A 72,089-nucleotide genomic window follows, 5' to 3' on the forward strand; every position below is an offset into this window, starting at 1 on the left:
TTGTCTGTACGGTGATACGGTGAGGGGATAAAGTCAGGGTGGTCTGATCATGCCGGGAGCAACCGAACCGTTTTTAAGTTCCTGTTTATGTATGCTGTACCACTGCCTTAACTGTTATCGAAATTGCCACCGCACTGCAAAATTAATGTTCAGAAAAATGAGAACGAAATATCGGCACTATATAATGCATGAAAATTGTTTCCCAAATTGGGAAATGGGCTTTATCAATCATTATGCAATTTTTGCCACTTAACTAATAAGGTTATACTCATTCCATAATCGTTTCTGTGCTGAGTCAACCTCTTAAATTCAGCACAAAAATCCATATTTGTTGAGCAGCAGTGGACATCTAATGAGCATTTGCAAGAGGAAAGGAACATTGCAATAGTCAAATAAATGGGTCCCTTGAAAGACTTCCCAGCAAAGCAGAGTTTGGTGACATTAAATGATAAAAGGCACTGTTATAATCAAGCCACTGCAGGTTTTTGTGTAGTTGAGCTACGAGCATCATCCGTCATGATATGTTGCATAATCGAATATTTAAAGGGTTAAACGTACAGTTTGTCACCAAGGCCAATTGTAGTCCAATTATGTTGAACAAAAGTAATATTATCTGGGTCTGGTAGTCGGTTTACAAAAATATAAAAGGGACGATTTCAGTCAGACTATTTCAGACTAAAGCTTTTAAAAAGACAAATGATTGTTTTTAGTCCCACTTAAAATGGAACTTTTAAAGTGTGTAAGTACACACACTTAGGCTCTAGTGCGTTTTAAAATAAAAATGTTTCTCGTCTACACGGGCGTTTTCACTGCATTTCAGAAACAATCTCCGTCCCCACTACACAACCGAAAACGCATGTCACATGACCATTCATGCACACTGGGCATGCACATAAAAATGTAAACACCAAGTTGGTTGCTAGTCTCTGGCAGGTACAATGAGCATGATGTTATTTTTTACACGGTCATCAAGGATTTTAGTCCGTTTACTCTAAAACACATCCCCAGAGTTTTCAAAATAAAACAGGGTCTGCTTTGTTTTCAGTAGTTTCTGTTTGCAAGGGTTCAGAAATGCGGGAGTAGTGTAAACGACAGGCATAACCATAGCAAAAGTTATGCTTTTAAAAACGAAAGTGCACTAGTGTAAACATAGCCTTAATTGACAGTAGCTATGTTTCCATCACCTTGTTTTTATGCACATTTTGTAGGGGTGGGGGAAAAATTTATTTGCATATGAATTGCGATTCAGCTTTATAGCGAAGATTTTTCAAAAATCGTTCCCTAGGTATAGAGCTTTGGGGGGTGTGGTACCGGGTGCCGGTAGCCAACGTTACTTTTTTCCCGGTAGTTTAGCCTACTTTGTGTAATAACGAAAACATTTATTTCAGTGAAAACATAAGTCCAAAACTTTCTATTTCAACATTTCGAACAATACAATCTTTTGCTTTTTTTCAGAAATTCTTGCGTGTTTTAATTTTTCTGATAATCAAATGAAGGCATAAACATTTATTTATTTTTAATCAAATGAAAAATAAACCCTTTTATTTTTTGGCAAACAAACAGAGGTTTACTGTTAAAATTAATACATGGAAGAAAAATTATATTCAATTAAAAAAGTATTTTTTTTCTACAATTAAGTGGTTAATCTTGTTGTAATATTTTTTTTTATCATTTAGTTGTTTTATGTAAATTATTTAAATAGGAATATATAAATACCTACATTATACTGTACAAAAGTAATACAAGAATTAAATTAAATTAATTAAAAGCTTGGTGCTAGCAACATCAGCGTCATGCTGATTCTAATCCATTTCAGGTGCAGAAATACACATGCTTTTCTATTTGAGCCTGCAAAATATTATTATCACTACACTACAGTCTAAAGGTCTAAAGTCCAAAATTTCCATATGTGTTTTTTGTATTCGTCAAAATTCATCATGCACAGAACATCATGATGGCTCCAAATGGTCAAAACACCTCTCAAAATGCTTGCTACAGATGCGAAAAACGCAGAAAATTTACCACGATCTGATTGTTTTTTTTATGATGGACGAACGTTTCAGTGCCAGTGTCTAAACGTGATTGACATGTGAGGTCATATTTATTTTTTAACGTGCAAAATTTTCGGACAAGAATTTTGGCAAGGACCTTAACACTTATTACAAAACTTTCAAAACAACTGAAAACTACATGCAACCTAGTCACTGCATTTTTTTAGTTGAAAAGAGTTGTTTTCTTACAGTAAGTTTTTGTGTGTTTGAGGTACACTGAGAGAAAGGCAAGAGTGTTTGTTGTCTTATTTCTGTAGTGAATCAAGTGGACTCTACTCTGTAGGAGCTTTTGCTCTCTCAGAGCGTTGTGATTGGCTCAGCGGGGAGGGATGAGAGAGAGGCCAACGATGCAGAAATGAAATAAACTCAACCTCGTGTATAGTATACTTTCTCTCAGGCATTCAGACACATAAACACGTTCGTAACTACCCTGTAACTGCCCTGTTCAGTCCATGAAGCTTATTGGTTTGGAAGTAAAGGTTGGGTTTTGTTGGGCTGGTGGTGAGGTGAAGGAAGATTGGATGAACAAGCTCCTCCCAGTCTTGTGGTTTGATCTCTGTATTTTGGGCTGGTAGCCACAAGGTTGTGGGCTCAAAACTCTACAGGGCAATCTAGGCTCAGTCCATTTTGGTCAGACAACAGACATGATGGACACTGATCATTATGGTCTTGAGTGAGGCATTTAACCCTTGGTTGCCCCAATGTACTGTAGGATAAAAATGTCAATCTTATCTTTTATCAATGAACCCCTAAATATTGTCTAATTTCTTTAGGAAGCAAACCAATTAAAGAACTACTAAACAAACTGGACAAATATGGATTGAGGTTTTAATATTTTTGAAATACCACTTTAATGTGCCTATAATGTGCTTCGCATATGGCTTAAGTTCCAGTGTTTTTATAACAGCTCTGAGCACCTGAGCTAAAGCGACTAACGGCCAAGTTCAATATCTTCAATCATTACACCTTTTTAAATACAAATTGGCATTGAAAACTGACTATAGACTTTTCCTAATTTAACCAGCATTGAAACTTTTTGTCACTTTTGGTTCATGCAGAGTCCTGAGGGGTCTTTATGAAGAGCCAATTTAGTGTGCCTTCACTAAAGTTTGAACCCGGTTCAGTCACGCTCCCTAAGGCAGCAGTCAAGTAGTGTGTGCTTCCCTTCTGAAGCAGAATCTTTAAACTCAGTCACCTTCAATCAATTGAAGCCTGTATTGGACTTCTTTTCCCTGGGGGGCATTTAGACAGGAGAGGAGGAATGGAGGAAAGAGAAGAGAGCAGAAGTGCTGCTGAGCAGATATAAAGAAGCAAAGTTCACCCTCTGTGAATATGCCCCAGCTGGAGGTAAAAAAAATCACAGGTTAATATATTTGGTAATGGTTTAATTTTGTTGCTCACAGTTGTAGTTGGCATTCTGTGCCAGTAAACTAGCTTGAAATTACTTGCCCGGAAGTGTCACGCACATTCAGCCTTTGATTTTCGAGCCAATGCACCTTTCAGAAAATGTTGTGTATCTGGTAAGTTTCAAATTTATTTTGGCACACGATACCATATCAGTCATCTTCCAATGTTAGAATTTTGTTAGATATTTAATTGCTCATAAACTAACTTATTTTTCACATTTTTACATTTTTTGATTACCTTTATTGACTTGAAATGAATCCTTATAAACAATAATAGTTATAAATATCCATTTTTGTACTGTACTTAAAGTTATAAATTAAATTGACTTTTAGCTTGCTTTCTTTTAGATTTTTGCTTTCTTTATTTTTTTAGACACTGCCGGATTTATGTATTTTAAATAGGTTTCTAGTGCTAATACAGAAAAAAATAATATAGTGAAATATTATTACCATGTAAAATAACATTCTTCTTTTTTAATGTACATTAAAAATCGAATTTATTTCTGTGATCAAAGCTGAATTTTTCAGCATCATTACTTCAGTATTCAGTGTCACATGGTCCTTCAGAAATTCTAATATGCTGATTTATTATCAGTGCTGGAAACAGTATTGCTTAATTTTTTTGGAACCTGTGATACTTTTGATAAAAGTTAAAAAGAACAGCATTTTTTAAAAATATAAATCTTTTCTAACAATATACACTACTGTTCAAAAGTTTGGGGTCAGTAAATTTTTATTCTTTCTTTTTTGAAAGAAATTAATAAAATTAAATTAAAAAATGTAATAGAAATTAATAGAAATTAATTTAGCAAGGATGTGTTAAATTAATAAAAAAAGTGATAGCAAAGACTTATGACTTATATTCTGAATAAATGATGTTCTTTTAAACTTTTTATTGTTCGAAGAATCCTGAAAAAAGTATCACGGGTTCCAAAAAAATATTTGGTAGCACAACTGTTACCAACAGATAATTGGATAATTGTAATAATAAATCAGCATATTAAAATGATTTCTGAAGGATCATGTGACTCTGAAGACAGGAGTAATGGCTGATGAAAATTCAGCTTTGCAGATTTTTTTTTTTTATGTTGTAATAACATTTTGCATCTTGATGAGCGTAAGAGACTTTTTTTTAAAAACATTACAAGTTTTACTGATCACAAACTTTTAAACGGAAGTATATATCAGTGTTATTTTAGTATTATTTTATACTTTTATGGAATTTATTCATTTTCAGTTCATTTTAATTTTAGATTAAGTTTTAGTAATTATGTACTATTGTCATTTTTGTGTGTGTGTGTGTTTTTTTTATATATATTTCTATTTAGCTTTATTTTATTAAGTGGCACTTCTACTTTCAGTTAGTTGCAAAAGGAAAATTTCTAATTTAATTTACGTTAGCTTTTTATCTAATTATTTTATTTTATTTCAGCTTTATTTCAGTAACCAAAAAAGTTTAAAGTAGTTCACTGCACTACCACTGAATTTTTAAAGGGATAGTTCACCCAAAAATAAAAATTACCTCAAGAATAACTCTTCCTCAAGCAGTCCTAGGACCTAGGTAGACGAATACAGTCGGAGTTATATTAAAAAATGCTTTATAATAGCAGTGAATGGATGGAACACCACTCTCTTGTGTAAGTGAGATTATGATTTATAAAGTTTAAAATATGGATATTTGTCTAACATGAACGCATTGATTCACTTCAGAAGGCATTTACTAACCCTCTGGAGCTGTGTGGAGTACTTTTTATGATGGATGGATGCACTTTATAGGACTTCAAAATCTTAACAGCCATTCACTGCCATTATAAAGCTTGAAAGAGCCAGAACATTTTATTATATAACTCTGATTGTATTCATCTGAAAGAAAAAAGCCATATACACCCAGATTGGCTTGAGGGTGAGTAAATCATAGGGTAATTTTCATTTCTGTGTGAGCTATCACTTTAACATCATTCATTTATTAGTTATTAGCAATAACATGAAAAATAATTATCGGCTAATTTGGTATTCGCCCATAATAATTCTGACATGTAAGTGCAGTCTGCTGCAGAGAAGTGATTGCGTCCTCGTAGACACAGGATACAGTTGTCGCACACGCTTCCAGAAGGCCCGTGTGAGCTAGATGAATGAGACAAATGTGTGCAAGAGATTTGAAACTGTAACAATGAGACTCTATTAATCTTTCAGTATGAAAGTCACGGGCCACATCCTCTACTCTTGCCTGCTGAGTTTCATTGACGTCCTCCTACTGAGCAGCACACTGAGATGATGTAATGCTCAATCTGTCCATAAATATTGCCTGATTGAATTGATTTCGGATGGCATGATACCGTGTGGGTTTGTGTGCGGCTACTGGGTATTGCAGTGAGCATGATACACATGGCCTATAGTAAATTAACCTCTGACAGGTAATCACTACATACACCACCGTTCCATCTGAGCAGCTGATCACTTTATTTAAATCTCCATGAATTGTGGCGTCTATTAACTCATGGGTGAGAAGATGAGTTCTTGGAGACGGAAAACGTGAAAGGTTCAGAGCGAGACATATGTCCGTATTAGGGGTGGGCGGCAGGACCGTGACCAGGATCATGATAGAGTAATTTTATATCATGGTAGCAGTCTTGTTAGAGTTTAGATATTATAAACCATGTTTAGTTAATTCTTATTTTTGTTTTTAGTATTTTCTTTTTTAATATTAATTTAGTTTAATAATCTTGTATTTTAAAATATTGTTAAAAACAAAAAGTGGAAAGTGTGAATATCAGTGTAAACCTATAGGCCAATCCAAGCTTTTCTTTACAGTAGACATTTCTGTTGCTAGGCAGATTATACAATCATGCTATTCAGCTGTAGTCCAGGTATGGAAATGGCACAGGCTTGATTGTGCTTTGACAGTCATAAGGAGTGACGGCAGCAACAGCGAATCAATAACGGCCCTCAGCACGGCCCTGACAGACAGATGGCAAATTGAAGTGTAGCGTGGCTGCAAGACAAATCGACACAATCAGATCTGCAGGAGAAGAATAGCTGTTAGGAACAAATGCGCACACACATTCCAGTGGCACAGAAGATGGGCCCAAGACAAATAATGTAATTCATTCAGTGGCAGGGAGATGGAAAGCAACACAGGAGCCATGACGGGAGAACTGAGAGAAAAAGTCATTATAGAAGGGAGATGGTGGATGAGACACAGTCAATATTAAAACTATACTTTTACTTGTGCTCGGATCACACTTTCTCCTCGATCTGTCGCCCCACTGTTGCCTCTCACGGTCGGCCATTAATTTTTTACAGCCAATCTGCCTCTTGGACCTGAAGCTTCTCTGTCCCCTGTCCTCTGCTTTCTTCATCTGAAGTGCGTCTGTTCTTTCGCCTGCTACAGTGCCATTGTTTATTGTGCATTGTGGATCCATTTAGTGTATATGTGACTCTGTGTGACTCTAAGCCGTCCCTGTGCCTTAATATGGCCTTTTTACTACTGTGTAGTATGCGAGAAGCGGTACGTGAGTAGTGTGTTCAAACACAGTTATCAGTCAAAAATACAAGAAATTCTATTATTCAGAAACAGATGAACAAATTAAAAAAAAAATATTACATTGGTTGTTGTACATACCATGGCATCTCTGAAATTACACGTTTTAAATGCTCTAGCATGTTTTAACTTTTAAAAAAGCAAACGTGGTTATAGGGATAGTTCACCCAAAAATTCCGTCATTGATTATTCACCCTCATGACGTTCCAAACCTGTAAGACCTTTGTCACATGGACTTTGGATTTTATTGATGTCCTTTCTACCTTTTGTGAAGAATTTTGTTTTTACCTTTGTAATGGCATGTTTCTAACTTTATTAAAAGTATATCATTTTTTATGTCAATTTTTTTTATAATTTTATAATTTTTTTCTAATAACAAAATAAGATCAAGTAGTATAAGAATAAGTTACCAATCAAATAAAAACAGTATTGGAAACAAAATGTATTTGTACTACAGAGGCGGCACAGCAGAACACAATGGCTTGTAGGTGTATTTTCATATGTTTAATGAGACTTTAATGAGAGGTGGCATGAGTGCAATCAAATTCATAAATTCATGTTGAGATAGGGCTGGGCGATAAAACGAAAACGATATATATCGCGATAGACAAGATATCGATATCAATAAAAAATGTGTTCGATAAAACGTTCGATATTTTGTATTCTTCTTCGGCCCGCCCAGCCCCCCTTTAACGTTCAGTTCATAGCGCCAGATCACAATAGAAGTTAAGGTTATCTTTCCTACAGAACGGGTCCACGTTGTTGTATTAAACAAACTAAATAGCCTTATGTTATTTATCTTATTTACACGACGGCATTTGATTTCTGTCTCTACATGATCGCGCGTTTACGATGTCTCCTCACAGACGGGATCACGGACTCCATTCATAAAAACGGACTTTACTATAGGGCAGAATGCCGCTGAATTCGTCGATTTTTGGACCAATAAATCAAAAGTTGGTCTGTTTATTCAGATCGCGATATGGACTAGTGTCTGTGAAAACTGAAATGCAAAAAGACCGTTTCAATAAGAATCCTGCATGTTCCGTTTGCCTCTTTATGTATGAATGGAGGAGACGCGTTTTATTTTCACCACTCGCATACTGAAGCACACGTGACGCTCCCGCTAATTTTTGGCCTTTGCATCTCACATGAACAGACAAACTCCAATAAATACATCTCCAAAGCTGCTGTGATTGTCACTTTTTGTCAATTTTACCGTTTCATTAGTGAAACTAGCATCAGTCATACTGTATTACACACTGAAACTTCACGGCAACCTGTCAAAATAAAAGTACGGTTTAACATGTAACAGAACAATATTAGTCTTGTATTAATTTGTACAGTATAATGCAGGTGTTTATATGTTCACATTTAAATAATTTACATAAAACAATATATATGATAAAAAATCAAATAAAGAGTCACCACTTAATTGTTGAAAAAATACTATTATTATTAAACCTTGTTTAACTGAATATCATTTTTCTTCTATGTATTAATTTTAACAGTAAAGCTCCGTTTATTTTTATTTTTAAAAATAAATCTGTGATTTTGCTTTCATTTGATTATCAGAAAAATTAAAACAAGAATTTCTGAAAAAAAAATTGTAAGGCCCTATTGTTCAAAATGTTGAAAGTTTTGGATTTATTTTTTCACTTAAATAAATATTTTTGTTATTACACAAAGTATAGGCTAAAGTACCAGGAAAGAAGTAATGTCGGCTACTGGCAACCAGCAATCTGTGCAGAAAAAAATATAATCAGCCAAGTACTTTGCAACAACCTCTGACCTGTGGTCAATCCGTACTTCTGGGCCACACATTAGCTTGACCATTCACTTCATCGACAATGAATGGGGTTTGAATTGAGGATTTAGATATAATTAAGTGTATATTGTGACTTTTACATTTTAATTATTTGAGTTTTCCATGGTTGTTGACATTTCTGTCTTAATAACTGAGGGGATTATGATCAGAGGCAGGTTTAAAATAAATAAGTTTAAAGTTTAAAATAAAAATGCTGGAGTGTAATATATTTTTCTCCTGGTCCTTATTTTAAATGGGTCATAAAAATATCAATAATTATCGTTATCGACCGATATGAAACACTGATATCGTGATATAGTTTTCAGCCATATCGCCCAGCCCTATGTTGAAATAATATAACATTTTGAATACAGAAATATTAAATGATTTACATAGCTGAAAAGATACTTTAAAAATGAAACTAAATCTGCCAGTAAGTGGCGGCAAGTCACTGATTCAATTACTGAAACATATCATTCATTTGATCGTTTGAACGGCTGATGCATTCAGGAATAATGAATTCTTTATGAATGGGGAATTTAATCATTTCACTAGATATTATTATTTAACTAGAAGTGTTTGAATGGAGAAGCGCAGCCATATCCCATTTACAAACTTCCTAAAAAACCATTAAAACTGTCACTCATCCTAGTTCGTCGCAATCTCAGAAAGTTCCATTATATTCAATGAAGCTCTCTACAGTGCACAATCAATCTCTTATTTACAGTTTGTTTTATGAAAGGATTTGTGAGATACGTCCATGATACATAACATACTTAACGTTGCAAAAACACGTAGAAACCTTTGAAGCTCCCCTCAGCGCAAACACCAATATGCTGATCGGATCACTTGCACATGGTGCTAGGCCTGCACGATTAATCGAATGATGTTGTGAGGCGCGTTTAGTCAATGAAGCCGCTACTTTAATTAGTAGTAAATCTCCATCACGTGCGTTCAGCTGCATTCAGCTGGAGCATTCAGAGGCGTAAATCACTGACAAGCTACGCCAAATCCCGCTCAAAATTTAATGCGATTTTGAGCGCGATTTGGCGTAGTTTGTCAGTGATTTACGTCTCTGTGTATTAATTGCCGCTCCAGCTGAACGCACGTGATGGAGATTTACTACTAATCAAAGTACTGGCTAGGGTTGTGCCGATAGACGATAGTATCGTTTATCGACGATAGTCAGAGATATCGCCTGTTGCTGATGCCTTTGACGATAGTTAGACGATTATTGTTTTTATCCGTCAACAAAGAACTTAACTTTAGCAATGCAGCACAGAGAGTCTGTTCTTGGATGCTTCAGAAACTTGCCGCGGTATAAACACAAGCATAGAGAGGCCACGTCGCGTGCAGTGAAAATGGGAGATTTTCATCATACAGTATGGTGATAGATTAACTGATACTAACAGGAGTGTTCTATTATATTAGCATTGCAGTCATTAGGATAACAGAGGTAGTAAAACGTGGTTCAGGCTGAATTAATTACGATGTATCATAATCGGTCTGTATAAAGTAAACAAACATTGATCTCAGTAACATCTATATGCGTTAATTAGAATTAGGATGCGATCAAATGGCGCTAAACATATGCACGTGTATTACACGCGCATCACTTCTCCGCATTCAATATGAACTGAACTACAACATCACCTGTTGACAAAGGTCAGACATACAGCGGAAACATTATCGCAATATGACGGGTAAAGAAAGATTCATTCATTTACATTTATGCACGCATTTACAACTCACTCACTGACGATAGCAGAGAATGAAACCGAAAGTAACTTGAACAACTCCGGCAGAACTCCAGTCAGCGCTGTACACGCACAACTTAATCATATGCCAATAGCAAGTCTACCTTTACAAAACGAATAAGGAATTTAGTACATAGATAATTAATTACGATACTATCATGTATCGGCGATCTCTCAGGCTGACGATAGGACGATATGATAATTGAGCATATCGCCCAACACTAGTACTGGCTTCATTGACTAAACGCGCCTCACAACATCGTGCGATTAATCGTGCAGTCCTACATGGTGCTCCTAAATATTTAATAGTCGCATATGCAACTAAAATGGTCGCAGTGTAGAGCCCTGCAGTACTTATACCCGAATGCTCTGCAACCCTAGTGCACTGCTGTACTAGGTGAGCTACTGAGCAAGTTTACTGTGTCAGAAAAGCCATGTTTGGAGCTGGTTATGTGATGCAAATGTCAAAATATATTTGTTTACAAATCAGGCATGATAGCCATAACATAGTATTGTTCAGTGCACCGTGCAAAAAGTCTTAGGTAATTGATAATCTGCCCATTTTCGGGTTAAAAAGTTAGTGTTTCACTGCCACTGGTGTTTGTTTCAGCTATAAACTGCAGCGTATTGTTTGTATAGGAATGTTTTATTCAAATATGTAAGTATAGAAACATTTTTCGAGTGAACCTAGGTTGTAAAAAAAAAATGATATAAAATAGCTTGAAAAGGAGTTTAAAAATACTCTGACCTACGGTACTGTGAATTCAGTAGACACTTTATCCCATGAGGGTGTGGGAGAAGAACTGTGGTGCATCTGCTTTTGCAAGTCATTTGTGACCCTGGACCGCACTACCAGTCATAAGGGTCAATTTTTCGAAATTGAGATTTATACATCATCTGAAAGCTGAATAAATAAGCGTTCCATTGATGTATTGTTTGTTAGGATGAGGCAACAGATACAACTATTTGAAAATCTGGAATCTGAGGGTGTAAAAAATCTTTTAAAGTTGTCAAAATTAAGTTATAACAATGCATATTACTAATCAAAAATTCATTTCTGATATATTTACAGTCGGAAATTACAAAATATCTTCATGAAACATGAACTTTACTTAATATCCCAATGATTTTTGGCATAAAAGAAAAAAATGATCATTTTGACCAATACAATGTATTTTAGGCTACATATATACTCGTGCTACTTAAGACTGGTTTTGTGGTCCAGGGTCACATGTGACAATGCCAAAATGGCAAATTTAGTATGTAGTGGTCGACCTCAATGGACTATTTAATTTGAAGATTGTGATTAAATTGCACAAATTTAACATAAAATGTACTAAATTAGCAATAAAGAAAAATGGAAAATTAATGAATACAAAATGTGAAAATGTATAAATAAATCTAAAATAAACAAGTTTATACATTTATACTTCAGCCCTTTTCTGTAATCCTATTATACTATTTTTTACAAACAAAGGTCAGGTGCTGGTTTTATTAGTGCTGTCAAAATAAAAGTACAACAATGTCAGTATAAAAGTCCTGCTTTCAAAAATTATTAGCCAAACAGAAAAACATATCAGTATACTGAAATTAAAAATGCTGGATATCAGCGTATATATAGGTCTTGACAATATAGCTGTACAAAACTCACATGCAGTACACTTGCACTTGTTGAACACTTTTTAACAGTCAAGAATGAAGTTCTTTTACATTTCGGATGCAGCTCATTTGTCCGTTCTGCTTGTTTTGAGACAAAAAGTAAGATTTAGACAAATGAACACATGTCCATCTCTATCTCCTTCCCGCCCTCTTTCTGTCTTGTTTGCTCTTCTGGGCTTTTCCATCCATCTTTTGCTCTCTCATTCATGGCCACACGTTTCCCTCGATGTTTCTCATTTGTGGACTGAAAGTTGCTGTTTGAATAATCATGTTTGTACTGCTTAATGGTAGGCTCTCTCTCTTATTCTGTGATTCAGCCAGAGCTTATCTTTTATAAACACTCTGCTCGTCTCCCTATCTATACACACACACACACACACACACACACACACACACACACACATACACACATACACTTTCACTTTCCAGTCCCCTTGCTTGATTTATGTTGACCCCTCAAGCTAATGAAAAATACAGAAAAACAACCACGGCAAAACATTAAATCTGCCCAGACTTCAGCTGTCACGGTTGAACCACCACATTTGTTTGACTTCTTGTGTCTCGGAACAGTTGATGTTAATGACAAACCTCAAGTGCTTCGCAGCTCCTCTGCTATTATATTCATCCCCGTCCGTCATCTTTGTGGAAATTGCATTGACTTGTGAAATGCATGTTACTCACAGATATTTTGATGTGGCATGTCCCCAGACGGCAATTCAGCCCGGACCGGTTGGCATGGTGTGTGTTTTCCGAGCTGTCATTACCAGGGCAATCCGCCGAGGTTGAGAAATGGCTATGACAAATGAACGGTTAGGGGTCAGAGCGCACTCAACTTCACAGAGCAATGACGAGCCCCTTATTCCCCCACGAGAATGAATCAGACACGCTTTGAATTAAAGGAAAGCAAAGAGGGAGGGATGCGATCTGAAAAGCTTAAAATGAGATCGCAATGCTCCCTTCAAGCAGACGGAATTAAATGAAAGAGGGAAAGATTTCGTCATTATATAATCTTGGAAGCCATACGATTATAACAGCTACCGCTGAGATTTTATTTCTTGCAATTTCCCATCAGGCCCTCTCCCAATACGTTGCATGTGTCATGCACAGACAGTGATTCCTGTAATTAAAATACACTGCATAATTGGTATTCCTGTTGATGACGTGTTGATGACTTACACTTGTAAGTCATCCCACAGGTGAAGACCTACACTACACCTCAAAAGTTTGGGATCAGTAAGGCTTGCAATGTTTTTTAAAGAAGTCTCTTACGCTTATTAAGACCACATTTATTTGATCAAAAATACAGAAAAAATTATATTATTATAAATATTAATTATTTTTTTTTCCTTGTGATGCAAAGTTGAATTTTCATTAGCCATTACTCCGTTCTTCAGTGTCACATGATCCTTCAGAAATCATTCTAATATGCTGATTTATTATTAGAATTATCTTTGTTGGCAACAGTTGTGCTGCCAAATATTTTTTGGAACCTGATACTTTTTTCAGGATTCTTTGATGAATAAAATGCTAAAAAGAACAGCATTTATTCAAAATAAAAACTTTTCTAATCACTTTTTACCAATTTAACACATCCTTGTTGAATAAAAGTATGAATTTCTTTCAAAAAATTTAGAAAAAGAATAAAAATTTACTGACCCCAGACTTTTGAACAGTAGTGTATATTGTTGGAACAGATTTCTATTTTAAATGAATGCTGTTAACTTTTTATTCATCAAAAAATCCTGAAAAAATATCACAGGTTCCAACAAAATATTAGGCAACACAACCGTTTCCAGCTTTGATAATAAATCATTATATTAGAATGATTTCTGAAGGTTAATGTGACACTGAATACTGGAGTATTGATGTTGAAAAATTCAGCTTTGATCACTGAAATAAATTTGATTTTTGAATGTTTATTAAAATATAAGATCATTGTTTTATATTAAAACAATATTACATTTTTTTCTGTATGTTTAATCAAATAAACACAGCCTTGATGAGAATTAGAAACTTAAAAATTATCCTGATCCCAAACTTTTGTCTGGCAGTGTAGATCTAAGACAATCTCTTTGTCTGCCAATGACAAAAAGCCTCCATGAAACATCTCATTTGAAATAATTTTTATTAAAATGTAAATCTAATAACTCTAAAAGTGATGTAACTTTAAAGAAAAAGTGATGCATAATTTATTTACACCTTGAAAGGATTACTTTTTTATGATAAATCACATGAATTAATTCATAAGTATCATACGTTTTGTTATTTGACAACCTTGTTTTGTCAAAAATGTCAAAGTAGCTGATATTTCAAAGACGTATTGACCTTAATATAGCGTCACAAGGGGTTGCGTATGTTCCTGTTTTCTCCTCTGCTTGTTGGTTGCACCGCATGACTTTGATTAAAAGTTTTCCCAGTGTTAATAAATAGTCAAAACTTTTACATTTCTAAGAAATAAAAATATGAAATTACGCCAAACTATGATTCTGTCATTAATTACTCACCCTCATGTCATTCCAAGAACATAAAACCTTCGTTCATCTTTGAAACGCAAATTAAGATATTTTTGATGAAATCTGAGAGCTTTCTGACCCTGCATAGACAGCAATGCAACTGCCATGTTCAAGGCGCAGAAAGGTAGTAAGTACATCGATAAAATGGTGGTATCAGTGGTTCAACCGTTATTTTATGAAGCTATGACAGTACTTTTTGTGCACAAATAAAAACTAAAATAACAACTTTGTTCAACTCTTTTTTTCTTTATTACCTTTTTGGGTCTTGAACTGGTCAGTTGCTGTCTGTGCAGGGTCAGAAAGCTCTCAGATTTCTTTAAAAATATCTTAATTTGTGTCCGGAAGACGAACAAAGGTCTTGTAGGTTTGGAATGACATGAGGGAGAGCAATTAATGACAGAATTTTCATTTTTGTGTGAACTATCCCTTTAATCAGGCTTTTTCATTATAAAGTCAGTATAATTGTATCACCTCGGTCACTTTTTAAAAAATTCTTTCTTTCTTTCATGGTTATTTTATTTTTACTTTCATCCACTACAAAAATATTTAAATTGTTTAATATTTCAAAATTAAATGTTCATCATAGAAGAGGTGTTTTCAGGTCAATGAATCACATTTTTAATTTATTTTAAAATAAATTAATGCCAATTAAATTAAAATATTTTCAGTTTCCCTCCTGAACCATTCATGCAGATATGCACAAATAGTGATTCCTGTTATGGAAAGTCAAGACTGGATGCCTTTCATAATGGGAACACCTGTTGAGTAGCATATGTATATTTACATTTGTTTATTGAACCACCCCGCAGGTGAAGTTCATAGATCTAACAGAATCTATTAGCTCGTAAGTGTATTTGTGTACTGAAGTATGACTGTGAAGCATCCTAGTGGGAGTTTACTGGCGCGGTCATTTGTGTATAGTGCTTGTTTTTGTTTGTACTGTATGATGAAATGGGGTTTATACATTTGTAAGCCTGTTGACTTTGATACAGTCAGTCCACAGGCACGCATTTGTGTCTGATGCAAAATGAAAGCTCATGTATCTATGTAGTGTCCCCACAGGCACGAGCAGGCGACTGCAAACCAAAAAAAAAAAAAAACCAATAACCATACATGTGCATTTGTGTAAGCTAAAATCAGCATATCTAGCCTGAGGATGTGTGTGAGTATCACTTACTGTATTTAAACGAGACTTCAATGAAGTGGTTGTTCTTGGTGTCAGACCTTTAATCGTCGTTCCATCAGGTGGCATTGGGAAGCACACTTGTGTGAGTGCACCTGTGGCTTTGTTTGTGTTCTTTTGAACACCGTAAGAAAAGATATTGAAATACTCAGCGCTGAATAGATAATTTCGCCTTTCTATAGATAAAAACAGCTTGTTTGCTGAACAAATTCACCATTGAGCGACAGATTCCGCACTTATTATGAGAGCGTTGCTTGTTGGAGAACTAAAGCTGAGGGCAAATTATCAGCCTGCTTCAGTCTGCGCTCTCAGCAGGAATAGGCCTAGTCTATGCACTTTGTTCAAAGCGCCGCTGGAGGACGTTCAAATGTATGAGACGTGTGCACCGGTTCTTCTCTTAATATTTAATGTAAGCGTGCGTTCTGATAGCCGGCCGTAATTACCGCTCTGCCTCGCGCTATAACTCAGTCATCTTTCTGAGTGCCAGTGTTATTTTTAGATTTTATTAATGATAATTTCCGCCGACACAAACAGTGCCCTTTCTCCACCTCATTTCCTCTACTCCTCCTCCTCGTTTTTTTAGCCGCTTTCTTTAAAGAGAAGTGGTTACATTATGTTCCTGCCTCTTTTCTTCGGGATTTTGGAGCAGATGGCGGAAATTGAAGTGCTTAAATACAAACAAGAGTAAGGCGAATATATGCCAGAGTGTCTGCAGTCTATATGCCTGTGACTGTCATTCTCTTTCACTCGCACACACACAGATATGCACTGAGTGAGAGAGAGGCAGCCTTGGGGGAGCATTAGTGGCGTGACATTTATGACACTGTATCTCTCTGGTCCAGTACAGCACCCTTCACTCCTGATTTCTGTCACCCTCTGTCTTGTTCTTTTTCGTTCTAGGAAAGATAAATCACCAATAAATTCTCCTTACTTTTTCAGTTTTTTCTCCTTAGAAAGCAATGAGATCAAATGGAGAGCGAATTGAGACTTGCTTAGGCTTCCTGCATTTCAAATGTTTCCACTAAGAAAGATCCCGAGTACTTTACCCAAAAATGAAAATTCTGTCATTATTTCTCACCTTCATTCTGTTCTAAACCCATAAGACCTTCATTCATCTTTGGAAGACATTTGAAGATATTTTTGTTAAAATCAGAGAGCTTTCTGATCTTACAAAGACAGCAACACAAATACCATGTTCAAGGTCCAGAAAGGCTTAACTCTATTCAACAATTTTTTCTCTTCTCTGCCAGACTACGACACGTGTTTACTGACAGGGACGAGAAGAAATTGTTAAATAAAGCCATTATGTTTTCTTTTTATTGTGCACAAAAGCTTCATAAATGTCATATGGACTATTTATAAATATTGGAATTTTAATGATATCCGATATGCCCATATTTTTTTAACTTATTTTGGCCAGTAGTCGATGCTGAAACTGATATATTTCCTTTTGTTTTCCAAACAACACCAAGTCTTTCCTGTATGAAAATTATAAGCAAATAATTTTTCATTTTGGTTAGTTTTTAACTTATTTGTTGGAATTAAATAAACAATAAACAATAGTGACAGTGCATTGAAGCTTTAACTATAAATAAACTATATTAATTGCTGCATTCAGCATATATTCAGAAAAATGCAGTGGTAACCTTAACATTTTATTTTAAGATTTAACATTTGTAGATGTTCTAAAGCAAAAGAGTTCTGAAAATTCTGAAAATCTTCTAGAGCTCATAATTTGTTAAAAAATAACACATTACACATTAATGAATAAATCTATATATAAAATAATTTTATATTTGTGATTTCGTTTAATTCATGTAAGCTATAGATTCTGACCTTTAAATCAAAACGTATTCATCTTTTTTGACATCAATTACTGCTTTATTTGATCAGAAATACAGTCTAAATGTTATTTCTAGGCCTTGAATGTGTCAGTTGTGTTGCTGTCTATGCAGGGTCAGGAATAAATGCCCCTGTCATGATTAAAATGAAATGTGAGAAAGAATGAAAAGTGTCAATTCACTGAATTACATTTAGATTCACACTGCATTAGATTGCTTTAAAGTGCTGTTTTGTGCAGCGTTGAGCCTTATAACCAATCAAACAAGTTTCAGATGAACTTACAAATGCATTGGCCAATCAGAGGCACTTTAGATTAGTTAATGCTGAAAACGTGCCAATCAGAGATGCTTGGATTAGTCGGCACTAAAAGTGCTAGAGCTGTTGTTGAGTGCAGACACTCGTGAATTCCCTCGTCATTAATAACACAGTTCAGATACAATGTAAATAAAATATTGTTCCCCTTCTGTCATTCACTTTGACGTTGTCTAATGTACGACACTAGGGGTCGCTCTCAGGGGTCACTCTTGAGAGCCCTAGTGTCGTACATTCGACACAACGTCTTTGTTCTTTCCATCAGGGATCGAGGGTTACCATATCTAACCAAGATGTTCGCCTTCTGTCATTCACTTCGACGTTGTGTTGAATGTACAACACTAGGGGTCGCTTTTGAAAGCCCTAGTGTCGTACATTTCGACACAACGTCTTCGTTCTTTCCATCAGGGAACGAGGGTTACTATATGTAACCAAGACATTCCCCTTCTGTCGTTCACTTCGAAATTGTGTCGAATGCACAACATTAGGGCTTTCACGAGCGACCCCTAGTGTCGTACATTCGAAACAACGTCTTAGTTCTTTCTATCAGAGAACGAGTGTTACCATACGTAACCAAGACGTTTTCGTAGCTTCAGTGATTGGCCAACGTCATGGACCAACATGTTTGTCGATGAAGCCTGAAAGGTGACATGCCCAAAATGAAAAATATTTGTATTGTTTTTCTATATCGATATTAATAATATTTTTTCAATATAAAGAGCAATAATCTACAATAATGTATTTTTGACAGAATATTGCGGCCCTGGGAGCTCCTGTTTTTCACATGTATAATTTAGATACTATTTTAAACAGCCTATTGTTATTGACAACAGTTTAAAATAAGTATTTGACATTATAGAAAACATATGTGACCCTAGACCAGTCTTAAGTAGCATGGGTGTATTTGTAGCAATAGCCAAAAATACATTATATGGATCAAAATTATAGATTTTTCTTTTATGCCAAAAATCATTAGGATATTAATTAAAGATCATGTTCCGTGACAATATTTTGTTCATTTCCTACCGTAAATATATCAAAACCTAATTTTTGATTAGTAATATGCATTGCTAAGAACTTCATTTGGACAACCTAAAAGTGATTTTCTCAATATTTCGATTTTTTTGCACCCTCAGCCAAATATTGTCCTATCCCAACTATGCATCAATTGAAAAGCTTATTTATTTAGCTTTAAATTTCAAAAATTGACCTTTACAGCTGGTTTTGTGGTCCAGGGTCACATATGCTTTTTAAAATAGGGTGATTATAAAAATCAGTTCCAGGTGGCAAATATTGCCCCTTAATGGAAAAGTTAATTCCTGACCCTGCATCAGTACCAAAATACTGGTTAAGTTAATGGTGTCAGTCATCCAAAATTACCTACGAAGCACCATTTTCTTCATCCGCCTGGAGTTGAAGTGTTGTCCATTTTTTTTCCTTTTAATTTTGAGTGACATAAGGGAATGATCTTACGCTCTTAAAAATGAGACAGTAGTAACTGCAGAGCTGTTGCGCTGATGACAGGAAAAGAAAGCAGTGTCTTGAGTGCAGGATGCAGAAAAAGGACCAAAGACGTCCGTCTAGTTCGGGTTTAAATAGAAAATCATTTAAAAAGCAGTGGAGCTTACTGTAAACAGTGAGTAATTGCATCATCTCCATTAGAGCTTATGTTTGGCCCAAAGCAGACTTATAATATTACATTACAAAAAAGATGAATTGTAATAAATTGAGATATTTTAGAAAGCATGTAGTTATACACAGATTTTTGAGTCAGTTGATGCTTAAAAGAAACGAGAGCTTCTGAAATATGCATGTAATCTGTGAGCAATTGAATTTTACTCTTGACTTTCTAGTGTTGGGTCAAATAAGAAATCCAGAACACATCAGTCCCAGATGAAATAGCTACAAAAAAGAAAGTGTTTATACATTATATATTGTGTGTATGCACCACATTTATTTAGTTAAATCTATTTTTATTATTTGGCCTATATATTCCAAAGTCTTTTTTGTATGGCAGGCATTGAAGCTCAACTATTGCTGAACACTTTAAAACACGCCTCAGTTCTTTGTTTGCTCAAACTGAATCTTCACCTGACCTGCTTGCTCTTTTATTTCAGCAACCACCGCCCATCAGTCTGTTTTGTTGGATCTCTCGACACTACGTTTCGAAACTTTTGTATCCTCTTTTTTTCTTTCCATTCAGTCTCTTATTTTCTCCTCCCATGTGGCGGAGAGCTCAGGTGGCTATGGGAACATTATTTGAATAAAGGTTGACCGTGAGAGCGCGAGTGAATGGAAGGAAGCGAAGGTGGATAAAGGGCCGAAATAAATGTGTGTAACTAGAGGACAGTGAAGAGTCCCTTTTATTTCTTCCCCTCTTTCTTCCTCTTTCTCTCGTTCCTTCTCTCCGGAGAGAGGGCTTTAGAACTGTGTGAAAATCAATCACTTTATTCTTTCAGTCTGCTCTCTTTTTCTCCTCTTTCATCTTCCTCTCTCTCTCTATCTTGTTTTGTGTGTGCTTGCATCTTTCTTCTCAATACATCACTTCAACACATCTATGCTCTTTTCAAAGTGGGGTATTTATGAAGTAAGCAACATTAGAATACAGGACAAAATGCTTTATGAACCCCAGTGTTATCAGTTTCGAAAACATGGATCGCATTGTAAGATAGACACTTCCTTCAGGATTTAACCAGTGTGTGGTCGAAAGTTCAGTCATTAAATGGTTGATTTAACCCATCAGCGTACGTATAATCCTTTGTTTGATTTTACGGGTTAATTTAACCCCAGGCTTTGTTCATCAGAGAACTCCCTGCGTGGTGCCCGAGGGCAGAGTCACCATCAGACACTTAGCGGAGAACTTGAGATACTAAATGTCCTACATGCTTGAACAGCTAGGGCTTATAATGTGGTTCATGCGTGTTTAAAGCTGAGGATCAGTAAGAGTTTTTTTTACATTAGATTTAATACATTAAACATAGTAATATTGTAAAATGTTATTCAAAATGGCTTCGTTTTATGAGTAATATATTCAGAATATATTTTAAAATGTAATTTATTCCTGTGATCCTGTAAAGTATCACACAATCCTTCAGAAATCACTCCAATATGCTGATTTGATGCTTAAGAAACTCTTATTGTTGAAAACAGCTGTAATATTTTTGTGAAAAACCTTGATACTTTTTTTTTTTCCAGTGTTCATGACAGCTTTGATATCAGGATGTGACCTTGACTACTATGGCTCTTAGTGTTAGGAAACAAAACAAAACACACACAAAAAATCAATTAAATAATTATTAGAAACTGTTATTTTGAAATTTACCTCAATACTGTAGTGCTTGTTCTCATGCCAGGAGTCAATATTTTCAGATAAACACTTGACATGTTTTTGAGGGATTAAAGGGATAGTTCACTCAAAAATGAAAATTCTGTTATGTTTCATGTATTCCAAACCTGTAAGACCTTCATTCATCTTCGGAACACAAATTAAGATATTTTTGATGAAATCTGAGAGCTTTCTGACCCTGAGTTGACAGCAATGCAACTACCACTTTCAAGGTCCAAAAAGGTAGTTAAGACATTGATAGAATATTCCGTGTGACATCCAGTGTTGGGAAAAGTTACTTTTAAATGCATTTCAATATTGTGTTACTACTTTAAAAAAGCAACTAATTTCATTACTCAGTTACTTTTTTTGGAAAGTGATCCGTTCTTTACTTTTGCTTTACTTTTTAAATCTCAGCAGGTCTTGCTTGTTTGTTTTTAATATAAAAAGTACTATTTTTGGCAAATGTAAAAGCCTTTTTATACCAAAAGCCTCAGGCTGAAGGGAAAGTAAATTCATGTTGTACAGTAGAATGCAGAAGAAGAAAGTTCAACACTCTTCAGCAATAAAAAAAAAAAGAATGGCACAACAAATTTATGTTAGTTTATCTTGACTCATTTTTGCCTATTAGTTGAATTGGATCATTGAACATCAGCAGCAAAGATACTGGTTAGTAAAATGGGATTAAATACATAAAGGATATTTGTATTTTTAACATACAAATTGATTTCCCTGTTTGTATTCATTTCAAGGAATACTGAATCTATGAGTGAGATGTATTTATTGCATGTTCACTAAAGTAACATCTTACTTAGGACACTATGAAATCTGTTTTATTTTATTTTTTTCCAAAATTCTGTTTTATTTATTTTTTCTAAATTCCATTTTGTCCATTTACATTTTCCTAGATTCAATTTTTTTCTCTTTAAATTTTTCTTTAACACCTTTTTAATGGCTAAATTAAATAGAATTAATCAAAAAACATGTTTAAATGATTACAATTATAAAACCTCTACAATTTCACATCAATTTATTAAAAGTATAACAAAAATGACATGTTTACCCTATGAATTAAAAAAAAAAAATCCCAGTTTACGTTTTCTGGTTATCAAATGAAAGCATAAAACATTATATCATTAATCTTTTAATTAATGAAAATGAAATAAACTTTATTTTAAATTAATGAAATGTTGTGTGATGTCCTTATTTATATATTTAATTTATATAAACATTTTGCGGTTTAATATTTCATAACACTAACAATTTAAGTGTACTAACCTACTTGTGATTAATTCATTCAAAGTTGACAAATTCCATAACATTCCACGTTATACAGTAAATTCTATTTTTATGAATAGATTCCACGATTTTGTTCGCATTTTACACATTTCTCTCAACAGGAGAGCTTTCGATGAATAAATGGCTCGATCAGTTACTGGCATTACTTTAGATATTTTCTTTTAAATTAAAAAGTAATGCATTACTTTACTAGTTACTTGAAAAAGTAATCTAATTATGTAACTTACGTTACTTGTAATGCATTACCCCATTATATACCCCAGGTATTATTTCTGTTCTGAAAGATTTGTTGTACAGTAGTTTGATGTATTGCGTAATCAGTGTGTTATAGACTCCATATGCTGAGGAATGCGTTATGCTGTTTCGCCTTGAACTTTACCATATTGAGTCTCTTGCATTTCTATTTTGAGGATATTAGTCTATATCAGGGGTGCCCAATACGTCGATCGCAATCTACCGGTCGATCGCAAAGGTGGTGTGGGTAGATCGCACGGCATTAATTAGACATCAAATAAAGTAGACGATCAGCCAATGTAGTCAGCCAATCATCCGTCCTCACTATTAATTTTGTCACTTGATTGACGTACAAGGCAGCCAGTCTAACATCTGTCCTTTTATGACACGAATCCCCGCGCATGAACGTGCATACAGCCCAAGTCATCAGAGTAAAGTAATTACAAAAAAATGTACTTGTATGTAGTTGTATTGTGCAATATGGGTTCATGTAGTTAGGCAAGCTACACCAACATATAAAGAATTCTCAATATATTCATAAATAAATATGTTTTTTATAGTAGGTAGATCATTTTGACTTCGTCATTTTATAAGTAGCTCACAAGCCAAAAAAGTGTGGGCACCCCTGGTCTATATACATTTTTTTTTTCCTTTATGCTTGTTCTATCTTGACATTGCTTTTATTGAAGAAGTGGTGTACATTTCTTTCAGGTTCAGCTGATTTTCTGAGTCCTTCTCCTCCCTGTCACATACCTCACTGCCTTCTTCCCGTTGCTGTTGTTTTCTCATCATTGTTGTTGTCGTTTCTTCTCTATACTATCATCTCACCCTCTTCAACAGTCTTTTTGTCGTCTTCTGTATCTGTGATCTCTCATCCTTGTTTCCACCATTTGTCTTCATTCTTTCATCATTCTGCTCCCACGATCTTCTGGACCTCTCTCTCTTTCCATGCATCATGAAATGTCCCAGTTCTGATGGGGGCCCTCGAGGGCCAGTTCCTTAATGAATGTGAGTGCCACATGAATATTTCATGCGCCTTGTTTCTGTTTACTTAATGACAGCGCTAATTCAAAGGCCCATTGATTAAAATTTCATTTTATTTTGTTAGATGTTTTCTTGTTTTTCTTATTTGCTCAAGATGGGGTTTGTTTGTCTGTTTAAGCAGCATGTTTATGAAAGATTGCGAGGCGCCGATACTGTATTTCAACTATGGCGTTGTGCCAATGTTTGTGTATTAGTTTAGTGATAGTTTATTGTACAGTATTTTAGCTTGTCCTCATTTTTCAGTTGTTTTGTTCTTTGTCTCTTTTCTCTCGCTGTTCTTCTCTCCAGAGACACAAATACACCGCTGCAACATTTCCTTTATCAGAGAGACAGAGAGAGCGAGCCCAGACGCACCTCAGCACGATTGTTCTGCTTGTTCTCTCTGACACACTCTTCATTTTCCTCCAAGATCTTTCATTCCCCTTCTCGCCTCTTAGAGTCTTGTTTTTGCTGTCTCTCTGTTTTTGATTTACTTGCTTTCTTGTGGTCAGCGGCTGGTGGTTGTAACCTTGTCTGTCTAGCCTCTTCAGAAGGTTTTGAAGCAGCTATTTGTGCGCCGTGTATCCACCTGGAGCGCATGTGCGTACTCTTTAAAGACAACAGCTGAATCCGATCAGCGCTCCTCTGTGTTTTCGCTCGTCTTTGATTCCAAGTCTCTATTTCCATCTGTTCTCCACTGATCTCTGAATCTGTGTTTTTTCCTCTTCTCTGATCCCGGCCTCTTTCTATCATTTACAACATACATTTCTCCTGCCTTAACATCTTCTACCTGCAGTCATTCCTTCACATATTCCCTTATTTCTCACTCCATCCCTGATCTGTCCCCAGATAGCCTCAGCATGTAAAAATGAAAGCAAGAGAAGTAAGAAAAATTCTGCATTCTGCATAGCTGGGAGGACAGTTTTGTAACATTTTCTTATAAAAAAATGACAGGGTAAGGATTTCAAGGGATTGTTCACCCCAAAAATGAAAATGCTGTCATTTACTGATCTTCATGTTGTTCCAAAACCATATTTCATCTGTCTTCTGAAGTATGTCTTTCCTGTCTGTTGTAGAGTACAGCAGGTGAAGTTTGGATGCTTGCCCTGGTCCTCTCTTCCATGAATTAGTTTTCTTTGTGAATGAGGCTTTCAGGCTTTGAAAATAATACAAACACACCATAAAAGTACAGTTGAGGTCAAAAGTTTGCATAAACCTTGTACTGACCTGAATGAGATATTTCACATAACAGACATTTACATATAGTACACAAGAGAAAACAGTAGAATTTATAAAAATGACCCTGTTCAAAAGTTTACTAACATTTGTTTCTGTATACTGTGCTGTTACCTGAATGATCCAGCTGGTTTTTTTTTTTTTTTTTTTTTTGTTTAGTTATAGTTGTTCAAGAGTCCCTTGTTTGCCCTGAACAGTTAAACTGCCCACTGTTCTTTAGAAAAATCCTATAGGTCCTACAGATTCTTTGGTTTTTCAGCATTTTTGAGTATTTGAACCCTTTCCAACAATGACTGTGTGATTTTGAGATCCATCGTTTCACATTGAGGACAACTGAGGGACTAGGTCTAAATTGTCACTGATGATTCAGAAGAAAAAACAATGTTTTAAGAGCCAGGGGTGTAAACTTTTGAACAGAATGAAGATGGTAATTTTTTATTTTTTATTTTGCATAAACGTCATATTTTTTCATTTAGTATTGTCCTTTATGAGATACAGAAGGCTCTTACTGCAACATCAATAAAAAAACAGCTGTGGATCATTCAGGTAACAACACAGCATTAAGAACCAAATTTTGAACGGGGGTCATTTGTACAAATTCAACTATTATTTTCTCTTGTGGCCTATATGTAAACGTCTTTTATGTGAAATATCTTATTCAGGAGGACAGTACTAAATAAAAAAAAATAACATGCATTTTGTAGGATCCCTTCTATTTTGGTGAAGTAATTAACATTTTGCAGATTCTGCAATGTGAATGTAAACTTTTGACCTCAACTGTATTTTAAAAGTGGTCCATACTATAGCTTTGCTTGATGAACAGTCCATAATTTAAGTTATCCAATAATAACTTTCCCTGCAACACCCAGATTGAGTCACTCCATTCAATATGTGAACGATTATTTCAGACTCCGATTTGTAATGTAAATGATGGCTCAAATGATTCATTCACAAATTACATGCTACAGCCTTCATGCTTCATGCAGCTCAAAATATCTAACATGTTTGATATTGTCAGACTAGAAGGAATTATAGTCTAAAGCTAAAAAATTCGAGTCTGTGCCCATCATGCACACTCAGAAAAAAGGTACAAGCTGTGGCTGTGGCAGTACCTTTTCAAAAGGTGCAAATTTGTACCATTTGGCTACTAATATGAACTCTTTAGGTGCTAATATCTACCTTTAAGGTACTAATATGCACCCTTTAGGGGAAAATAAGGCACACGTGCACTGTTCAAAAGGTTTTTGTCTAAGAGTGTGATTTTCTGTGAAATCTGTCAACTGCAAAACTCACAAAAAAACTAGCATTGAAAAACACTGCAAAAATCTGGGCGAAAATCATAAAGTGTATTTCAGCCTTTAAAGGGATAGTTCACCCAAAAATGAAAATGCTGTCATTAATTTCTCACCCTTAAGGCAGGCCCAAGCCTTTATGGAGCCCTAAGCAGATTGGGGGCCCCTCTGGGCTGCCAATATGATTGATTATTGTCAATGCTTGATTATTCGCACACTATAAATCTAACACACCCATTATCAATTTTATTTATTGTAGCTGACACTGTCTGCCTGGCATGTTTACACCCTTCTATGGTGTTTAATTGTGACAGTAGCAAACCCACAAAAATTGACCAGGTGTCAATTTGCACTTTAACCCCACTTCTTCTAACTAACTAGTGTTTCTAGGGAAGTTTCCTGAGAGTATAGTGGATGGAACAGAATGTTATTTTAACGACATAAATTATTAAACACAGTAGCAAGCCATCTGTACACTGAAAACAACTCTTAATCTATAAATAGCTCATTGAGGCATATATCGGAATACAATAGCAAACACCCAAAGAGTAGGCTAATGTAAATAATGCTAAGCTGTTATCAGTACCAAGTTTATGAAACACAAGCTTGTTTCTATTACAAAAATATCTACCCAGGAAAGTTATTTTTACACAGAAGACAAACACTTTAATCTAAAACTTTAATCTAAAGTAATATGTTATATTATATAAAGATGTCAAGACTGTTTACGGATGTTTAAAGGAAACATAACACGCACAATTTCTGCCAATCTCATGTTAATCTTGAGAATCTATGGAATCTCTGAAGAGTTTGTAGTTTTATCAGATTTATAAAAGACAGAAACAGCTTTACGCTTCATTTTGAAAACAGTCGAGTTCCTGAAGGCGTGCCGTGGGTGGAACTATAGAGTCGAGCACTTACTAGAGAATTGCCAATAAAACACAGAAATTTGAAGCAGTTTTACCTACCGCCTGCAGTTGCGAATCATGACCGCGATCAGTTATCATTGGAACTGCCCCATCTTTCAGTTTCCAGCAATGTGCAATCCAGTGTCGAACTGGGCTTTGTTTACAAAACATTTGTCACCGAAATGACGGGAACAAACAAACACACTTGCGAAACTCCATTGCTGCCCCAGAAAAACAAACTGCATCCACTGTTTACGTAACACTGGATTCTTTGGTAAGCTAAACAAAGTTATCTTTCCTTAACATCCAAAACACAGTTCTTTGGGAACATTCTTCTTGAGCACATTCTGTGCATTGCCGATGACTTCTGCAACCCAAATGAAGCGCTCTGATGGGCATGCTCTTGCTCTCACTTTTGTTGCTGGGAGAAGGGCACATACAAGGCATTCCACCTTTCATGACGTCATAAAGAGCTATGATCGAAAAAAACCTTTCAGAAACGTATATGAAACCGTATATTTGGCACAGAAACTTCGGCATGTTTAACGTGAGAATCCAACTCTTTAACAGTGTAAATAACCCAGAATGCATAAAAATAGCATTATAACTCTCTTTGACGAAACAAACTTTAATAGAACAAAAAGATATGCTAACGTTAGCTCGCAACATAGGCTAGTTTAGTTAACATTTATTTTCTTAACATACCTTTATCTTGCTGTTTTTTCTCTTTTTCAGTTTTCTTCTTTTCCCTGTGCCAGAAAAATATGTCCTTTTTTGTGACATTTATGACAGTTTTGTTCTTGAATCAACTTAAAGAATAAATTGGTCACTCTCATGAAGACTGACACAGAATAAAATAAATTGTTGAATAAGGTTGTTATTTTTATTTTTTTTTGCACATAAAAAGTATTCTCGTAGCTTCATGTCACATGGACTATTTTAGCAATGTCCTTTCTACCTTTCTGGGCTTTGAACGTGGTAGTTGCATTGCTGTCTATGCAGGGTCAGAATCAGTAAGCTCTTGGATTTCATCAAAAATATCTTAATTTGTGTTCTGAAGATGACCGAAGGTCTTAAGGGTTTGGAACGACATGAGGGTGAGTAATAAATGACAGAATTTTCATTTTTGAGTGAACTATCCCTTTAAATTTTGGTCTGTTTATCAAGCAAATTTGTCACATGGGCTCAGAAGACTTTAAATTAGTGTTTGAAATCGTACTGACCACTTATATGGGACTTTTTATGGTACTTCGGTGTGCTATTTGAAACCTGAAATTTTGAGTACCCATTAATTGTAATTGCATGGAAAATGGAGGCAAAATGTTTTGGTTTATTTAAAACGAACTCTGGTGCGTTTGCTCTATTAGCTGCCATCCGAACCCTGGTAGGCACCAAACAAGCGGACTGAAACCGCTAAAAAGATGGGTCTTGGTCCGCTTCCAAATGAACTTTGGTGCGATTCAAATGAAATATGAATGCAACGAGGACTGAATACTTCTAAACGAACCAAAAACATGAAGTAATGTTATGAGGGTGAGTAATTAATGACATAATTTTCATTTTTGGGTGAACTATCAGTTTAAATTTTGGTCTGTTTATCAAGAAAATTTGTCATATTTTGACAAATATATCAGAAGACTTTAAATTAGTGTTTGAAATCGTACTGACCACTTATATGGGACTTTTTATGGTACTTCAGTGTGCTATTTGAAGCCTGAAATTTTGAGTACCCATTCATTGTAATTGCATAGAAAATGGAGGCAGAATGTTTCTCTTTGTGATCCATGTAAGAAATGAACGACATGAGGGTGTGTAAATGATGACAGAAATTTCATTTTCAGGTGAATTATTCCTTTAAGGGAGTGAGCGAAAGTGTTTTGAAGACTTGTCAGGCAGTGCTTTGCTGTGGAGAGGAACGGACAGAGAGCAGAGAGATGAGAGGGTGTCACACTCACTTCACTCAAAAGCAATTGATGGTCGTTTACCTACTAACAACCCCAATGAAGCATTCGCTCTCCCTCGCTTCCTCTCATCTTCTCTCTCTCTATCTCTGTATTTCTTTTCGTTTCTGCCCATCCATCCATCCTCTCGCTCAATCCCTCAAGACTAAAGTTAGTCCTCGCAATATTTTATCATCTCTCCATCTGTCTCTCCCGCTGAATTTATTTGCCTTTGCGTCGTATCGACTCCAAATTGAATTCTTTTCTTTTGGCCCATCCTATCTCCGCCTGCCACCCTTTTAAGTGTTTTTATGCTGTCACTGCTTTTCCTTCAGAATATCTTGTGAATAAAAGTAGCATAAAAGTGAGGGTGTGTGTGTTTGTGGATGTGTGTGTGAACGATAACAGTCGGCACACCCATTTACATGAAGCTGTTCTGAGAACTTTGAAGCTCTAGACCAACTCCAGAGCACTACTCTCACTCACAGTCAAGCCTCAGCGTGTGTGTATAGTAGGAGAGCTGGTAATACCGGGGTACGTGAGACCATGCTGCGTTAGTGTCACACTGGTGGGCAGTTTGTTGCCAAGCAACTCTGCTGTGTACTGTCTTGAGTATACAGCTAACTGATGTATATATGCCTGCTGAAATGACCAGCTTAGACTAATCTTAGCCCACCGACTGTTCAAGCACCATTTCATGCATACTAAAAAAATAAAATTGCTGAAATGGTGAGTTCCAATCAGATTGCATTGTTTTCTGCATTTTTTGGGGAGTCATTGGATGTTTTTGTCAGTCAACCAGGAAGACTAAAAGTGTGTTCATACTTGTCATGTTTGGTTCATTTAAAACGAACTCTGGTGCGTTTGCTCTATTAGCTGCCATCCGAACCCTGGTAGGCACCAAACAAGCGGACTGAGACCACTAAAAAGACGGGTCTTGGTCCGCTTCCAAACAAACTCTGGTCTGCTTCAAATGAAATATGAATGCAACACAGACCGAATACTTCTTCCAAATGAACCAAAAACAGGAAGTAACGACAAGATGCGACGCTATGCAACATGATTTGATGACGTGGAACGAGCAGTGTATCCCAAACAAAATGAGCAAAGGGCAAACGTGGAGTAACAAGGAGGTAAAGTGCTTTTTATGAGCTCTTCGTGAGTTTGCAGGAGTCCAGCAGACTCCAGCAATAGGTCTATTCAACTTAAAGCAGCACTGAGCAGACAAACTGGTAAATGGGTACTTTGATGTCAAACACTGATCAGTCTGCAAAGTGCCGCTTTAAGTCGAACACGCCTATTGTTTGGGGTGTTTGGTGAGATCCATCACAAAGGCTACGTTCACATTGCAGTCCAATGTGGCCCAAATCAGAATTTTTTGCTCACATGTGACTGATCTGTTTTTGTCATGACAATGTGAATGGCACAAACCACATGGAATCTAATCTTTTCAATTCCCATTTGTGCCACTTCCATATGTGGTACTAAATGTAGTGTGAACAGTCATATTAGAATTCATGTGACTTCAACGTCACTCTAGATTGACATCCGTCATAATTCTGCGATTTTACATACCCAAAGTTATTAAGACAGTTGTGGAAGTAAATCTGTGGAAGTACATAAGTATTACAGTGACAACTCTTTATACAAGCAAAACAAACAAGGTTCAAAACTATGCTACTTTTCCCACTGTTTTTTCACTGTCGCGGGTTGTTTTTCAACTTCATGGGTTGACGCGACCCCACTAACTCGATATTTACCCCCCTGAACATGGTTGGGCTTGTTCTGGACTAGTTTTGAGGAGCACTTAAGCAGATTTTGTTGTGAAAACCTGGAAACCCTGTTCGTATTGTTCTTTTGAGCATGCTGTAAATCTGATATTGGCCACATTTAAAACAACAATGTGAACAGCTATACAAAAAATCAGATTTGAGAAAAAAAATCTGAATTAAACACCAAGGCTCGCAGTGTGAACGTAGCCAAAACATACGTCGTTCAACTCGACCAATCAGGTTGTGAGTGTATGACTATGCCTTTAGGTTCAGTATCTTCAGGTGCGCTGTTTGAAATGCCAGTGTGAATGCTAAGTGGACCAGGACCAAATGTATCATTTTCTTTTTTGGTCCAGACCAAATTAACCAAGAGAACCAAACTACAAGTGTGAACGCACCCTAAAATATGGTTACGTCAAAATCAGAACAAATCAGAAACATTCATGCAAATTGTACCTTACTTTACAAATTGCTTTGATGTTTACTTCCTTTGCGTTGTAAGTGTAAGACTGGACCAGCTTGAATTTATTTATTGGTTCAGGCTGGTTTATGGTGGTTTGGTGCAGGACTAACCATATCAGTATATGGTAGAATGCTGTTTACCAGCAAAACTTAGTTATCCAGAAAGATTGATGCAACCTTCCTTACACACTAAAAAATGCTGGGTTAAAAACAACCCAGCACTCTGGGTGAAATATGGACAAATCCAGCAATCGGGTTGTTTTGACACAGCTGTTGGGTTAAATGTTTAACCCAGCCTTCTGGTTAGTTTTATTTAACTCAACTATTGCTTAAAAATTACTATATTTCTCGCTTAAAATGAACCCAAAATAGGCTGTAAATGAACATTTATTAATACGTTCAATAAATGAACATTATACAATGAATAAATAATTAAAACACATTTTTAAATTGCTTTTTAATAAATGTTCACCTTTTGATTATTGCTGATGCCTCTAGTAATTATGTGTCTGATTTTTAATTTAAAACCTATTTTGGGTTTATTTTAAGCCAGCCATATAGTAATTTTTAAACAATAGTTGAGTTAAATAAAACTAATTAAAAAACCCAGTCACTGGGTTTGTCCATATGTTACCCAGTGCTGGGTTGTATTGAACCCATCATTTTTTTTAGAGTGGTATGGACATCAATACAGATTTTTTTTATTCTATTTATTTCTGAATCATAAACTCTTGTTTCTGTTCAATTCAATTTCAATCGAGTTTGATTTCATTATGGTTTATTTCAGATATTTCAGTTATGTCCATTTTACTTATAAAAGACATTTTTTCTCTGCTAAAGCCGTACATTTGGGTTTCAGACCGATTCAAACCAGTGACTCTTTTTGAACTATTCATAAAAAGAACTCGTAAGCTCATTCTTTGTGGAAACCGGGCTATGCTGGTCGTTGTTTTTTGCGTTGAATTGAGGGCAACTCAATAGTAAGAAGATTCTCCTCATTATTTGTGGAATGCTGTGTTTTATTGCATCATGTTCAATACAGACTCGAAGCTCACATTCACAGGTAAAATATGATTTATTTTTCCATTGCGCTGAACATTCTGGAGCACTGTGGCTAAAAAGCAATGCTGAAACACTGTTTGTTTATATATATATATATATAATAAACACACACATTTATTTTTGAGAATAACATCAGTAATATCAAAAATAATGTTCTGGAATCTAAGTTACCAAAGAGGAATGTGTTTCTAAGTCCATGTGTGATAAACCCAAGGAGAAGCTTCACAGGAGAAGCTTTTGGCCCTTGTCAGTATGTTGTCCCCTCAGGGCTTTTGTTTGAGGATTGGTTCTGACACACTAACATTCAAACACACAACCGCATACACACAAACATGGTGTCGGTCAGTTAGACTTCAATCTCTTTTATCCTCACAGACACCTCACAGGCACACACACATGCACGCACTAACACAAAAACACAAGACTGATGTTTCTATAAAAAGAAACTCTCCTCACCGAGAGACTGAATGAGAGAGACACGGAAAGACTAAAGATGTAATTGGGCTTGTTGCTGGCTGCTTGTGATGCAGGATCATATAAAGCTGAAATCCAGGTCCATTAGAGCTCCGTTTAAGCTTCTTAATCCAACCCGTTCCAGCACTGCTCATCTATTAGCACTCCAAGCATCATAATTACCGCTGCTCGCTGGGCCTGGATATGTGGACATGCGCCCTGCTTTTTCTCACACATACTCTACCGTTCGCCATCCCTCAGAGCCACGGGTTCTCATAGAGTGTGATCACACAAACAGAAATTATTTTCTCTAGTCTTGAGTTACATTTAGGCCTTTGTGGAAAAGGCTCAAATCATACCCATAAGCAGTAGTCAATAGCTAGTCAGTAGAATGACATCTCCCATAATAATGTACAAAATTAAATGGCCATTTAAAGAAGAAAAAAGTAATCACAGCGTGCTGATACACAGCCATATCTCACGGCTACAAATGTGATATTGCATTTATACAACAGTTTGATTGCACAAGTGTGTAAATACATAATAGAATGTTTTTAAAAGCCCTTTTTTGCGTTTCACAGTGGATTCAAATCCCAAGCCTCCGTTACTAATTAGAAAATATTACTTTAGAACTAGTAACGAAGGAATGTTGAGTTCATTAAAAGCTTATTGTATTACTGTATTAAAACTCACTGTGTTATAAGATAGAGATGAGTGAGTGTGATTACCTGCATCTGATACAGCATTCATTCTTCAGCTTATCTCATATTCACAATAAAACATTAGTTTAAATGTGCATTTCCGATGACAGTGCTGCTCAGTTCATTTGTTGGCTGCATCTTAGAAGGTGTTGTTGAAAGTAAAAATATCCAACACTATCTCATGACCAATTTGTACGTATTTTCCTCGTTCATACGATTTGCCTAGATCCCAGTGACGGCTAGGTTTAGGGGCAGGGTTAGGTGAATGGCATTCGATTTAGCCAAAAAAGTATGAATCTGTACTGATACCCTGCAGCTCACATCTCTGAAAACATGTAAGAAAATGCATATTTGATGTCTAAACAAGTACATTCTTGCACTTATTGTACTGGCTGTGGGCTTCTGCAATGGACACTCGCTGTGAGAAATACCACATGAGCAGTGATACAAACCATGAAATGATTAGAGTTCTGGTATCATTCGCATATTGCACTCCTCTCAGATTCAAGGACCAGGAATAATTGCTGTATATGTGTGTCAAATGTATACATAGTGAATGCTGTAAGAATTTTCTAATCATTTACAAAAGAAATCCTTATATATATATATATACCCCTTTATTAAAGTATTCGTTTGGAAAATGTTTCTGTGTAGCCTTTGCAAAGCCCCCATGAAAGTCCCTGAAGCAATATCAGCGCTGCAGTACTGTAAATGCAAAACCGTTCCATAGAAGCAATGAATAGACTTTTGCTATATATTTATTTATTTTTTAAATGTTGCAACTATTATTAGACGTACTGCTTAGTGATCAGAGACAGCTTTAAACTCTATGGAGTAATCAAAAAAAAAATCAATGTGCATTTTTTCGTTACATAAGAAAAGTAATATTTTCATGATTTGAAAACTCAAACCTTCTATCGCTTTGATACAAGCTGCAGTAATAATAGAAGTTTTTACATTAGAAACACATTATCTAACCCAGCCAAAGCCATCAGGCTGTTTAGAATGATGAGTCTCCCGCACCTGCAGTAACTCATTTCTTTTTGGCACCGCACAAATTACAAAAGCAGATTTGGGCCCTGCGGCTAAAAAGCACTAAATATCGATGTGCTCTTGCTGCCGAAACTCTTTGCAGTCTGTTAAATGGGCGAGCAGACACGAGATTCAATGTGCTGATTTGTCCTCTACACCTCGCTGGAGCGCTTTCTGAAAGCTGTGTCTGGTATGGCTGAATCCTACAGCTGCTCTGGATTAAACATGTATTTAGTAGATAGATTGATGCCTGTGATGCTGCGATACACCAGAGCAGCGGTCTCCTCGGCACTAAGGCCCACCCAACTCGTCTACAGATGGGATAACTGGTTTGGATGGCAGCGGTTTCCAGGGAGGTACCGCTTTGATCTGCTTCCCCGGGCTTTTGATTTCAGGCCAGGCGAGTCTGAACTACCTGGCACCGGCATCAGCGCTGAGATCTCTCGGATCTTTTGTTCCGCCGTTGTTATCGGTGTTTGATTTTTCCATAAGTAACCACCTGTTTTGTTGTAAACAAAGCGGTTATAATTATGGCAGTCTGTGAATAGTGTTTAAATGAGCCTTTTCTTATGTTTAACTACGCTTCTGCCTCCATATTTTTCGAATAAATTTGAAATACATCCAGTGAATGTGTTCCCGTGACCATACGAGGGGAAAAAGACGTGGAAAAGCAGTGTGGAAAAGTCTTTTTAGGTTCAAACCAAGACAATATCTGCAGATGTTCTGGCACGTTTAAAGCCTCCTAGAATATGAACTCATTTCATGCTGCTGAGTAATTTGAGTCCACTCTGGACCAGATCCTTTTAACTGAGTTTTGTTTAAAAAGCAAATGTGGAGTTATCACCTCATAAAATGAATACAATAGACTCGAGTTGGCGAAACAGGTAAATAAATTTAACATTCTTGTTCAAACGAAAACAATTATGTGAACTTAATAGTTAAAGAGAGCTGGACTGTAACTGCTTGTATGAAAATAAGGCTTGTTTAACGCATTGTTCAGGCTTTAAAAAAATATTAATGTGCCACATTAAAACCCTAAAAGCAAATATCTGACTGCACATTAATTCAATTGCTGTATAGTAAATATGAACTGGGATATCAGGTGAAAATGTGTATTTAGATTATGATGATTAGTGAACTTTGGGGTGTTTTATCATATACTGTACCTGTGAACACAGTAGGGTTTTAGAGGGATAGGGTTAAAGGGATAGTTCACCCGAAAATGAAAATTCTGTCATTAATCACTTACCCTCATGTCGCTCCAAACATCTTCATTCAACTCAAATTAAGATGAAAGTTTTGATGAAATTCAAGAGCTTTCTGACCCTACATAGACAGCAATGCAACTACCACGCTAGGGATATTGCGATAGCAAAACTGTCTCGATATTATCGTCGTCACATGGCGATATGAAACAATAGGTCTTTCAGGCAAAAAGTGTAGTTTTTAAAATATTTAAACTTCTTATTCTAACACAAAAGGTCTTTAAAGTTGTGTTTCGGGCCATTATACTTTGACACAGTATCTGTCAAACTATCTAAAACCGAAAGCACAGTATGGCTTAAAGGAGAAGTCTGGTGTGATATTGACCTAAAGTGTATTGAATCATGATACCGAGTGTGAACGTACCTTGCATATCTCATCTCGGTTTGTGTCCTGCAGTCCGAAATCTGGGGTTAGTTAGCCGATGCTCACAACAGGTTGTCAATGAGGGTGAATAGGGCATCGGAGTAGCCATGTAAATAAATCACTGTTTTATGCCATTTACGAGGTACAAAGTAGCTCCACACTTCATTGGTAGACTTCCAAGGGCCCTGACATTTAAAACGAGACATTGAGAACTCAGAAAAAGCACCGGTAGTTTATTTACAAGAAGATTTATACAGACAGTACCTGCAAGAAATTTACCGGCCGCCGCCATCTTGGATTTAGTCACGATAATGTCCTTACTACCTTTCTGGGCCTTGCATCGCTGTCTATGCAGGATCAGAAAGCTCTTGGCTTTCATCAAAAATATAATTATTTATGTTCCGAAAATGAAGGTCTTGCAGGTTTGGAACGACAAGAGGGTGAGTAACTAATAACAGAATTTCATTTTTGGGTGAACTATCCCTTTAAAGTGCTTGAATGACATAATTTCTTTTTGGTGCATCAAAGTTTTGGGTGAATAGATTTCCAATGGAAAGAGAAATCTCTCAGCTGTGTTTTAAAGATGAATGAAAGTCTAATGGGTTATGTATAACATAGGTTTATATATTATATATATATCTGTTAGAAATTATATGTGAATAATGACACAATGTTCATTTTTGTGTGAAATTTACTGTTAAATGTTAAAATGATACATTGCATTGTGCACAGCAGCGCCCCCTACAGTAAATATAACATCTTTTTAAGGTTGAAATGACTTTAATTCAACCTTACAACTGAATAAAACTTTTAGTGGTGATTATACAAGACTCTGAATGGAAAATTATGTCAGTAATGGTTATAGATGTTCGTTTAAATCTTCTCTGACAATGAAGTGTATGAATCTTTACTAGCGCATTGTGGTCTATTTCACAGCTGGCCAATCACAGACATTCTCACCTCAGCTTTCACTCGTAATGTATTCAAAAAGAGCTGTGCTGACATTAGATTTTTTCCTAGTTTTTCTTCATGGCATGCTGAAAAATAAATAGACTGACAGAGGCCTCCATCTAATCATCTATCTATAAATCTCTCTATCACTCTGTCTATCACTGTCTGGCCCTTTCTGTCTCTCTGTATCACTTCTGATAAAAATCTTTAATTAATCTACGCAGGCACTGCTGCAGACCTCACGCGTCTGTCTCCGCTCAGCTCAAGATTTTTCCATTTTACCATTCTTAAGACGTCAGTCCTTTCCGTCATCGTTGGCCTGGAGCAGCGAACAGTGTTTCTTCTGTCTGGACAAGCGCAAAGGTCTTTTGTATGTTCTGACTGTCCACTCCAGACAGTGACAACAGTGGTGACCTCACTTAAAAGTCCACGCCATCTCATCCTCCCGGGCTTTTTCCCTCGCTCTCTTGTTCGATCTTGAACGGCGATGACGACTCTCTCCATCTTTTCTTATCTCGCTTCATCTGTGTGAAGTGTGTTCATGTGTGTGGATCGCAGTTTGATGTTTGCGATAGAAGTTTGTTTGTGTGTGTGTGTGTGTGTGTGTGAGGGAGAGATTTAAAGATTAATGTGTTTCTGTGCTGTGGTCAGTGTCATTGCCCCAACAGTAACAGCTAAAGGCAGTCAAGCACACTCTAAATGAAACAAGCTTGTTTTTGCGTTACCCTCTGGAGAGAAAGAAGCATGTGTGTGTGTATCATCCGCAAGGCCTGGCAGCAATATCAGAATGAAAATGGCAGAAAGAGCAAAGGCAAGTGAGTGAGTCAGTAAGTTGAAGGGTTTGAGTGTTTGTTTGTTGGACTGTGACAAGCTCTTCTCTAAGTTCTTCTCTAGACTTACCCAGAGTGCAGCAGTGAGAGTAGCTTGTTTTTGAGAGGGTGAAAGGTAGACGCTGAGTTGTTTGAAATAAACATGATGAATGCAGAAAGGAAAGAGGCTCATTAGCAGTTTATCTTTTATATATATATATATATATATATATATATATATATATATATATATATATATTATTATAGTTTATATGTTGTGAATTAGCTTTTTATATTTTCATTTTAATGTAATTTTTATGTGTTGTTGTTATATATTATTTATTACTGCATTTAAAAAAAATAAACATATATATGTATATATATATATATATATATATATATATATGTATATATATACATACATACACACACACACACACACACACACACACACACACACACACACACACACATATATATATTAGGATATTAAGTAAAGATCTGTAGATTTCTTACCATAAATATATCAAAACCTAATTTTTCATTAGTAATATGCATTGCTAAGAACTTTATTTGGACAACTTTAAAGGCAATTTTCTTTCTTTTTTTTGTGCACCCTCCGATTCCGAATTTTTACATAGTTGTCCTATCCTAACAAAAGCTTGTTTATTCAGCTTTCAGATAATGTATAAATCTCAAAAAGTAAAAAAACATTGACCCATTTTTAAATTTTTGTTGTTTTGTTATGTATTAAAACATTAAATTATTAATAATTATATATTATTTAACCTCATAAACTCTGCGTGTTTCAAAATGTTGCTGCTTCATTTACATGACCTTCCTCATATAGTATCAGCCCATATGTGGTCTCATTTGAAAGGTTAGAGTCTCCTCTTTACGAGGAATACCATAACTTTTAGTTTTATGATTCATAAATTAGTAAAATTATGCTTAGAATTTATGTTGTTCCACACACAAATTTCCGCCTAACGATTGTGAAGAATTATTACAAAGAATGTGTTTTTCTTATATTTTTCACAAAACAGACAAGTCATATATCACAAGAAAGCTCTCATTCTCAAGAATCTGACCATGTAAATCATTTTATTGTGTGAGAAACACAGATCGAATAATCTTCAATTGAATCGCGATGTCAGAATATAATAAAAAGTGTTTCAAAATTGTTTCAAAATGTTGCTGCTTCATTTACATGACCTTCCTCATATAGTATCAGCCCATAATTGATCTCATTTGAAAGCTTAGAGTCTCCTCTTTAATAGGAATACCATAACTTTTAGTTTTATGATACATAAAGTAGTAAAATTATGCTTAGAATTTATGTTGTTCCACACACAAATTTCCGCCTAACGATTGTGAAGAATTATTACAAAGAATGTGTATTTCTTATATTTTTCACAAAACAGACAAATCATATATCACAAGAAAGTGCTCATTCTCAAGATTCTGACCATATAAATCATTTTATTGTGTGACAAACACAGATCAAATTATCTTCAATTGAATCGCGATGTCAGAATATACTTGAAGAATATGATAATAAATTATATTACTTTCCTCCACATACTACTGCTTCAGTTAGCCGCAAATAGCCATAAACTCCATTTTATCTTTTAGATTAGGATCTCTTCTTTCAAACAAGACCATTTTCACGTTTCTGCGTTGCACCATTGCTGAGAAACCGTTGTTTTGCCAGATGCGCTCGGGCCGGCTTTCCAAACGCGCTCTGAGCCGCTCAAGCAGGTGTGTGTGTGTCTCCGGCTGCACTTAGAGCGTGTCAGTAGATCAGATTACACCCTCCGACCGCATGCCGTGCTGCTCCGAGGTGTGAATGATGACAGCTCAGCCTCTCCAGACGCGAAGAAGAAGCAGAGCCATGGAGAGGTTCCGGGTCACAAAAGATGCTTCGACGGTGCCGGGCATTGTGGGATATGTAGTTTTTGGACTCTTACACCGGAGATATGCGTCTGTTGGCGTCTCAGAGGAATATAGCGGTCTCAATTATCCAAAATAGACGCTAAATGAATAAATAACGGGCCGTTTCCATGGAGAGCAGAGGATCCGCGGCTCATAAGCGCGTCTATAAGAATAACAGTGCTTCTATTCAGGTTTGTTTTATTCTTATAATTACTTTGAACCGTAAAGGACACCAAAACAATCTGCTAAGCTATGTATTGAGTGTATATTGAATGTTGACAGTAAAGTACAGTATGTGTTTCAGTAAATACACAGGCAAACATAAAAATGAAACACAATTCAGTCAATTATCATGAAAAGTGCTATGGTACATAGTAAAATAGTATTCTATTCTATTCTATTCTCAATAATGTGCTTTATAAAGCCTGTTTTTGCAAAGAAACAGAAGGACACTTTTAGGGGGAAAAAGGGGGAAAAGGGGCGATGCGACTCCCTTCGGTTATAATTCAATAACTTTCAATCAGAAACTGTTATATGAAAAAATCTTTTTTTCTGGTATATCCTGAGACCTAGTGGAATCAAACAAAACAATTTGCAAAGAACTGAGACACCTAAATCCTGAGTTATAGACTTTCAAAAAAAAAACTTTTGAAAAAAAAATCAAAAAGCGCCTATGTTTTTTTTGTTTTTATTGCAATATTTGAAATCTATATAATGTTATTTATAAAGAATTACACTGATATTATGTAGTTTAAAAGGTTTTCTATACAATGAAACCATTTTTTTTTATTTCCTCCATTGTATGTGTATAGGGGAACCATTTGAATTTAGGTAGGCCAAATGCAGGCGGAAATCCCCCAAATAGCCGCAGAGCTTAAGGGGTTAAGCTGTATTTTAATAAAAATAGTTTGTAACAATAAAATAGTTTAAATAATTAGTTTAGGTAATAATAAAAACCCTGGTCAGAGGCGTGAAGTGAAATCCTGAATATCTTGTTTTCTGGTCTAGCCTTGTTACTCTGATTGTAGGGTCCTATGAAATCCCCCTTTTTGTTCCAAATTAAATTTTTTCCTGTTTTGACATTTTTCTGGATTCCGGTTTTTTCCTGTTTTATTGTGTTCATGCTTGTTACATGTTACACAAATCAGTCTGAATGAACAATATAATGGCGTTAATGGGAAGACTATTTAAAAAAAAGAACATACATAACTCACACACTTTGAAAAAAAGTAGTTAGTTTCACCTTAAAAAAGTAAGTGTTCGTGCTGCCTTAATTTTATGTTTAGTCAAGTTGAAAAGTTGAAAACGTGGATGTTTGAATTGAGTAAACTCAAAATATTTAAGCAACACTAATACTTACTTTTTTAAAAGTTGAAACTACTTTTTTTACAGTGTGGATATAACCACTTTGTTACGTCAAAATTGTATTTAAAATGGACATTTTTTAATTAAAATATGTTAATTAAAAGCATGCTTAATTAATTAAAATCATGAAACACAATTGTATAGCAATTTATTAAAAGTTTAGCAAAAATTACATTTTTAAGGCCCTATGAAATTTTTTTTTTTTTTTTTTTTTTCAAATTCTGTGTTGTCCATTAATTTTTGGGATTCCATTTTAATAATTTAATTAAGTTGTAATAAACAAAAAGACTTCCTTATTTACTTGATTTTATATGAATATATATATATATATATATATATATATATATATATATATATATATATATTAGGGTTGCACGGTATACCGGTACTACTGTAGTATCGCGATACTAAAGCTTACAAATACCTGTGGTGCCATTGCATTTATGAAACGGTAGTATCGTCCACACAGTAGTACCGTGAGATATGTTGTAGATATGTTGAACACTGTTTAAAACGTTCATGCACGCCAGCAGAAACATTACAAGTTGATTGCCAAAATGTGCGTTGTGTAGTACACAGGCTGTGTATATGCTTTATGTGCTATTCAGTGTTTCCCGACGCTTCAGTTCAGTTTGAAATGAGCAGCTGCACGCGCACGACGTTGTTCACGCTGCAGTTTCAAAAGAGAGGGTGTGATTCAGACGTCTAATGTTATTTAAAAAATAGCAGCTCAAGAATCACTTATTAAACATCAAAATATTTTACTGGAAAGAATTTTCGTATTTTTATTAGGGCTGTCAAATGATTAAAATTTTTAATCAGATTAATCAGAATTTTCAGTGGATTAATCAGGATTAATCACTATTTGCAACTACACCTGAATCCTAACCATTTTTTTTCTGAAATGCATACCAAAAAAATAAATAACAGGACACAGATATAATTTTCATATTTTCATATTATGTCAGGGCCGGCATCGCGCCTGTTTTAGGCTACTCCTTATTTTTTATATTTTAGACATCCATCAATTATGGTGAAGAAAAACAAATGCCGCGCTGGTGGAAACAACACAAGACTTTCGCTTTTACTTTCGAGACCGGCTCGGATGGCGCAGCTGGAAGAGATCCGCGTTCAATCGCACGCAGTAGGCTGAAACTTGCCACAAAGCACCGGCAAAAATAAATAATGAATGTGTCGGGGAAAGAGTAAGGACATACAGTATCTGAATTATTTATTAATAAAGTGTATTCTGAGTCAATGTCGCAAAGATCCTGACTTGCAATCTCCTTTTTGGAGGCGCCTTGAGAGAGAAATTTATCTTTACGGATTACATAATGAACAAGTTTTTGTTTTCGATTTGTTTTATTTCGTTAAGTAATAATTTAAAGCTTTCTATAGATATGTTTATCATGTCTGCTAGGCATGCATTTCGCTTTATTTTTGTTAAGCACTCCTGTTCAAGAATGAGACGACAGAAAGCGCATCATTTTTCTTTATTTTATAAAAACACTGTAACGTTTTTTGGTGTATTACTCTTTCCTTTGTGAGCAAAAATGACGGATAATTTTAAATTGCTTCCACTGAAAAAATGCAAGTGATTGCGCTGGTGCCTCGATGACCTGCAAAGCGGCTTTATCTTCCACTCTCTGCACAAACTATGCGCCTAATCGCGCACATTTATCTTTAACGTTTAAACTATACTTGAACTGTTTTATATCTATAGATTTTATTTTAGGCAAGTCGTGATGATTTGAGAAGGCAAACTGATCAAACAGACAAATTCAAATTCAATCAAATTCAAATTCAGTCTTTTGCTGGGTGCTGTTCATTAAAAAAAAAACTTATATTTAACGAACAAAAAATGCTCCAAACCTTTTTCTAAATTAACTAAATAAAAAACGAAACTAAATCTATACACTTTGCCATTGCATACAAAATTGAACTAAGGGGGATTTTTTTTCCCCTAAATTGCTTTGATATCACTGTGTCAGTCACCGCTCTTTCAAGAATGAACCCAGCATAACTATGCAGATGTAATTCCCAAAACATAAGAAAAACGAAAGTTTCATACAAATTCTGAATGGATTATGGCATGGAAAGTGCAAAGCGCGCTCCCTTTATTATCACTAAAAGCGTCACAAATCTTAGTTTATAGAGATCTCACAAAGTTCCGTTACAATCAAGCTTTCTAAACTACACAATGAATCTTTTATTTGCATCGCGTCTGCACTTAGTCATGAGATGATTCACGAGTGCGCAAAACGGCAATAAAAACCGATCCGGCGCTTTCAGCGGTGAGTGAATTCTGACAATCTGTTTCTAATTGTTCGAAATCAACACTTCTCAACGCTGCAAATACAGGCTGAATTGTTTGCCAGATCTTCAACAGCTTTACTTTCGTTTGAGGGTATATAGCACCGTCTACCCCAGTAGAACCAGGCCTAAGCTTGGCTAACCACTCCAGTTGCAGAGGGGCTGTCGCCCAGGCTTGTACTTGTTAACTGTACCATCATCATTCTTTTTATATTTGAATCCGTCCAAAGGCTCACCTTGCTCCATCTCGCCTCTAGCTCTCCAACCACTTTCCTGACAAATAATTCGTCACACTGCGCATGCGTGAAATGCGTTAAAAAAATTGACGTAATTAACAACAACAAAATAATTAACGTCGTTAACGAGTTATTTTTGACAGCCCTAATTTTTATTCATTTGCCCACTTTTAGAACAAGTGTAATAATTAGTTTCTGGAAGCGTCTTTGCGATCACGAATGCAATTCCATTCATTAACATAGTGGTTTTGCACTTGGTTCTTATCAATCATTATATATATGTATTTTTTAACATTATAAATGAATACGTTTTAATATACAACCTGCTTACTTGGAAATTTTAAGATATGGCAGCAAAAATGCTTGTGACAGTTCAGCAATACGACACGAGCAAGATGTTTTTGTTTCGTTTCGGTGTTCGAATCTGAATTGGCGTAGACGTTTTTCACAAAAACCGGAAGTACGTCATTGTAGTAGATCCTCTCTTCCTGTCAACTACTGTCAGTCTAGTGGTCTAGCGTCAAACATGGAGCGGGTCTACACCACCAGCCTTTTACATTTACCAAACATTTATTTTGCCAATGTAGAAAGAATAGTCGGAGAACTTTTACAAATACAATTACAAAAGGAACAAAAATGAAAAGAGGATACAAATTTTGACTTTATACAACAGTTAGTTCTGGTTCTCAAATCTGATTGGTTGAGAACCGTGAGATGTAAACGGCAGCGAATAGACTATAATTGTGCGTTCAAACACTCTGGGTGTAACGGAACGTGCTGGTTCAACGAGACGAGAGACAAGATAAACAATTAACACTATTTTAATAAACTCTTCAGAGTAACAAGCAGGATCAGGCAGGAAAACAGAGAATACCACACACGAAACACAAGTAACATTTGCAAAGACCGACATTGAACTCAAGGAACAAACAGACTTATAAAGACAGACTAATTGATAATACACAGGTGAGACAGATGACGGTGATTACACAAACGAGGACTAAACCAAATGACAACAAAATGACAGGGGGAGACAATGGGAGAAACCAATAGAACAGACATGAACTGACAGAACTGTGACATTACGCCCCCCTCCGAATAGGCGCGTCCTCGCGCCGTAGAAAAAGAAAAACAAAACAGAAAAGAGGGGCGAAAAAAAAGGAAAATGTCCATGGCGGCTTCGGCGGAGGACGCCACCCCAGGAGGGGGACCAAAACAAAAGTCCAGGTGACAGACAGTACAGTCCAGAGGGGCGACGACGGAGGGAGGAGCCAGGGAGGACATGGGTGGGGCGTAAGGCAGGAGGAACAGACCCAGACCCCAGCCATGATGACGGCCCACTGTGGAGCCGACGGAGGGAGGAACCATGGTGGACGAAGGCGTGCCGACTCCATGGGGCCGACCGACAGAGGCGGAGCAGATGGAGAAGGAGCCCGAGGCGAAGACGGAGAGCCGATGATCCGGGGTGACGCCGAGGATCCGGAGGGCCAAGGTGGAACAGGCTCTGGCGCCCGAGGCGGAGGCGGAGTCCCGGAGATCCGCGGCGGAGCCGGAGCGACAGAGGATGGAGGCTGTGCCCGCAGGAAGGAGGAGTCCCAAGGAGCCGGTGGGACGGCGCGACGAGGCACAGCCGGAGGAGCAGAGTCCTGAGGTGACGATGGGGTGACGACTGACCAGGGCGGAGCCGAAAAGACGATGGAGCCCGGTGGAGCTGGTGGATCGACGGGCGACGGTGTAGAGGAGGGCGTCGAGAGCCGAGGTGGAACCGCGGGGTCGAAGGGCCGAGGCGGAGTCCTGGACTCGGAGGCTGGAGGCGGAGCTGAGGGATCCTCCAGCCGAGACGCCGATGGAAGCTGGCAGCCCCGCGGCGAGCCCACTGCACAGGTGGTGGGCTGAGGGTGAGCTGAGGGGCTGTCAGGGGACAGCGGCGGCCAGACAAACATGGCATCAGATGACAGAGGGTGGGTGGGTGGGAATTCCGGGCAGACAGGACAGACGGATATTTCCATATCAAAGTCAATTAAGTTACCAGAGTTATCTTCGATGAGATCCGAAAAAAAATCTATTAAGTCCCCAGAATTAGGTCCAAGCTCACCCTCAGTGGTGGTGCAGTGGGCAGGGCTCTCTGTAGCCCTCTCTTGCTCCACGTCATACTCCACCGTCGCGGATGTTGCAGTCGGCTCTCGCACCTGGTCCGATGGGTCCAGCTCTGGCTCTGTCGCTCTCGGCTCTGGCTCTCCATCGTCGGTGGGCTCGGGCTGCAACTCCGCATGTCGGGGTGATGATTGGCTGGGTTCTGGGTCGTGAGTGGGGCTGACGTCCTCCTCGACGACGCCGACAGTCCAGGAAGATTGGCAGGACGCCAGTACCCACTCGATGAAATCCGGCAGGCTCTCTTGAGGACCCTCCCCGGATAGCAGCGCCTTGGTGGCAGAGTTCAGTCCTAGGCGGTAGTGGACGCATAGGCTGCTATCCGGGAAGTGTGACTGGTTTGCCAGGAAGAGAAACTCACATGTGTGGTCCTCAAGAGAGCGTTCCCCCTGCCTCAGGAGGATCAGGAGAACAGTAGGGTCCATACTTGAAAAAAAAACAAAAAACAAAACACTGAGGCTAACAAACGACAAAATAAACGAAGGGGAAGGTGCCGGAAAAACTGTTTCGGTCGGTCTTTCTGTAACGGAACGTGCTGGTTCAACGAGACGAGAGACAAGATAAACAATTAACACTATTTTAATAAACTCTTCAGAGTAACAAGCAGGATCAGGCAGGAAAACAGAGAATACCACACACGAAACACAAGTAACATTTGCAAAGACCGACATTGAACTCAAGGAACAAACAGACTTATAAAGACAGACTAATTGATAATACACAGGTGAGACAGATGACGGTGATTACACAAACGAGGACTAAACCAAATGACAACAAAATGACAGGGGGAGACAATGGGAGAAACCAATAGAACAGACATGAACTGACAGAACTGTGACACTGGGACACTACAGTAATTTTTACATCTCATTTGCGCCATTCTGTTCTTTGTTGTCGGGTCGGAAGTAGAGTTCCACTACGATTACGTATTTCCGGTCAAAAAAACAGGAAGTGTGCAAATGTTCTATTGGTTTGGACGAATCACTGATTCACTAAGTCATTCATAAAAACGAGTCATTTGATTCACTCTTGAATGATTCAGCTGTTTTGAAAGAATCGTTTGAACGACTCAGTGATTCAATCATGAACATTGCTGCCACCTGCGAGCGGTTTTAAGTTTCTTTTCCAACATATTTCTATATTCAGAGTTTTGTATTTAAAATATTAATCTTATAACATTATTTATGCAATTATAAGTACAGTCTAAATGTATAAATACCACATCTAAATGTCACTCTATGAAGCTTCTGTGGAGTGCTCACATGAGTTTTGTTTACATGATTTTATGGATAACAATAGCCAGTCATTCATTCACAGTAATGAAGTATTCAGAGAGAAATCTTGCCTGTTTTCATTTACATCTTTTTATTAATGAATTTATTCATTTTGTAGAATTGAATTTTAAATTAACAGAATACTGCATGGTTTCGTGATACTTCAGCTGGTATAGTATCATAAGTCATTTTTATGGTATCATGACAACCCTAATATATATATATATATAATATTCCTTTTTTTCAGAAATACTGTTGTATATTAGCATTTTCTGGTAAATTAATTGTAGTAAATAATTTTTCTGGTAAATATCACTTAAAAATAATGTTTTAATAATAATTTTATTATTAGTAGTACTATCATTACATTAAGTAATATATTTCTGTCACAGTTTCTTCAAGTTAAACCAAACTTTTATTTTGACAGGTTGCTTTGAAGACCTTTATGACAATAGTTTTTCTCAAAAAAAAAACAGTAAAATGCAAATGAAGTGACTCTCAAATAATTCGAAATGAATACTAAATATTGTTTGTGTTCATGTATTCATATTTTGAGGCGACAGAGGCTGAAAATATTGAGCGTCACGCATGCTTCTGCGCCATTCATTCACACAGAGACATGCAGAATATGTAGGATTCATATTTAAATAGTCTTTTTGCGGCTTAATATTTACATCCGAAATATGGCAAATTCCATTTCTATGACTGGATTCTGAGATTGTGTCTGTGTTTTCCATACCACGGAAATCATAGGGCTCTATGGTTGGTGCCCAGAAGCCTTTTAAAATCAAACCAGACTAGCCTGACTAGGTAAGACTGGCAAACCAGTCTAGTTTAAACCGGTTTTACAGTTTGAGAACTATGAGATGTACCATTTTAGTCTTGTGGAGATTGTGAATGTTTTCCATTTTCTTTCAGCTGTTGTGTGTTTGAAGGTGGATGAGAGCTTGAAGGGGTTTGTTTGCTTCTCTCTCTTTCTATCTCAAGGCACAACAAGGCTAGTCGTATGATTAGATGACATTGTCGTGATGGACACTAATTTAAATGAGAGTTGTCATGAGAACAGGGCCGGTCTTGCGCGTGTATATCTGTATACAAACTACGGAATAAAAAACAGCATTCGATTTCCAACACCACAGATTCCACATCAAAATATTTAGTTACGTCTCATATTTATGTATATTTTCTACTCACTTAGTCCTCACTTGACATCACTTAGTCTGTGTGGGCTAGTGAATAATGTTTACAGAATAGCTATTTGCGCATTATTTTAGCAAACCCCCATTTGGTTTGACTTTATTCTGGTATTTAGCAGCCTCTTCTCAATGGATAAGATCAAGTCCTGATCTACATTTTTTTTCCCTCTGACTGAATATTCTGTTTCTCTCGGAAATACATCAAATCGTGCAAGTAAAATGTGTTGCAAATGTCACATTTGGCATTAATATTCAGAAAGTCAAATCTTACATGTTATCAATCTAAGAGTCTGTATACAGACTGTGAGACAGAGAGAGAAAGTGTGTCTGAAAGAGCATGACTTCACGCATGTACTGTAAAGCCTCATGAAAGATGTGAAAATCATTAGAGCACTGAAAGAGAGCAATAAAAAGAGCAAATGACTTTATGTCAGCTATTTTATGTTGGAGGAGAGAGGGAGAGAGAGATTCAGCCATAAAAAGGGAGTGAGAGAGAGATAGAGCTGCAAGGGATGAAAAAATGTATAGAAAGGAAGGGATGAACGGTGGGGAAAGAAAGAGAGAAGGATAGAAGTCAAACTGAACATTTAATCTCCTCCACTCTCTGGCACGCTGTAAATCAACCACAAAACACTGTTACTAGAGCTTGACCAGCCACACATGCGCTTGGAAAGCTACTGCACCGAGACACACACACACACACACACACACACACACACACACACACACACACACACACACACACACACACACACACACAGCACTTCTGTGATATACAGTGCCAGGAAGTGCTTACAGTATAGTGCCACAGTGTTACTGTGTTTTATCGGCATGGTTCCATAGTGTTTTTTTTTTTTTCCCCCATTCATTTTCTGCATCACTGTGTTACATCATATGCAATATGATATGCTTTAAAGTACCCTGAAATGCATGAAATACAATTTTAATTAAAAGAAACACACAGCAACACAGTAAAATCAAACAATTTCTCAAAATGAAACAAAACAAACAAAAAGCAAAACCAAAAATATTTAGATATAATTTTTTACAATTTTATATATAATTATAATTATAAAATATGATCAATAATGCTTATTTACATGAAATAGTAAATAGTTTAGATTTGCATCAAACTATTTCTCAAAATGAAACAAAACAAACAAAAAACAAACCCAAAAATATTTTAGGTATAATTTTTACAATTTTATATATAATTATAAAACATGATTAATAATGCTTATTTACATGAAATAGTAAATCGTTTTGATATGCATCAAACAATTTCTCAAAATGAAACAAAACAAACAAAAATATTTTAGATATAATTTTTACAATTTTATATATAATTATACAATATGATTAATAATGCTTATTTACATGAAATAGTAAACCGTTTTGATATGCATCAAACAATTTCTCAAAATGAAACAAAACAAACAAACAAAAAACAAAACCAAAAATATTTTAGATATAATTTTTTTTTTACAATTTTATATATAATTACATATTATAAAATATGATTAATAATGCTTATTTGCATAAAATAGTAAATAGTTTTGATTTGCATCAAACAAGTTCTCAGAACGAAACAAAACAAAAAACTAAAATATTTTAGATATGATTTTTACAATTTTATATATATAAACTATAACTATATATTATAAAATATGATTAATAATGTTTATTTACATTAAATATTACCTTTTGGTTTGCATCAAGCAAGTTTCTAAACGAAAAAACAAAGCAAAAAAATCAAACCAAACAAAAAATAATTATAGAGAATAGATCATTTTTATATACAATCATATATATTAAAATATGATTAATAATGCTTATTTACATGAAATAATACCTTTTGGTTCGCATCAAACAAGTTTCAAAATGAAAAAAACAAACCAAACCACAAAATATTTTATAGATAATTTTTATCATTCTATATATAACTATATATTATAAAATGTGAGCATATTAGAACAGATCAACAACGATAATTATCGCAATAGATTTTTCCTTGATAAAACGATAACAAGAGTTCGATAAATGTTCAATATAATTTTTATGTGCCAAAAGCGGAACAGAACAGTGCTACTAATTTGAACCACGCCACTTGAGCCATTTTTCTGCTCAGCTCAAAGTTCTGGCCATTTTAAGTCTTATTTTGACGTAATAGTGGTTATATCTTATATCTGGTTATAAGTTTGTGAGTCGTTTACTTACTTTTTTTAATGAGTCTTCCCATTAACGCCATTATATTGTTCATTCGGATCATGAACATGTAACAAGCATGAGCACAAGAGGCGGGATTTATCGCATGAACCAATCACAGCCGAACATAACCAGTCATATCCAATCATAACACGCTGGAGGCATTGCCTCCTCTCAAGTGACTTTCCCCCATTCATTCTCAATTATCCCTCACCAAACCCACTGCACATTTTAGGTGGTCTGTTAAAACTCAATGGGCTCAGGGGAGGTGAGAGAGACAGACTCCACCTGTAATTAAAATTTTAGTGAGTAATCAGTGAAATTTAGTGTAAATCTCTGTGTCTGACCAATATTTACTGAGCTTTGATGACTGAAGTTCAAATTTAACTATTAAAAAGAACAGTTAAACATAAGTGTAAATATGTATATTGTGTATATTGTGTAAATTGTTACTGCCTTAAATTATTATTGTAGAATAAATGTAAAATGCTTAATATAAATATTTATAAATATGAATATAAAATAGAATTTATTTTTATTTTTCTGATAGTGTAAGTAATGTTTATTTGAAGAAAATCTGACTTGGAAATGAATTTACATTTGATAAAAAAAGAAAACAACTTTGTACAAAGAGAACTTTGCCTCCTCGTTATTTATCTGTAAAAAGGTAAAACATTTATTTTTTCATTTATTTTTTGACAGCTTTTTTTTGTTCTTTTACAGCTCCTTTATTTGATGACTTGTATTACAAAAAAGATGAATACATAATGAAATTATGTAAATGAACATAAATGCTGTCAAAAGTGTTTTGCCTACCTTATTTATATACTGTGGAGTCCAAAACTAAATTGAACGGAGTCCCTATTGAAATTCTGTGATTGAAAACCTAATATAAACCTGGAAATGAACAAAGTTGGAGTTTGATGGCAGAAAAAAGGATGGCATAAATTGGTTAAGAAATGTGACCCTGGACCACAAAACCAGGGTTTTAAACTAAGATTTAAAACTTAATAAATAAGCTTTCCATTGATGTATGGTTTGCTGGGATAAGACAATATTTGGCCGAGATGCAAAAGAAATGTAAATATTGAGAAAATTGCCTTTAAAGTTGTCCAAATGAAATTCTTAGCAATGCATATTACTAATCAAAAATTAAGTTCTGATATATTTACAGTAGGAAATTTACAAAATATCTTCATTAAACATGATCTTTACTTAATATCCTAATGATTTTTGGCATAAAAGAAACGTGTATCATTTTAACCCAAATAATGTACTATTGCTACAAATATACCCATGCTACTTAAGACTGGTTTTGTAGTCCAGGGTCACAAATACTAAAATTTCATCACCGTTTCTAAACAAATAAGCAGATTTGTGACATTTATCATGAGACTTTTATAATAATGGTCAGATCAGGATCTCAAATCATGCTGGAGAACATGATCTTTAGCATATTAACTTTGCATTATTTTAAAACAATTTAACATTTCTTGCAATGAAACAACCTTTCTTTAGACCTTGTATGTGGTACTCTTAAAGATACTTAAAAATCACTTCAGACTGTATTCAATCATGTTATTTCCATGTAATATTGCTATGGTAACACCACCATACTTTCACAAAAAAAGAGCTCTGGTATGAGTTAGTGTTGGGCGATATGCTCAATTTTCATATCGCCCTATCGTCAGCCTGAGAGATCGCCGATACACGATACTATCGTGCTAATTTAATTAATTATCTATGTACTAAATTCCTTATTCGTTTTGTAAAGGTAGACTTTGCTATTGGCATATGATTAAGTTGTGCGTGTACAGAGCGCTGACTGTAATTCTGCCGGAGTTGTTCAAGTAACTTTCGGTTTCATTCTCTGCTATCGTCAGTGAGTGAGTTGTAAATGTGCGTGCCAGAATGTAAATGAATGAATCTTTCTTTACCCGTCATATTGCGATAATGTTACCGCTGTATGTCAGACCGTTGTCGTCAGGTGATGTTGTAGTTCAGTTCATATTGGATGCGGAGAAGTGATGCGCGCGTAATTCACGTGCATATGTTTAGCGCCATATGATCGCATCGTAATTCTAATTAACGCCTATAGACGTTACTGAGATGAATGTTTATGTTTACTATATACAGACTGATTATGATACATCTTAATTCAGCCTGAACCACGTTTTACTACCTCTGTTATCCTAATGACTGCAATGCTAATATAATATAACACTCCTGTTAGTATCAGTTAATCTATCACCGTACTGTATGAGGAAAATCTCCCATTTTCACTGCACGCGGTGTGTTAAGGCGACGTGGCCTCTCTATGCTTGTGTTTATACCACGGCAAGTTTCTGAAGCATCCTAGAACAGACTCTCTGTGCTGCATTGCTAAAGTTAAGTTCTTTGTTGACGGATAATAATAATAATCGTCTAACTATCGTCAAAGGCATCAGCAACAGGCGATATCTCTGACTATCGTCGATACACGATACTATCGTCTATCGGCACAACCCTAGTATGAGTGAAAGAATGGTCCGTGCGAGGGGCCGGTGGGTCCAAAGGCCTGGCATCAGGTGGTCATTGATTAAGTGGCTGCCTGACTGTGTTGTGTTCCTCCCGACCTCAAAGACACCTCATGAATGCACATTCAGCATAGGTGAGACGGGATGCTGGATTTATGGGACTGGTGACAAAGCATTATTCATTCTCCGTCCTGCGTGAACCTGGGCCTCCACACTGCAGTGTGAAATGAAATCACATGCAGGTACACAGCTTACTAATGAAGATCTGATCAAGTAATAAAACATTTTTTATGGGCTTTTACTCTAATACACACCCTCTGCATGTCTCCTTGGCTGACTGACCCTCTCTAGCAGCATTTTCTGTCCCGAGGCAGACAACCGTAGGGCTGAAGTTGTGAGTGGGTGGGAGTTTTGTGGTAATTAAATGGACAGTTTATGCGAATGTGAGCGGTTGTGTGTGTGTGTGTGTAATCTTTGCTGTATGTTGCTGATGGGGATGAGCTGGCTTTTAAATGGGTCGGAAATGAGGCAATTTGCTCCACGGAGAATAATGCTTTCATCTGCGTGAGCTGCAACACATGTGCTTGATAATTCACAACCCTCCTGTTCACACACACATTCTGCGTTGCTGCGCAATTACTGTGTCCTTGTTCTGTCCCCCTTTAAATGTCACCATGTGTGCGCTGGAGCAAAGGCTTGTCAAGAGGAGAGAAAGGACTGTTGTGTTTGTGAGTTTATGTACACCTGATGGTTTCCGCGTTCTTCGATACTCAACCCATTCAAATATGAGTGGTTGAGTGCCTGCAGGATTTCTCATTGCGAACACAACAAGAATGCCACTGAGACCATGCACCCACTCATTAATTAACAATTAAGATGCGCCAAAACCGTATTGAAATTTGCTCTTTGTCTCCCGGTTGCATCGAATTGTTTAAACACTTTCTCTGTCGTTTTTAATTTTAAGGTGAATGTTCATCAGGGAACTCGCCCCCTGTCAACTGCCGTCTACCATTATGTTGTTTAAATAAGACACTTTAGGCCTCATGAATCAAAATTAGAGTCATGTGCTAGCTTCATCCATATCTTTGTTAGCTCCTGTCCTGCAGTGTTTGTTGTTTTGTTTTGAGAACTTGTTTGATCCTGACCAAAAGTAGCATTGTATTTAAATAAATGATAAATCTGGGATTGGTAAGAAAAATAGTTTCACGTTATGTAACACTGGAGTTAGAAAAACCTGTGACTTGTGTTATCAGTTGAAATCCATCCTGATGGGAAGTCACAACATTGCTTGGCAAGCACAAACAGCCTGCAGTTACTTTTAGCCTATGCTGGATGGATGTAGCTCAGCACAACGTGTCAAAACGGAATTACTTTCACTATAATCAAGCTGTTTTCACTGGAAGTGTCCATCTGTGACAGTTTGCTGAGTGAACTATTTTTAAATTATGCTGGAGATATATAGATGTAATGCTGGATAATGGTATAGCAGGATCAAGGGCTGGAGGATAAAACGATAATTATCGCGATATAAATTTCCTCGATAAAACAATAACAAGAGTTTCATATACAGTCAAGCCCAAAATTATTCAAATTCAAATACTGTCTTAAAGTTACTTTTATTCAACCAGCAAGTTTTTTTTTTATTAGAAATGACTCTCCCAGAAGATAATAAGACGGTGTACAAGAGGCATCATTGTGGAAAAAATTATTACTCATCTTTTATTTACATTTGAACAAAAAGTGTCCAAAATTATTCATACCCTTTTCAATAATCAATAGAAAAGCCTTTTTTTTTTTTGATTTCAAATTGACCCACACAAAACGAATTGTAGACATTCATATCATTCAAACACACTAAAGCTTTTGCTAGTGTGTAGGCGGCATTATAAACACAAACATCTGCGCCTGCAGCTGTACGTAACCTGAACGCTTTCTTATTGATGTTGATATTATTATTATATAATTTTTGGCCTTCAAGTTCACTCCTGATTTAAATAAAATCAAGAGAGAACGAAGAAAGGGAAAGCGAGAGAGGTGTGTGTGTTGATAGAATTGTTGAAGTGTATCTTTTCAAGTGTGGCGCTTCCTTCCCCAAATGATTAAAAATGACTGTCCTATAATAAGCTAGTTTGTGTTGACAGCAGCATAGCTAAAGACGAATAAAGGCTTTCTAAAGCAACTCAACTTTTAAATGCAAAAGAGCATGGCACATACAGTGTGCACTAAGTGTGCCAGTGTCCACGTCCTCTGTTGAACGTTCATTCAGCACTTAAAAAAAAATTAAATCCACCATTAAATATCTACCAAAAAATAGTCAACAGAATGCTGTTACTTTTCAGAAGTGATGAAAAGGAATTGTGAAGAAATGATGCCTCCTGCTAGGGTTAATATGAATTTTTCGTATCAGTCGATATCGATAATTATCACAATAAATTTCAAATTTGTATTTCTTTCACATTTAAAGGCGGATATCTGCTCCTAAATGAAAGTTGTAGAAACCAGCCCATCAACTGTGGTTTTAAGCTACCTTTTATGGTCAGAAGACTTCATGTTTTCACGTTCTAATGAGGGATATTGTTTCAAATCATGAAACAAATGATGGTTTGGGTTGCCTGACTTTGACATGTACCTTCAGCACAGTTTGCAGTGCAGGCTGCATTATGAATAATATTACTTTTTGTCTCTTAGAAATGCACATTTGACAGTAGCTGGAGTAGACAGCAGTAGTAGCTTTAGTTAGGAGGCAGATGTAAATGTATGTTTCTTATCAAACACAGTAACATCTGTAAAAATTGGAACAACCTCTATAGAAAATATAATTATTCTGACTGTTAACCATTGTTCTTCCATACTAGTATAGATTTAGATCATAATAAACACAGTTAAAACCACACATATAGCACCCCAATACCATGGTAAAAATGTAACTACATGGTTTCTATGTAGGCCTATTTGTTTGAAAAACAGCAGTCTAAATTTTGTATAAATGCACAAAAGCTATAGTTTAATCACAAAAATACTGTAAATATATACCATTACTCCTTTAATAATTTGATACATATCTACATTAAATAGATAATAAAATTCAATATGAATATTCCATATTCTCCAATTAGTGTTACTACAGTAAATCCGTGGTAATGATGGCAATTTGTAGATTGAAAGGCCTCCTGAACTGTATTGTTGCACACAGTGTCTCTCCTGTTTGTAAGTGACTGAGATTCATCAGCGAGTAAACACATATGCGCTAGTAAGCTCGCGCTATGCTGGCATTTGAACTTTGAGCTGAGCAGATTAATGGTTCAAGTGGCGTGGTTCAAATTAGTAGCGCTGTTCTGTTCCGATTTTGGCACATAAACATTATGTTGAACATTTATCGAACTCTTGTTATCGTTTTATCGAGGAAAATTATATTGCGATTATTATCATTATTGATTTTCGCCTTATAGACTGGACTTATCATTAAGTGAATGCATCTGCTCTACTATGATGATATTTTAAAATATGCATAGTTTTATATAAAATGATGAAAATCATCTGTAAAAATATTTTGTGGTTTGGTTTTGGGTTTTGTTGTCTTTTGTTTGTCTTTCATTTTGAGAACTTGTTTGATGGAAATCAAAACTATTTGCTATTTCATGTAAATATGCATTATTATTCATATTTTATAATATATAGTTATATATAAAAGTATTCCAATCATCTATAAAAATATGTTTAGCTTTGGGTTTTTTTGTTTGTATGAAAAAAAAAATTAACTATATATTTTTTTGTTATATATAAAATTAGTAAAATTATCTATACACATTTTTTGGTTTGGCTTTGGGTTTTGTTTTAATGTTTCGTTTTGAAAACTTGTTTGATGCAACCAGAAGGTACTACTACATGTGAATAAGCATTATTAATCATATTTTATAATATATAGTTGTATAGTATATAGTTACATATAAAATTGTAAAAAATTATCTATACAAATATTTTTTTGTTTTGTTTTGTTTCGAGAACTTGTTTGATGCAAATCAAAACTATTTACTATTTCATGTAAATAAGCATTATTAATCATATTTTATAATATATAATTATATATAAAATTGTAAAAATTATTTGTAAAATATTTTTTGGGTTTGTTTGTTTTGTTTCGTTTTGAGAACTTGTTTGATGTAAATCAAAACTATTTACTATTTCATGTAAAAGAGCATAATTAGTCATATTTTATATTATATCGTTATATAAAAAATGATACAAAAAATATTTTTGTTTTGGTTTTTAGTTTGTTGTTACTATTTCATGTAAATAAGTATTATTAATCATATTTTATAATTATTAATTATATTTTATAATATATAGTTATATAAAAAATGATACCAAATATCTATAAAATATTTTTGTTTTGTTTTTTTGTTTGTTTTGTTTTGAGAACTTGTTTGATGCAAATCAAAACTGTTTACTATTTCATGTAAATAGGCATTATTAATCATATTTCACAATATATAGTTATATATTAAAGTATTAAAATCATCTATAAAAATGTTTAGTTTTTTTTGCTGCAAACCAAAATGTAATTTCATATAATTAAGAATTATATATATAATTAAATTTGGTTTGTGTTGATTTAGTTTGGTTTGGGTTTTGTTTTGTTTCCTTTTGAGAACTTGTTTTATAAAATATAGTTATATACAAAATTATAAAAATTATACAAATATTTTGGTATCAGTAAAAAAAGCTCCACATTATGTAACACTTGAGTTAGAAACACCTGCTTATGTCATCAGTTAAAATCCACACTCATGCGGCACACTCCAGCATTTCTTCAGACGTAATTTTCGGTGTACACTCCAGTGTGTAGGCGCCCTAAGGGTTGCACCACGGAATGCATTTTCACTGTGTCCGTTTGAATAAAAAGGTCACAGTCCCACAACAGCATTGGGAGTACAGTGTGCTTGTATAGTGGAAGAGAGAAAGAGAAGGTGGGGGGTTGCTGGTCAGAGTATACCTGTTTACTTTAAGGTGAACCCAGCATACCATATTGATTTTGTGTGTGTATTGAGTGTGTGGCTACACAAAGCGAGCGTACTTACGTGTGCGTAGCTGCTGACCGCATTACTTAAGTTTGATTGGAACAGCGAGAAAAGAGTGGGAGGAAAGGCGGCGATGGACGAAGGTGGAAAGAGGAAAGAGTGAGACCAGAGGTCGGAATGAATGACAGTGAAGTGGGGATATAGTAACGAACAAAACCCTGCCGAGTCTTCCCTAATGAAGACAAATCGAGGTCCGAGTCTGATGGTGATTGCGATGGATCGCTGTGGTAACAGGGCGGCGAATACATAATGTTCAAACATCTCCCATAAGAGCAGCAATAATAGCCCCCTGAGTCTGAGGTAACCGGGCCATGACATCACCGCCTCGCATTGCATCGCTACGACAACCGCTCTCATCCAGCTGTTGCCAGGCACCGGTCACCATGGAGATGTAATATAGGCTGGGGTTAAGAGTTAGGGTAACGGACGGGTGGGGGCGGGGGGGCTCTTGACTGGGTTTCGTTTGTTTATGTGCGTGTGTTGCTAAGGCGTCGGCATGTCAAGGTCAGGTTATGGCATTAATATGCATTAGAGGAAGCTAATGGATGACAACAATAGGAATGGGCATGAGATATTATTAGTAATATTGCACACTTCACCTGAGAGACAGAGTGAGAGAGAAAATGAGTGAAATACAAGGAAAAGATAAAAGGTAATGACCAAGATAGGCGGTAAATGTGAAGTGAGAGGCACAGAGCGGGAAAGAGCGGTGACCCTCTTTGACTCTAATGGCTGGTCCACGGGAGAGTGACGCATTGCCTTTTTCCACCCATCTCTCTAATGATGTACCAGTCATGACAAAGATGACATATACATAGCCTGTCAAAGCAGAGCTGGGTCTTATGAGCGTTCATCATTTTTAACAGATGAATATGCCTATGTTGATGTTTTAGTTTTATTAAAGGAGTAGTTCACTTTTTTAGATTAAACATGCACAGATTATGTACTCACCCCCTTGTCATTCTACATGTTCATGTCTTTCTTCAGTCGTAAAGAAATTATGTTTTTTAAGGAAAACATTTCAGGATTTCTCTCCATATAATGGACTTCTATGGTGCCCCCGAGTTTGAACTTCCAAAATGCAGTTTAAATGCAGCTTCAAAAGGCTCTAAATGATCCCAGCCAAGGAAGAAGTGTCTTATCTAGCGTAACAATCGGTTATTTTCCAAATAAAATGACAATTTATATACTTTTTAGCAAACGCTCATCTTGGTCTAGCTCTGTGTGAACTCTGTGTATTCTGGTTTATGATATTTAGGGTATGTTGAAAAACTCAAATAAAAAATAATTTTCTCTTCCAACTTCAAAATCATCCTGCATCGCTGCAGAAGTACTGACCCAGTGTTTACAAAGTGAACATGCAAAGAAGGTCAACCGGCTTTTACAAAAAAAAGGTAAAACAGCGATGTAGGATGATTTTGAAGTTGGCGGAGAAAATAAGATGGGAGTTTTTTGACATACCCTAACCTTTTTAAAGGAGTAGTTGACTTTCAGAACAAAAAATTACAGATAATGTACTCACCCCCTTGTCATCCAAAATGTTCATCTCTTTCTTTATTCAGTCGTAAGGAAATTATGTTTTTTGAGAAAAACATTTCAGGATTTCACTCCATATAATGGAGTTCTATGGTGCCCCCGAGTTTGAACGTGCAAAATGCAGCTTCAAAGGGCTCTAAACGATCACAGCCGAGGAAAGAAGGGTCTTATCTAGCAAAACGATCGGTTATTTTCTAAAAAAAAAAATTACAGGTTATATACTTTTAACCTCAAATGCTCGTCTTGTCTAGCTCTGTGTGTACTCTGTGTAGAGATTAAAAAGTATATAAATTGTAAATGTTTTTAGAAAATAACCGATCGTTTTGCTAGATCCTCGGCTGGGATCATTTAGAGCCATTTGATGCTGCATTCAAACTGCATTTTGGAAGTTCAAACAAGTAGACACCATAGAAGTGCATTATATGGAGAGAAATCCTGAAATGTTTTCTTCAAAAAACATAATTTCTTTACGACTGAAGAAAGACTACTCCTTCAAAGGAGAATACACAGAGTACACACAGAGTATATAAATTGTCAATTTTTTTTAAAGAAAATAACTGATTGCTTTGCCAGATAAGACCCTTCTTTCTCTTCTGGGGTCATTTAGAGCCCATTGACAATGCATTTAAACTGCATTTTGGAAGTTCAAACTCGGGGGCACCATAGAAGGCCACTATATGGAGAGAAATTCTGAAATGTTTTCCTCAAAAAACATATTTTTTCTTTTATGACTGAAGAAAGACAGACATGAACATCTTGGATGACAAGGGGGTGAATACATTTACTGTAAATTTTTGTTCCGGAAGTGATCTACTAATTCAGGGACTTACATTTTACCCTATTTTCTAAATGCGTGTTATTGATCATATTGTGAACGATTCATCCATGCATATGTTTTTTTTTTTAGCGTATCATTTTTAATGAAAACTTACATTTTTTTGGTGATGCTGAACTTCTCCAGTCATTTAGTTGGCTTAAAGGGATAGTTCACCCAAAAATAATAATTCTGTCATTCACCCTCATGTCGTTCCAAACTCGTAAGGCCTTTGTTCATCTTCAGAACACAAGATATTTTTAATAAAATCCACAAAATGTCATCAAAAATGTCTTAATTTGTGTTGCGAAGATGAACAAAGCCCCTACAGGTTTGAAACAACATGAGGGTAAGTAATTAATGACAGAATTTTCATGTTTGGGTGAACTATGCCTTGACTGTAAGCTTGATTTAAATCAGCCTCTGTTTTTCAGTACTTTGCCCAGATCTCAATGACTGGATAGTCCCCGTCCTACTTTTTTTTTTTTTATAGTCCGTTACACATGGATGGATGGATGTCGCAATGCAGAACAAAAGATCTGCTACTTTTCATTGCGATTTGAAAGGACACACCAGACTTTCAGAAATATGCTCTTGTCAGTTTATTATAATGTGATTCTTTATTTAATATGCACGAAAACAGTGGAAAGAGGTTAGAAATAAAGAAATGGAAAGCGTTCCTGACAAAGATGGAAAATAAATTGCTGAAGTTAATTTACATGACGGTATCAGCTTGAAGGTCGTTTAGATGTGTGTGTGTGTTTGTGTGAACTTGTTTTTGCAAATTTTGTGAGGACCAAAAGACCACATAAAGACTAAATTAAATCAACATTTGGTGTGACCATCCTTTGCTTTTTAAGGAGGTTTGACCCTAGATCCACTTGTACATTTTTCCGTTTTTCAGATAGCTTTGCAGGTAGGTTTCTTGAAGCATCTTGGAGACTTTGCCACGGTTCCTCTGGATTTAGTCTGTCTCAGTTTGTTCTGTTTCTTCATGTCATTCCACACTGACTGGATGTTGATGTGATGAGCACTTGCTGTTGTCAGACTCCTTGTGCAAACAAAAAATCTCACTGGATTTTTACAATTAATGGCAAAATGAATATTTGGAAATGTAAACTGATATTTCCTACTGACACACTACAGCAAAGGATAGAAATAACTGACTTAAAATCATTTTAGCTAATAAAAATACTAGTGTTCTAATACTTTTGGCCACCAACATATAAGAATGTTAAAACATTATTATGTAAGACGTTAAAACAAGTTTTAAAGGGATAGTTCACCCAAAAATGAAAATTATGTCACTAATTACTCACCCATACTGAACCTGTAAGATTTTTGTTCATCTTCTGAACACAAATTAAGACATTTTTGCCTTGCATAGAAGCCTACCATGTTCAAAGTCCAGAAAGACAGTAAGAACATTGTTAAAATAGGTATAGTTCTGCAAAATAAAATAAAAAATTCTTCTGTTGAACACAAATGAAGATATTTTGAAGAATGTGGGCCACCCAACAGTTTTGATGATGGTTGACTGCACTCTTAAAAATAAAGGTGCTTCACGATGCCATAGAAGAACCTTTTTGTCTAAATGGTTCCATAAAGAACCTTTAACATCTGAAGAACTTTTCTGTTTTACAAAAGGTTCTTTGTGCCAATAGAAGGTTCTTCAGCTTATAAAAAGGTAAGAAAGAGATGGTTCTGTAAAAAACCTTTGACTGATCGGTTCTTTGCGGAACCAAAAATGGTTCTTCTATGACATCGCTGTGAAGACTCTTTTTAAGAGTGTATGGAAAAAAACATTTCTCAAAAAACCTTCTTTTATTTTCCACGGAAGACAATCAGTCATATAAGTTTGGAATAACATGAGGGGGAGTAAACGGAGAGTTTTCATTTTTTGGGTGAACTATCTCTTTAAGATTAATATGATGGGGACACTAAAATGCACTGCATAATGAAAATGACCCAGCTGGATTTTTCTTCACCCATTTCCACTTTTCTCCAACTCCCTTCATCTCCCCTGCCTTGTCAAGAGTTGAGTAATAAAGCACTTTGTACGTCTCGCTGCTAAACTCCCACAGCATCTGAGTTAGCCTAACATTCATTAAGCAACGCTGCAAATCTTCGGTAGCGCAGCTAAGCAGCCTTTCCTCGTTCCACATCCCTAGCTTAGCGATTTTTGAAGCGCTGCCCCTGCTGTGCCTCCACACCTGTCTTTGACAGAGGATTTATAAAGGGACCATCATGCTGTTTTATTAAAGTCCATTAAAGCAAAATGGTGCTGGATCTACTGGGGTCATTTAGTGGAGCTCCCCGCACTTCGTTAGTCTAGCCATTATTAAAGAAGCGCTCCGAGCCGAGTTCAGATCGTCTCATGCCATTAATATCTCTCCGGCTCGAGTCCGCTGACGTAAAGTCATGAATATCAAAATGGCCGCCAATGCAAAGCTGCCCCCGGGTCATTGTGGTCCTCAGGTGCTGATGAAAACATGGATCTTGGGATTGATTTCCTTGTTTAGCGGTTATAATAGAAGGACAAAACTGATCACGGCTCATTGGCAGGTTGCCGTGGGTGTTTAGCGAGTCCCGTGGCATTAGCATTAGCGCCGTGAGTTATGTACACTTGTCAGTTTAGTTTGTCCTCTTTTGTTCATAGAGGAAGAGCTAATGGCTCCCAGAGCTTCCTCGTAATTAGCATCCTTCCTCAGCCTCGATTATATTAACCACTAATGCACACCGAACATAGACCTGTTAGTGTAATGTTAGCTACTAGCGCTAGTCCTTATTAAAATATGTTTGTTTAGGGCTGTTTTAGTGTGTGCCGTTAGAGGCATTTAACTCCCTGCTCTGTCTGAGTCTAGCGCCGTTTATTAAGAGCTTTTTCTCCCAACGCACATTTGTTTTCCTGCTGAAGCTTTTATACAAGTGTTTAAGTGGGACGTTTGTTCCCTTGGGTAGAAAGAGGCGGCGCGCACAGGTTACGCTGCACAGGTGTGGTGATTTACTACAGAATCCCGCTGCGCTTCAGCAACAACTTCACCCTGCCGCAGTCTGTGAGCGTGTGTGTGTGTGTGTGTGAGTGAAGGAATCTGTTGGAGTGTCCCTCTGTCCATGTGTCTGAGCACTGCGCCAAGGATTAGCATTTATTTAGCTCCCATCCCCTCATTTATTTATTCATTCATTCGTGGGAGTTTTTTTTAAGCTAATTAGTTTGTATCCAGGGGAAAACTGTAATTGTGTCCTGGGGGATCAGGGGATGGAGGAGTTAGGGGTGGGGGGAGCACGTATATGAGATACATCTAGAAGTGTGAGCACAGAAAATGGAGTAAGAGTTTTAGGAGTAGATGGTGATAGATAAGACATTTCTATATATATAAGAAAAAGAAAAAAAACTGTTTTCTACTGACAATGAAAGTTTCCAGGCCTGGTGCCCACTCACAAACCTTTCTGTACTTTTTACTACAGAAAAGAAAGTTCCACAGAAAAGAACATTTGTTCTTTGCCTGACTAAAAACTAAGCGATAGCCTTTTCTAGCAAATACAAAAAGCTTAAGCTAGTTAACTATGCTGCCCAAAGTATACTTTGCTTTTCAATGTGTATTGCAAGCATACGCATACAGTCGAACGCTTAAATAGATAGTTAACCCAAAAATGAAAATTCTGTTATTAATTACTCACCCTCATGTCATTTCAAACCCGTAAGATCTTTGTTTATCTTCAGAAGACAAATTTAGGGTGTGTTCACACTTGTAGCTCAGTTCTTTGGTTCATTCGGGCCTGGTCCACTTAGCGTTCACACTGGCATTTTTAACAGCAAACCTAAAGACACCGAACCTAAAGGCATAGTGATATGTTCACAACCCGATTGGTCAGTTTGAATGACATATATATTGTGACAGAACTCACCAAACACTACAAACAAACTTAAAGCTGTGGGTGTATGACATCAAAGTACCCATTCACTGATCGGTCTGCTCAGCACCATTTTAAAGGTGCCATAGAATGGAAAACTGTATTTACCTTGGCATAGTTGAATAATAACAGTTCTGTACATGGACATGACATACCATGAGTCTCAAATACCATTGTTTCCTCCTCCTTATATAAATCTGTTTTTTTTTTTTTTTTGCAAAAGACCACTGAAAAATAGACTAATTCCAACATAACAGTGACTATTGTGTAAGTCGCGATCATTAACAGTTACGCCCCCAACATTTGCATAGCCCAATCATCAGAAGTTCTGCAGGTAGGCTATTGTGCAAAAAAACAAAGCGAGGACAATAACGAAAATGGCAGATCACGGGAATAAATGTTATGTTCCAGGTTGTGCAGGAGATGTTAAGTGCAGGGATGGTTGGTGTCTGTAACTTATTCAGAAAGGCAAGGAAAACAAATAAGGCGATCTAATAAAATAAGGCGAGCCACTGAAGGGACATGGTTAGCTTACTGTTAGCGGTATACATAAGATTTCACTGAACACATAAACTGATGACTGCGCGGACAGATCCTGAGCATCACTAACAAGCATCTAAACTTATGTGGTAAGTACTGCCGCTGTAGTATAACATTACACAGAGCACATGCGATCACAGAAGTGAAAGTAAAATGATTGTGCATTCAAAACGGCAGTTTCAATAAACCGCATATTAATAGCAGCTTGAGCTCCGTGATTAAATATATATTTTCCTCCATGTGCCAGCTACTGAAATAAGCTGCCCTGTGAAGCAGCCAATCAGAGCAGAGCTCATCATTATTTTTCATGAACCCTCCAAATAAGGTAATAAGCATTTCATTGTAGGGACAAATCCTAGGGTTGTAAATGGACCTGTAAAACCGTTTCTGGATAATTTTTGCCCTTTCCTATGCCATATACCTTCTATGTAGATATCAGAGAAAAATTTTAAATATTGTATCAATGCATTCTACGGCACCTTTAAGTCAGATACACCAAATGTTCCACGTTTGTCCTCATTTTGTTTTGGATATACCGGGTGTTCCCTTCATGAAATCATGTCGCATAGAGTCGTATCTTGTCATTACTTCTTGTTTTGGGTTCGTTTAGAAGAATTTGATCCATGTTGCGTTCATATTTCATTCGATTCATTCGAGAATATCAACGGAAAAGCAGGCGAAAGCTTCGCCTCAGGTTTTCTCAAACCCTTTTCTCATTGAAATGGGAAAAGGGGTATGAGGAAAACTATAAAGATTGAAATACAGAGTTGTGGAAATTGTGTAGACAGTGGAAGATGAGATGGTGTTGAGGCATTACAGTGCAGCTTTGGTTACGGTGTGTATCAGGTGATTTGCTTCTGCAGAGCTGCTTGTGTTGAGATTGAAATGTTTGTCAGAGATGTCAACCTTCACTGTGAGTTTAGCTAACAGTGCGTTTTCACAGACAGCATTCTTACATCATTTACTTTCACATTCGGTTTGTGTAAGCACACTAGAGAGAGAGCAAGCTCGAGTGAGGGATGATGGCAGTGGAGTGATAGAGTGCTTTGGCAGCCACAGATAGGGGGGAATTACAGTGAAATGAAACTGAATAGCGAAAGGGGTGATGAATATTATTCCTCCGCTGGGGAGTTTTTACCTCCTGTCAATCATTGTATTAATGGTAAACCTTCCCTCCTCTCTCACATCCCACTCTCACTCGTGTTTTGTCCATAACTCAAAATACCTCTTTCATGTCTTCAATTCTCCCTCCTCGATATATCCATCCAATATCCTAAACCAGGCATTTAGACAGACATCACTTCAGCTCTTATTTTCAGATGCTTTTTATAAAACGCAGTTTAGTCTCTGAAAGAAATGCCTTAAGCTGTGATATAGCCAGTATGTGCTTGCACACATTAGCTGAGCTATATCTATGCTTTTTCTTTCATTTTACATCTAGTAAATAATATCTAGTGTTAAAAAGGCAAATTCAGAAATGGAAATGTTAGTCTGCCAAGTTGTTAGCAACCATAAACAGCCTTTGTTTAGACTAATTAAATATTACTCAGCAGAGCAATGTTTTTTTATGATTAATTATTGTCAGTAAATATAATAATTAGTAAACATATTGCTATTGGTGATGTTTTACTGTTTTATAAAAGCAATAAGCCAGCCTGTATCATGCCTAACAACACCCCACTGTAAAATCGCAGCAGTGCGTCACCTCTTATTGATATAATTTTTCTTCTTTCTTCCTGACTGAGATTTACAGTTCGTGTTCGTACTTAGATAGTTGACAATACTGTTCAGGGTTGTAGACTGTGGGACTGTCCATTCAGGAGCTTTATTAAAGCATCAGGATAAGCAGAAATGAACAGTTGAATCGCTCAGCCTTGATCATCTTCAGTTTCCAAATAACCAGAGCTGTATTTTTTTTTTCACAAAACCTGCAGCCATATGTAAGAATGGGCATGTTATTGATTTCTATTGTAGACATGTTTCAGTGGGACTTCTGTATTATTGTGCCTACAAGGACAGTCTCCACAGTGAGGTTTTATATTCATCTATTTATTTCATATCAAATCCCACTGTCTACTTAGCAGGGCCGGAGTGGGACTCCTTTTCAGCCAGTAGCCTAAGTGTTGCTTCACAGTGAAGATTTATTTGAACAGTTAACACAATGTAATGTTTAACAGTATTAGAATCTATTTTCTGTTAGAATTAGTGCTCATAAATATCCAATCCTCGAAATGAAAAAATATCAAATAAATACAAATATATATTAAGCTATATGTGTAAAATAAAGATTAAAATAAAATGTATTAAACTTTCTAATGACACTATCATGTATTTTTCAAGAAAACAGCTGCTTTATATTATAAGTTCAAATATTTTTCATAAGTATGAGAACATTAAAGAGTAAATCTCCAACACTATTCTTTTAAACATCACAATGTCCTTTTCTGCAATATCTGAATATATATTCTGTGCAAAATTGTTCACAGATATCCAGTCCTTAAACACAAATAAAGAATAGAACAAGTATTGCACTGTCCTACCTACCCAGGGTAGCTCCCTAAACCTGTTTTAAAGCGATGTGAATATTTGTCGGCTAAATTTCTACGCTTTATAATTGTAATTCTGTCATTTAGTTAATTTCAGCATTTGACTGCTACTGCTAACATTTGTTAGCAGTTCAATACTTAAGTAAACAAAGACAAAACTACAATAGTCTGTTTACAGATGGAACTAACCTGCACTTTAGGTCCTAAACAGGACAGATTTGTCTCGCTGCTCTACCTGGGCACTTCTACTCCACTCTTGAGTCTCGCGTCCTTTTGGCGGATGCGTGGATGCGCGGAGCGCGCGCGAGACGAAACACGTGCCAGTCAAGACTAACCGATTTATGATTTATTAGATTTATTAGTTTTATTATTGAATGGCTAATTACGAAATAACCACTTTAGTACAGTCGTGGCCAAAAGTTTTGAGAATTACATAAATATTGGAAATTGGAAAAGTTGCTGCTTAAGTTTTTATAATAGCAATTTGCATATACTCCAGAATGTTATGAAGAGTGATCAGATGAATTGCATAGTCCGTCTTTGCCAAGAAAATTAACTTAATCCCGAAAAAAAACTTTCCACTGCATTGTTAAGAAGGCTTCAGGGCGTCCAAGAAAATCCAGCAAGCGCCAGGATCGTCTCCTAAAGAGGATTCAGCTGCGGGATCGGAGTGCCACCAGTGCAGAGCTTGCTCAGGAATGGCAGCAGGCAGGTGTGAGCGCATCTGCACGCACAGTGAGGCCAAGACTTTTGGAAGATGGCCTGGTGTCAAGAAGGGCAGCAAAGAAGCCACTTCTCTCCAAAAAAAAACATCAGGGACAGATTGATCTTCTGCAAAAAGTATGGCGAATGGACTGCTGAGGACTGGGGCAAAGTCATATTCTCCGATGAAGCCTCTTTCCGATTGTTTGAGGCATCTGGAAAAAGGCTTGTCCGGAGAAGAAAAGGTGACCATCAGTCCTGTGTCATGCCAACAGTAAAGCATCCTGAGACCATTCATGTGTGGGGTTGCTTCTCGTCCAAGGGAGTGGGCTCACTCACAATTTTGCCCAAAAACACAGCCATGAATAAAGAATGGTACCAAAACACCCTCCAACAGCAACTTCTTCCAACAATCCAACAACAGTTTGGTGAAGAACAATGCATTTTCCAGTACGATGGCGCACCGTGCCATAAGGCAAAAGTGATAACTAAGTGGCTCGGGGACCAAAACGTTGATATTTTGGGTCCATGGCCTGGAAACTCCCCAAATCTTAAAACTTGTGGTCAATCCTCAAGAGGCGGGTGGACAAACAAAAACCCACTAATTCTGACAAACTCCAAGAAGTGATTATGAAAGAATGGGTTGCTATCAGTCAGGATTTGGCCCAGAAGTTGATTGAGAGCATGCCCAGTCGAATTGCAGAGGTCCTGAAAAAGAAGGGCCAACACTGCAAATACTGACTCTTTGCATAAATGTCATGTAATTGTCGATAAAAACCTTTGAAACGTATGAAGTGCTTGTAATTATATTTCAGTACATCACAGAAACAACTGAAACAAAGATCTAAAAGCAGTTGAGCAGCAAACTTTGTGAAAACTAATATTTGTGTCATTCTCAAAACTTTTGGCCACGACTGTACATTAGGCCGGCAATAACAACAATATTAAATAATAAAAAAAAATTGGAGGGTAGCGGGCCAAAAATTCTCCCGGTTCTCCCGATGGCCAGTCCGCCCCTGGAGACTGCTGTGAGAGCAGGCAGCTAGGGACACCGGCCCTCGCGGCCAAAAAAACGGACCGGCCCACCGGGAATTCTCCCGGTTCTCCCTATTAGCCAATCCGGGCCTGCTACTAATGCCGAGTTCAGACTGCATGATTTCAGCCCCGATTTTGACTCGCCGACAGGTTTTGAGAAATCGCCGACAAATGCCCGAAATCACAGGCAAATCGGTGCTCGTTCACGTGAGTGATAATCACACAGTGTGAACTATCAAAGACGCGATCTGAGAGAATCGCCGACGTGTCGCCGACACCCGTGAGATATTTGGCATGCTAAATATCTGGACCTGTCGGCGATTCAAAATCATGCCGTGTGAAAGGTGATCTGACTGAACATAACGTCGGCGATTACCTACAGCCAGAGACAGCAACATCCAGGCCAGCGGGAAGTTGGGGGAGGAGTTACGAAGGTATTAGACCACAATATCAACAAGCATAGTTTCGCTTCTTTTCTTTTCGCTGTAAATGAGTGCACATGCAATTTGTATGACAAGCTTCTTGCGGGCTACCATTTAAAAAAAAAATAATAATCCCAGTCTCACGTGAGAACTTGCACGCCTGACCTCGCGTTGTTTCCATGTCACTTCTCGCGTGTGTTTGGTTGTGAGACGTAGTTTGCGGACCGGGACAAAGTTGTCGGCATTTCTTCCTATTGTAAAGTCATGCAGTGTGAAACCCCCTGTCGCCGATCCATCGTGCAGTGTGAACACAGCAGTGACGGAATGCTACCCCAGATAGTCATGCAGTGTGAAAACATCTGTGACACGATTGCTATGAAAATCGTGCAGTCTGAACTCGGCATTAGACATCTTTCCTTTGATCTGTCTTTATTCAATATCCACTTAGGCTGGGCATACTCACTCACATCCACACACAGGAACACACACTCTTAAGCCCTGTTCACACTAGTCTCGCACTGCCAATAAGATGAATAAACAACAAAATGTCTGGTCCACGTTTAAGCGTATTTTGGCCAAGGACCATCCACTAATGCAGTAAGAGAGCGACTGATTGGTAGTGCTTGGTAGTAGGCCATGAGTTTGATTCCCAGGCAATGTAGAAAAATGCTGATGAAATGTAGATCCTATTTTGTTTTATTTTCATACTGTATAAGTCGACCAGTATGATTATGATGTTGAGTAAATGCATAGGTGACAGGTGTAAATATTATTGTTATTTATTAACTTTTATAGTGTTATAGGGATGCACAGAAATGAGAATTTTGGGTGGAACCCAAAAATTCTGGATGCACTTGGCCAAAAACCAAAACCGAAAATTTGTAATAATTGTTTATGATGTTATTAAACAATATGAAGTAATTTAGACTTTTTAATTTTACTCAAGAATTAATTAATAATATTGAATTTAAAAAAGCAAAAGCTAATAAAATAACTACACTTTTATTGAGAAATAACACAATAAAATTGGACAGAAAATACACTACCAGTCAAAAGTTTTTAAACAGTATCATTTTTATTGTGTTTTTAAAGTCTCTTCTGCTCACCAAGCCTGCACTGATTTGATCCAAAATACTGCAAAAGCTGTAATATTGTGAAATTTTTGCTATTTGATATTGGAGATGCAAAGCGATTAGTCATGATTAACCGATTCAAAATAAAGGTTTATGTTTGCATACTATATATGTGTGTACTATGAATATTTATTATGTGTATATATATATATATATATATATATATATACACACAAAATAAATATACACAGCACACACACTTAATTATGCAAACAAACTTTTATTTTGAATCGATTAATTGCGACTAATAGTTTTGCAGCTCTATTTAAAATAACTTAGGATCTCTATTTCAGATAAATTCTGTTCTTCTGGACCTTTCTATTCATCAAAGAAACCAGAAAAAATTCTACTCTACTGTTTTTAACATAATAATAATAATATTAATTGTTTGTTGAACAGCAAATCAGAATATTAGAATGATTTCTGAAGGATCATGTGACTGGAGTTATGATGCTAAAAATTTAGCTTTGAAATCACAGGAATAAATTACACTTTAAAATATATTCAAATAGAAAAACGTTATTTTAAATAGTAAAATATTTCAAAATTTTACTGTTTCTGCTGTACTTTGTTTGGATCGAATAAACTCAGGCTTGGTGAGCAGAAGAGACTTCTTTAAAAAACATAAAAAATCTTACCGTTTAAATACTTTTGATTGGTAGTGTATATTAATATAAATATCAATATATTTTTATTCATTTCTATGCAAACAATTAGATATAACTAATTATCCAAATAGTATATTCCTGAAAAGCTATTATTATCAGAGCTCATATTTTTGGCCGTTTTTCACTTTCGGCCAAAAACTGAAAAAAAAAAACAACCATTTTCAGCTGATCATTTTTGGCCACCGACATGTTCAATGTATCCTATTTATTGCTATTTTTAGATTTTCAGTTTTCATTTCAGTTTGTTTTAGTATTTTTTTCTGCTTTTTACTTTTTTTTTAAATACTTCTATTTAGCTTTATTTTAATTT

This window comes from Garra rufa, chromosome 9 (genome assembly GCF_049309525.1).
Source record: "Garra rufa chromosome 9, GarRuf1.0, whole genome shotgun sequence".
In the NCBI taxonomy this organism is placed as follows: domain Eukaryota; kingdom Metazoa; phylum Chordata; class Actinopteri; order Cypriniformes; family Cyprinidae; genus Garra; species Garra rufa.